The sequence below is a fragment of the Desmodus rotundus genome, chromosome 5, assembly GCF_022682495.2.
Source record: "Desmodus rotundus isolate HL8 chromosome 5, HLdesRot8A.1, whole genome shotgun sequence".
In the NCBI taxonomy this organism is placed as follows: Eukaryota; Metazoa; Chordata; class Mammalia; order Chiroptera; family Phyllostomidae; genus Desmodus; species Desmodus rotundus.
Window position 1 is genome coordinate 5030065 of NC_071391.1, and position 60960 is coordinate 5091024.

Here is a 60960-nt window from a genome sequence, read left to right on the forward strand (position 1 = left end):
GACTTGTTGGATGAGGGCACTTCACTATATGTATGATATATTTTTTAAAGATTTTATTTATTTTAGAGAGAGGGGAAGGGAGGGAGAAAGAGGAGAGAAACATCAAGGTGTGGTTGCCCCTCACACACCCCCTACTGGGGACCTGGCCCTCAACTCAGGCATGTGCCCTGACCGGGAATCGAACTAGTGACCCTTTGGTTTGCAGGCTGGCACTCAATCCAATGAGCCACGCCAGCCAGGGCTGTGGAGGATGTTTTTTAAATTGATTGATTTAGAGAGAGAGGAAGGGGGAGAGAGAGAGAGAGATCGATTTTTTCCACTTATTTATGCATCCATTGATTGATTCTTATATGTGCCCTGACTGGGGATTGAACCCACAACCTTGACATATTGGGATGATGCTCTAACCAACTGAGCTACCTGGCCGGGGCTACCATACAGGGCTATCTGTATGTTAAACTTTAATTTAGTCAACAACCTAAATAAAAACCAAAGTTATGCAGTCAATAGAGGAAAAGCTAGGGGTAAATGTTCATATATCTGATAAGGGTTTGGTAGCCAGAATATATTTTAAAAACTCATAAGATCCAACAACAACGACAAAATCCATTAATCCAGTTAAAAATGGACAAAGGACTAGAACAAACACTTGTCAAAAAAATACATATAAATGCCCAACAAGCACATAAAAAGGTGTTTATTGCTCATTAAGGAAAATGATTGGTTTAAGGAAATGCAAATCAAATACAATGAGATGCCGCTTCACACTCTCTAGGATGTCTTTCATTCTGAAAATGGAAAATAATAAGTGTCGGCAAGAATGTGGAGAAATTCGAAGCTTCATGCACACTGGTAGAAACATAAATGGCACAACCACTTTGTGAAACAGTCTGCCAGTTCCTCACAAGGTTAAATAGAGTTTCCAGACGACCCAAGATAAATGGACACCCATGTGCACGCGAAAACTCGGATGCAAATACCCATGGAGCACTATTCATAATAGCCAAATGTCCATCAACTTATGAATAAATAAGGAAGGTGGGGATGGCTGGGGTGCGGGGGGAAGTGGGGGGGAAAGCAGAAAACTGTACTTGCACAACAATAAAATTTTAAAAATAAATAAACTTATGAATAAATAAATGGTGGTATAGCCATACAATAGAATATTATTCAGCCATAAAAGGGATATGATACCACTTACGATATGGATGAAACTGGAAGACATAGGCTAAGTGAAAGAAACCAGATGCTAAAGGTGACATCCTGTAGGATCCCACTGATGTGCGATGCCCAGACCAGGCAAAGCTGTAGAGACAGAAGGCCAATGCGTGGCCACCAGAGGATGGGGAGGAGGAGGGAGGTGGGAGAGATTAATTAAAGGGTATGGGGTGTTTTCCCGGGATGATGAAAAAAGTTTTGAGACTACATAGAAGTGGCGGTTGCACAACACTGTGTATGCACAGAAGTCCATTGAAGTGTACGCTTTAAAAAGGTTAATTGTATGTTAGGTAGCTTGCCCCTCAATTTTAAAAATAAATAAAGTTTAATTTAAAAGTGAATGGAAACTGAAAAACAAACATCACCGCCAAGGCCCTGAGGGCACTGACAGAACCTGCTGGATTCGAAGCACACTCCTCCGTGGCCTCCTTTCTCCCCACTGCAGCCCCAAGAGATGGGGCTTCTCGGGGGAAAGTGACTGAGCCCAGCTCACAGGGCTGCCAAGAGACAGCCCGGTCTCTCAGACCTCCGGGCACCCAAACTGCCCCAATCAGTGCCCCCTGGGATTCTCCCCTGGCTGGGAGCTGGTGAGGTCAGGAGCCAGGAACGTTTCTGCAGCCACGAGGCGGGAGTCAGTGACTGAGGAGCTTGGAATGTGCTGTTTCTGAAAGACCTTCTTGTGGCTCCACCGACGGTTAGAGCAGGAAGGGACTTTCAAAGCCATGTAATCACACACGCGCACACACACTTGAGACCGAAGCCCCTGCTCAGTCACTGCCCCCAGGCTGTTCGGGGAGCAGGCAGGGTATTGTTTCTGGAGCGGGCAGATGGATATAGTCAAGGCTGACCTGACTCAGATCTTGCATGTGCCACTGCCTGGCCCCCTGTGTCACCCTGTCCAGCTTGGACTCAGCCAAGGAGTCCAGATACCAGTCCGTGTGTGTGTGCGCTTGTGCGGCATGAGCGCCTTTACCATAGGCTCAGACCCCCGAGGGCTCTCAGCCCTGGGGCTTTGTATTAACATGTGTGTTTATTTTGGATATTTGTCAAGTTCTTACTACATGCTGTGCTAAACATGGGATATTTTGTTATTTCTAGTCTCCAGCAATTCTGAGATGTAAGTACCCTTATGTCTCCATTTCACAGATGAGCAAGAGAGATTGTCTGCCTCATCAAGGTCATATAGCGGGCGAGGAGCAGAATTCAAACTCAGAACCCAGACTTGTCTGATTCCAACACACGTGTGCTTTTCCATGGGTCAAGCTGCCTCAAAAAATCTCTTTCTTTCTCACCGCCCCCCCCCCATATTGTTCACTGTAAACTGCTGTTGGTTTCTTTTTAGAGAAAGATAACACTGAGGACAAGGGCAAGGGAGCGACACCAGGCTGGTAATCACCTTTTGGGTGCGTGGCAACTTATATCTTACAAAGCACTTTCACATTTGTGATCTCATCTGATCCCACAGCAGCCCCATGAGGTCAGCAGGAGGCTCAATTATTCCCATAGGGGCTGGCACTCAGAGGGAAGTTCACCACCCAGGGTCACAGAGACAGAAAATGGTAGCTCTGGGACTGGAAGCCCAGGGCCAAGCTGGCCTTCTGGTTCTAAGTCCTGCATGTACCCACAGTCCCCTCCCTGCCCTCTGTCCCCAAGGAAGGCAACCTAGGTGTTCCCACCTCTCTGAAATCTTCCTCCCCTGAGGACAAAACTGGAGCTTACCCCACGGAGGTACCAGTGGAAAGCGCGAGAGCCCAGCTTTCTCTCTCTGAAGCTGTGTGACTTTGGAAGCTCAGTTTCCTCAGTAGAATGGGAAGAAGCAGAGAAGAAATTTTGGGGTGGTCCCCTCAGCCCTGACATTCGCAGGTATAAAAAGGTGTCTGGGCTTGGAGCTGCCCCAGCTCTGATCTGGCAGCCTGCTTCAGCCATTCTCTCAGTGATCTTAGGCACTTCATTTCAACACTTCAGAGCCTCAGTTTTCCCATCTGTAAAATGGGATGGTGATTTTACCTGCCAGGTAAAACCTACCTTCCAGGGTTGTTGGCCTTTGGTTATTGACATTTGACCCTGGCCTCATGGTCACACTGACCTTTGACATAATCTTCAAATAAGGCTGATGACCACACAGCCCTGGAAGAGCACAGACAATATTTAAAGAAGGTGTTTTCTGGCCACAGGACACCTGGGTCCCACTGCAGGCTCTCACTGCTTAGAGGGGCTCTGAATTAGAACTTGTTTTAGCTCCTGAAATTATCCTGTGAGTAGCACAATTATTTTGCACTGGACTTGTAATTCAAAACATTAACTTGTTCACTGTGTTTAAAATATACAAGCATTTTTGTAACTCTGGTTCGTCATTTAGTTACTTTTTATTATACTTGAATCCTAAAACAATACCAGTGGAAGGGCTCCACGCCACGACATGCAGCCTTGGATGGTAGTAGTACGTTCCTGGCATGAAATAAGCACCCAGTTAATAATAATAGTAGTAGTAGTAGTAGTAATATCAATCATATTTATAATGCACTTTACAGTTTTCAAACCCTTTCACATTCTTTATTCCAACTTCTACGCGCAGTAGGGTAGCTATATACGTATTTCGTCCCATTTTACAAATAAAGAAACTGAGGCCAGACCGGGCCTTGTGGGGACTGCGGGCGCAAGCCCGGGAGTGGGGCCCGTCTCTGACTGCGCAAGCTGGCTGAGCGGGGCGGGGCCGGCTCCCGGCAGCTCTCAGGTGCGAGTAATCCGCCGGGGAATCCTCGGTCCCACCTAGGCGCGGCGAGGAAATTGCACCATGTATGGGCAGCTACGTCACAGAGGGCGGGCCCGCCGCTTGGGCTAGGGGACGCCAAATCCTCCTCTTTCCCAGCCAAAAGGCGGCTACGGGACCGTAAGTGGCGTTGAACAGTTCGGTGTGGACAAGCAAAAGGTGGCGCGTCGGGAGAGGCGGAGCGCGAGGAGTCCCGCGCCGCTGCGCCACGCCCCCACCCCCTAGTTGAAGTGGTTCAGCCCGAGAACTTTTCATTCATAAAAAGAAAAGACTACGCGAGGAGCGGGTGAGTCAGAACCCAAGCCGCCGACGCTGACCCCATAGAGCAGCCAGCCCAGGGCATGTTCCGAGATTTCGGGGAACCCGGACCCAGCTCCGGGGCCAGCGGTGCGTACGGCGGCCCGGGGCAGCCCCCGGCGACAGGCCAGCAGGTGAGAAGGAGCCTTCACCCGGGGTCCTCGGGGGAAACAGCGCCAGGGATGCTGCGGTTCGCTCTGACACGCGCTGGGACTGGGGCTGAGAGCAGGAGTAGGGACCTGGTATAGGTGCCGTGGCCGCGGGTCCTGCCCACTCTCCGCGGGCCGGGGACACCTTCCCCCACAGCCCAGGGAAACGCGCGCGGGGGTAGATGTAACCAAAATTTGCGAATGTCCCCTCTCTCGCTCGTCCCTTTCCCCCTCGCTGTCTGTTATCTGTCCCTCCGTCTTTCTTTCCTCCTGTCCTTCCTTATTTCCTCCTGTCCACTGCTAATTTCTTTGTCCATCTGCGTTAGGACGGGGCCCGGGCACCTGCGTTAGTCCTGGCCCTGACAGGATCACAGGGTCTGATTCATCTCGGACTAAATTCCCGGGATGGGATTCGGGATCTGGACCCAGACGTCCAACACAGGAAGGAGGCTAGATCCATCCGCAGGCTAGCCCCAACAGACCGGGAATCTCGGCACTGTCTGTGGTCGTCTGTGTATCTGTGCATTTGCCTGTCCCTCTCTACCCCGTCGCCAAGTCCATATCCCCTTCTGTGTGCAGTGAAATCTGGTGGACTCCAGAGACTGGTTCTTGACCCCTTTACAGGTTGGGGCCAATCAGGACGGAATGTGCGGGAACGTGCGTGGGGTCATGCAGCGGGCAACTCCTGCTCCCCCGACTCTTGGCGCCCACTGGCGGTTGGGGGGACCCCGGAGGTTGCAGGTGCCCATTTCCTGTCGAGGGGCCACGAGCACGTGTCACTAGGGGAGGGAAGGAGCGGCGTCCGTTCCGCCGAGTCACGGCGGCCGAGTCACGGTGGCTGACTCACCCGGGGTGCCCCTCCCTTCCTGGCCCCGAGCGGCCCGGGCCTGGGCAACCTCGGGAGCAGGAGGTACCGCCGGCGGTGCCTCGAGCCCGGAACTGGGGTCACTGGGCCACTGGGCCCCCAGCGCTGGGCCAGGGACACCGCTGCACGGACTTGCCTGGGCTTGAACCGCCTCTTACCGGAGGACTGGGCGTACACACCCAGAGCCCAGCCCCAGGGCTTGAACCCAAATCTCCCTGAACACTGAACCCCCATTTCAACCCATTCCTCTAATTTCTGACTGAAAGAGAATAGTGGCAGGTAATACCTGGAGCTCTAACTGTATAACCAGGCATCCCGCTGGGCGGGTTTCTCCGTATTTACCGTATATCACAGAATCTAAGACCCCATTGATTTGAAAACCCACAATTATTTCACCATTATTTTGTGCCACTAAATTTTTTAAATTTTTTAAAATTATCATCGCTTCTTGGCCTTTTGGGCAATATCAAGTGTAGAGATCTGTTCTTTTCAGTTTAACATCTGATACATCCCCTACCTGAGGACCACAGATAAATGGATTTTTGGAGCAGGAGATGGAATAGGGGCTTGCTCCGCCTACACCGTGCATTGACCCAACACTGCAGTACCTCCGGGAAAGGTGCACCCCCCAGGGACCAAAAAAAAAAAAAAAAAAAGAACCAACCCCAAAACAAATTAAACTGATTTCAGAGCTACTACAGGGTACTTCTTAGCATCGATGAAATGCCACAATCCTCACCTATGACAATATTAAAAACGAGGAAACTGACGCACATTGAGGTTAAATAGTGTGCCCAAAGTCACAGCCAATAAGTAGCCAGAGCTGAGATTAGAACTGGAACAGCTTGAACCCAGAGCCCTGGCTCTTGTCCTCCACAGCCCTTACCAGGCTTTGTCACACACATGCTCTCACCTGGTTCTCACAGCCACTCCCTTGGAGTTGGGAGCTCTAGCAAATGGGACCCCGGTGGGTGCAGGAGTGGGAAAGAGCTGAGTGGCCTGGGACCAAGTCCCGCTTCCCACTTACTGGCTGTACGTCTAAGGACAACTGTTTTCCTGTCTGCAAATGAAGATACTGTTGTGCAAATTATATGAGTCAATATTTGTAAAGTGGTTGGGACAGTGCCTGGAATTCATATTTTATAAGTACTAGCTCCGATGGGGAAATGAAGGTACAGAGAGATTATGTGACCTGCCTAAAGCCACACAGCTCAGGAACAGGGAATTGTTACTCAGTCTCTCTAACTGCCAAGCTGTGCTCTTGCTCTTTCTGGTGTCTCAGCATCTGTCTTGAGGGTGGATATTAGTGTGGCTTCTGTCCACTGGAAGCCCCTCAATTAACGCATACACCCCTGACCTTCCATTTCTTATCCCTCAGAAGTTCCACCTCGTGCCAAGCATCAATGCACTGAGTAGCAGCCAGGAGACACAGTGGATGGTTCAGCCCCACTTCCTGGGACCTAGCAGCTACCCAAGACCTCTGGCCTATCCCCAGTACAGCCACCCACAGCCCCGACCAGGAGTCATCCGGGCCCTGGGGCCACCTCCAGGTGTGCGTCGCCGGCCCTGTGAACAGGTGAGGAGCAGAGGCTTTGCATGGTTCTGATGCCCACAGGGGTGCGGAGGTGCAGAGGGTAGCTCTTGCCCCAAAGGAGAACACAGGCTTAGAAGGAGAGAGAAGGTAGCACCACTAGTGACTATTGGCCAAGGTGGAAAGTGAGAGGAGCCTCTAGGAAGACCCAGAGGACAAAGAGGTCACTTCTGGATCAGGGAATGCTTCCTGGAGGTGGAGGCATATAAGCCTAGAAAGATGGGTAAGATTTGCATAGATAGAGTTGAAGAAAAGGACCTTCGAGGTAGAGGGGATGGTAGGAACAAAATGGAGGTGGAGCCCTGGCCAGGTAGTTCAGTTGGTCAGAGCATCTACTCAATATGCCAAGGTTGTGGGTTCAATCCCCAGTCAGGGTAGATAAAAGAAGCAACCAAAGAATGCATAAATAAGTGGGACAACAAATCGATGTTTCTCTCCTTTCTTTCTTTCTTTCTTTCTTTCTTTCTTTCTTTCTTTCTTTCTTTCTTTCTTTCTTTCTTTCTTTCTTTTCTCTCTTTCTCTCTTTCTTTCTTCCTTTCTCTAAAATCAATAAATTAAAAAAAAAAGAATGTCAGTAGAGGTGAGAACATGTAAGGTACATATGGAAAGGTGCACGGACAGTAGAGGGTATCCACCTGTGGACATGAATAAGAGGGTGAGTTTAGCTATGTCTGTGTGGCTGGGAAAGAACAGAAAGAAGGTTCCCTTTAGGGGCTCTCTGAGTCTCAGTTTCCCTATCTCACTTAAAACCTCACAAACACCCTCTGGGGAATGTACTCTGGTTTTCCCCATATTACAGCCAAGGAAATGAAGGCCCAGAGAGGTAAAGTCACTTGCCCAAGATCACACAAGTATTGAGTAATGAGACAGGTCTGCCCAATTCTAAAGTTAGATTCTAACCAGCAAGCACACTGTCGCACTCAGAGCTAAGAGAAGGCTTGAAGAAGAGAGCTGGGAACGTTTGCCTCCCCAACCGGGGTTCCTACCCACACACTGCTAATAATGTCCCTTCCAAAATAAATAAGAGATAGTCTTTAAGGGAGTGGCACCTCTTTCCTCTCCCTGGAGCATTAAAAAAAAAAAAAAGATTTTATCTTTTATTTTTAGAGAGAGGGAAGGAAGAGAAACATTGGTGTGTGAGAGATACATCCATTGGCCCGCAATTCAGGCATGTGCCCTGACGGGGAATTGAACCCCAACCTTTAGCTACTCAATCTACTGAGCTACACCAGCAAGGGCAACCCTGGAGCATATGCGTATATGAGACAGTAGTGGGTGAGGTTTGCACATTAAACATGTTGTTCTAACAGCTGGGTAGAGGATGGGGAGGGAGGTTGGGATCCTACAAAAGATGTGCTATTGGCTGGGGAAGATGCGCCAGGGGAGGCTTTCCTGACTGGCCTTTGTGACCACCTGTAAGAGGAGTACGGCGTGAGGCAGGCTTTGGGCTTTCTTCCTGACCCCTGCCCTGAGGGCACTTTGGTCCTGGGCACTCAGACTGGGGCTGTGAGCCGTGAGTGGGGTCCTTCAGGGGGAAGATGGTCTCCATCAGCTGGCCTTTCATTCAACGTTGAATAGAGTGAGTGGATTTTAACTTCTGCTCTAGGACCATAAACAAGTTATTCACCTTCCCTGGGTTTCAGGTCTTTACATGGAAAGTCGTGTTAAGAATCTAAGAAAAGCACCCTGGCCTGTGTGCCTCACTTGGCTGAGTGTTGCTCGGCAAATACAAAGGTTGCCGTTTTGGTCAGGGCACATGCCTGGGTTGCAGGCCAGGTCTCTGGTTGGGGACGTGCGAGAGGCAACTGATTGATGTTTCTCCCCCTCTCTTTTAAAAGATTAAAGTTTAGAAAAAGAATCTAAGAAAAGCACTTTGCTGACACACAGATTTCCAATAAATAATAATTTAGCAGCGCTCAGCCCCTCCTAGTGCTTACAGCCCCAGGAAAAAAGGAGACTTGGTTATAAAGAGATTGAAAAGAATAGGGGTCCCTCCAAAAAGAGTGGCTGGCTCCCAAAGGCTTCAAAGAGGAAAAGCTACCGGTACTTGAGGCTGGAGAATGAGAGAAGGCTTCCTCCAGGCGGAGGCATCTTAGTTGAGTCCTGGGAGATGAAGAGGGTTAAGCCCTGTGCATCCCAGGAGGGGCATCGTAGTGGTCAAAAGCCGGGTTGCGAGGAAGAAATCTGACTAGTGAAAATTTGCTGAAGTTCGGGGGACCCGTCGGTGCGCGGTGGTCCTGAAAGTGCAGGAGGAGGGTGCCCCCCCCCCCCCGCTGCCATGCCCTCCACCAGGGTCCTACCACTGGGCAACCGCACTAGGGGAATGCTTGGCAGCCAGTGGCCCAGGATACACCTCACTGGTCCCTCTATCCCCCAGATCAGCCCAGAGGAGGAGGAGCGCCGTCGAGTGAGGCGCGAGCGGAACAAGCTGGCCGCGGCCAAGTGCAGGAACCGGAGGAAGGAACTGACCGACTTCCTGCAAGCGGTGAGCACTGGTCGGTGTGGAGGGTGCCTGGGGGGCCCCAGGGTACACCGAAGGGGCAGTCCTTCGAGGGAAGGACGGGTAGAAAGTACTCGGACCAACAGCCGACCAAAGCTAAAGCTTCCACGGACAATCTCCTAAAACGCTCCGGGCCTTGATTGGAGTCCTGCACATTTTCTCCCAAGGCCTCATGGGAATTGTAGTCCAGATTTGCTAAGACTCCCCCACTCACCCCACTTCTAACCGCCCAATCACCACCACCATTTGGATGGCTACGCAGTATTCCAACCTCAGCTTCTTGACTCCTGACCTTCTCCCTACAGGAGACCGACAAACTGGAGGACGAGAAATCAGGGCTGCAGCGAGAGATTGAGGAGCTGCAGAAGCAGAAGGAGCGGCTGGAGCTGGTGCTCGAAGCCCACCGTCCCATCTGCAAAATCCCAGAAGGAGCCAAGGAGAGCGACACTGGCGACACTGGCGGCACAGGCGGTATCAGCAGCGCACCAGCCCCTGTGCCTTGTATCTCCCTTTCCCCCGGGCCTGTGCTTGAACCCGAAGCATTGCACACTCCTACGCTCGTGACCACACCCTCTCTGACTCCTTTCACCCCCAGTCTGGTCTTCACCTACCCTAGCACCCCTGAGCCCTGTGCCTCAGCCCATCGCAGGAGCAGCAGCAGCAGTGGGGACCCGTCCTCAGACCCCCTCGGCTCCCCTACCCTCCTGGCATTATGAGGCACTCTGGTCCCTCTCCCTGCAGGTGCCACCCTAGCCAATATCTCCCCACCCATTGGTCCAGCTGGCCTGGGCCATATTCCATGCTCAACCCCTGCAGGTTCTTCTCCATCCTACCAGATGAGACTGAGCCTGTTTTGCTTCCTGGTGGAGCCAGCTTGGGGCCACCAAAACTGCCCACTCGAGGCGTTTCTCTAGAGCAGGCCTCTCTAGCACAATTTCCTTTAAATCAGAGACAAAATATTTCCCATTTGTGCAAGAAAACTCCAGGCAGCCCCGAATGACTTTGTAGATCCCTACAGGTTTTCTGGAGCCCTAACCCCCTCCAGACCTCCCCTAAGTCTTCATCACCTTCTTCCTGTGATCCACCCAACCCTACCCCTTGACAGGTGATACACCAGCCTAGAACACTAACTCACCCAGCCCCACTGCCAGCAGCACCAGGTGACTGAACCAGGGCATTCTGTCGGCCCCTCCAGAAATGGCACAGCTGGAGAAGGTGCCAGAGACTTCTGTGATGAGCTGAGCTGCAGCCTGGGCTCTGAGAAGACTTTAGCTCCAGGGTAACTAAGCCTCCACCACAAAGGCAGCTGCTATTTATTTTCCTAAAGAGAGTATTTTTATACAAATCTGCCAAAATGAAATAAAAGGCTTGAAGCTCCAGCCTCATTACATCGGCTCCAGAGGTTAAAGGGAGAACATTTGGATCCAGAAGTCCTGGGCTCAAGTCTCAGCTCCACGGACCCACTGCATGACCTTGGACAAACTACTTGATATTCCTGGGCCTCCACTGACTTATCTGACAAACGAAGCTACATCTGCTCTGCCTCATCGCCAGGATTGAGAGGAAGAGTGCTGTGGGATACCAGCCAAGAGGATTATCCTCCTCCTCCTGGTGGGAACCCAGCTTGCTCCTGCGTGTACCACAGGAGGGCGCTGTTATCGCTGTTAGGCCCCTTCCAGCCTAAGAGGAGGCAGCTGAGTGGCTTCTAGGCCCCCAACACCTGCTTCCTGCCCCATTGTCTTGGACAGGAAGGAGCCGGGAAGGGAGCTGGAGCCACTTCAGGGGCCGGATCACCGCCTGTACTGGTGCCTGCTGGCGGGGCGGGGTGGGGGTGGGGGTCGTAGCCAGCGGCTTTCCAAGGCCCCATATCCCTCCCCAGGCTCGAGGTAATGGGGGAGGATCAGACACTTTAGTTCTGTAGCCCCTCCAGAGGGGCATGATACCCCGTCTCAATGTCCCCGCCCTTGTCCTAACGCCGGCGAGTCCCAAACACACGCTGCCCATGGGGTCTGCTTCCGTCCCAGTTTATTAGCCGCCACCCAGCCCCCTGCGAGACCCTCTGCTCCAGCTTTCAGTCCCGTCTTGCCCCGCCAGCGAGAGCAAGGGGCCCTCCTCAGTGCCAAGGTGTCTTAAGTCCATGCCAGCGGCCCCTCGTGCGCAGCCGGGCGGCTTCCAGGTCCCGAGGTCCACCGCAACCGCGGTGCTCGAGGGGCCATCCGGGCGGGCGTCGGCGCCAAGGAAGCTGCGCCCTCAGTCATCTGGGGAGCAAGCCAGGGGCAACTGATCAGGACTACCCACGCTGCCGGTGCTGGAGCTTCCATCGCCCAGGTCGCGAGGCCCGCAGGGGGGCAAGGTGAGCTCGGGGGTCGGCCCGGTGCCTGAGCCCCCCACGCCACCGGGACTGCTGCGGGGGCCCCACTCCTCACCCAGCGCCAGGCAGAGCTCTTTAAGCGCTAGGTTCTCCCGCAGCAGCTCTTCCTGGCGGCCCTCCAGCTCGGCCAGCTTCTGCCAACAACCGCCCAGGTCCTCACGCACAGCCCGGGATGCTTGGGTCCCGAAGAGCTGCCACTGGCGCGCAGCGCGCCGCCCGCGCTGGCGCTCTGAGTCCAGGAAGCAGCAGAGGTCACGCAGCTCCCGATTCTCGGCCTGCAGGCGCCGGTTGAGCTGCTTGAGCTCACGGATTTCGCCTAGGTGACCCTGCAGCTGTCGATTCACCTCCTGCATGAGGCGGCCGCGCTGCACCAGAGCCGCCAGGCGCGCCGCCTCCTCCCGCCGCAGGCGCCGCACCAGCTCCTCCTTGCCCAGCGCCGCCATCTCCTCGTCCGTCAGCTCCTCCAGGCCGCCTGCCTCGGCCTCCATGACTGTTCAGGTCTCTGGAGCATCGCCTGCCCGCCACCGCGGTCCAGGTGCCCCACGTCGAGCCCTGCGCGGCTCAGGCTCAGGATCCGGCTCCGCCCGCAGCAGGCTGTGGCCGGCTAGGCTAGCGTAGGCTGCAGCAGCCGCTCGCGGGTGGGCACGCGGCAGGACGCGCGCCAGGGCGGGGCCACATTACGTTAAGGAAGGACAGCCAATCCAGGGAAGCCTCCACAGAAAGGGGCGGGGCCTCAGCGTGGTGGGAGCAGATTCCCAACCACTCCACACGGCCGCGTCCCGGATATTTGGGGTTAGTGGGTCCCTCCACCCGAGCCTGTCACCCCGAAACCAGGAGCTTCGTACCTCCCAATCCTTAAGTTCGAGCCTAGGTCTCTTGGCTCCTTCTCAGAACCAAGACTCAGGTGTCTGCCCGGGAACTCTCCCGCTCACCGCCCTCCACCCCAGACAGAACTCAGACCTATCGCCTTAACATCCTTCCTAGTCTAGCTCGACCTCGAGAAAGAGTCTCGGCTCGCTAAGCATCGCTCCCCACTCCAAAAGTCCTGGCTCACCATCAGCCTACCCTCTCTTTCACGGGGCGTTTTCTTTCCCCCGGCGGGAGGGACATACAAGGGATTCGTTTGTTCAATAAAGCTTTATTGTGTGTAAGATCCACGCAGAAATAAACTTGATCAAGATTCTTATCCTGTCCTCAAAGAAGTCTTAATGTAGTCAGGGAAGACAAGGTGAATTAAACAAGAAGCAAATGGAAGAGGGACAAACAGTCTGAGTGAACCCCCCCGAAAAAGTTTTCCTTAAAAGAGATGATGTCTGAAGGCCCCCGAAAATGCATAGGGCTTTGTCAAAGTAATGAGACTGCTAATTCTCATTACGAGCGCCAGGGACAGGAAACAGCATGGTGAAAGACGCTGGGGCCTGAACGAACGGTGAAAGTAGCTTGATTTCTTTTTAAAAGGCAAGTTCGTGGAGAAAGTGGTAAGAGAGGGAGGAAACAAAGGTAGTCGGAAGCCAGATTCTTAAGAGCTTTCAATGCTAGGCGCATTTTCACAGGCCAGGAAGGATTTTAATCAGGGGTGTAACATTTTAAAATATGTTTTAAAAACGATTGTTCAGGCTGCTCTGTGTGGGGTGGACAATGAGGGGGCGGGTAGGCTGGGAGATTAGTAAGAACACTGTGACACCGGGCGACTAGAGCTATGCAGAAGGGCTGCGCCGGGCAGTGTTAGTGGGGGTGGGGAGGACAAAAGAGATACTAGAAATATTCAGGAGGTAAATCAGCAGAACTGAATGTGGAGAGAGAGGAGTCTGAGAGAAAGCCCAGGTTTCTAAAAGGAGAACTTGGTGGGTCTTGGGGCTGTCACTGAGATAGGAACGCAGGAAAGAAATAGAGTGGGGAGACAGACAGGTCTGTTTAGCTTTGTGGGGCTTGTGGGGAGGCAGCGTGAAAAGAAACACGCACAGATAGGCGGCCCTCCTGGTGTGGACTTCCAGGCGGAGCTCTGAGCTGCAGAATAAGAGAGATCATTAGTTAGTGGTGGGGCAGGGAGGGTGGAGGGTGCTAAAAGCATGGGAACAAGTGCCCCAGCCCAGGAGAGATGCTCATTTGCAGGAAGGATTGAGGGGTTCCCAGCCTTTGGAAGTCGGCTGCACGCCTTTATTGTGCAGAAAATATTTAGGATTGAGCCCTGTGAAACCCCTAAATTTAGGATACAGGCCAAAGTAGAGAGACCCGGAAAAGAGAAAGTGGGGTGAGGGGAACAGGAGGAAGTGACCGGGAAGGATTCCGGGATGGGGGAGACTGGCCGGGCCGGGATACCGGGTAGGTGTGGAGACAGAGGAGCCTGGGATTCCCCTTCCTGCAGAAAGGGGGAGCTACTCCACCGCCTCTGCCTCTTTCCTCGCAGCTCCTGCCCCACCCTCTCTGTCCCGGAAGTGGTCCTTCTGTGGCTCCCGGTGCCGGGCACGGAATCTCGTCGCTCCCGGAAGTGGCCCGGCGGCTTTGTGCCCGGCCCGGGCTGTTATTGCTCCGGCTGGGACGCCGCGACTGCTCCCAGCCGGGCGTAGCCATGACCAACGAGCTGGACATCTTCGTAGGGAACACGACCCTCATTGATGAGGACGTGTATCGCCTCTGGCTGGATGGTTACTCGGGTCTGTGGGGGGACCGTCTGGGGGAGGCCGTCAGGCCGAGCGGTTGTTTTGGATGGGTGAAGGAGCGGAGCCTGGACTTGGGCATCTCATAGGGAAGCGGGCAGAAGGAATAAGGGATGTATGGAGATAGGGGCTGGAATACCTGGAGGGGCTTTGAGGTCGGAGGGGCGAAGCCTGATGCTAGCGCCTGCTCCCCAGTGAGTGACGCGGTGGCTCTGAGGGTGCGCTCGGGAATCCTGGAGCAGACGGGCGCCACGGCAGCGGTGCTGCAGAGTGACACTATGGACCACTATCGAACTTTCCACATGCTCGAGCGCCTGTTACACGCACCGCCCAAGCTGCTGCACCAGCTCATCTTCCAGATCCCACCCTCCCGACAGGCGCTTCTCATCGAGAGGTGGGATGCCAACCACTCTGACCATATACCCATTTTGCAGGCTGAAACTGAGGCCCAGGGAGGGACAGGACCTCCCCAGGCCATGAGAAAGTTGAGAGCACAAGGGGCCAAACGCCCCCCCCCCCTTTCCCCTCCTTTATGGAAAGTCAGTGGTGTCCTCTGCCTCCACACAGGTACTATGCCTTTGATGAGGCCTTTGTGCGAGAGGTCCTGGGCAAGAAGCTATCCAAGGGCACCAAGAAAGACCTGGATGACATCAGCACCAAAACAGGCATTACTCTTAAGAGCTGCCGAAGACAGGTGGGCACTGCAGTCCCCTCTCCTCACCAACACAGCATTTCATGTATAGTCCACCCTTTCACTCCACCCCATTGGCCACTGCCCACCTCTGTTGTGGCAGCAGCTTTGTACCCCGCCTCTTCTCCCTGGTGTGCCCCTTCCAAGCCATCCTCTACTCGGCAGCCAGGGTGACCTTACAGAACCCCAGGTCTGACCATAGCTCTCTCGTGTGTAAACTTGCAGTGGCTCCCACTCCCTCCTGGAAAAGCCACACTCTTTGGCCTCGCTGTTCACACTCTCCTTTGATTTGGTCCTGCCAGCCTCTCCAGGCTTACATTTCCCCAGTGTCCGGCTTTGTTTCGCTCATGCTGCCCCATCCTGGAGGGTCCTGTTCTTTACCATATCTACTTGAAATCCAAGTCAGGGTCAGATGTCACCTTCACAAGACTTTCTGGTGGTGCCGGTGAGAAGTAACCCTTCTGGACCTTTCACGTCTTTTCTCTGTGTCTCCTGTGAGCTCCCTGCATACAGCTTAGCATTTACTCGCTTTTTTACTTTCTGGGCCTTAGCCAGGAGGGTCAGTTCCAGCACAAGCTTGTGAAGAACTGGAGAGCTCGATGCTAAAGTAGGAATGAGTAAATGTTTGTCTGAGGCAAGGTGGCAAAAGCTGGGGGATGTTTGTTGAATTGATAATTTCCTGAAGTAATAGCAGATGCTGTAGCAGCATCTGTTGGCTGGATAGGGAGATAGGTGAGGGATGGTGTTCAGTAAAGTTTATTGGGTGAGCGACCTCTGACCAGTCCTCCCTCCCCTAACTGCCTGCAGTTTGACAACTTTAAACGAGTCTTCAAGGTGGTGGAGGAAATGCGGGGCTCCTTGGTGGATAACATCCAGCAACACTTCCTCCTTTCCGATCGGTTGGCCAGGTGAGGCACCAGGAGAGGAGCCATCCATCTCCCCCATCCTGCACACTCCCTTGGACTCCAAGGCTGGTCTGTCTTCCCCACCCCCACCCACCTGACCACCTGGCTATGTTGGGGGAATGGTTATCTCACTCCAGGCCTGCAGTTTGGATCAGACTGGCCTGGGTTCAGATCTAACCCAGGATTTCCCAACTGGGCTGTTGTAAGGTGCCACATATAAAGCATGCGTGGCATAGCCCCCGGGGCTCAGGAAGAGGTAACGGTTACTATTGTGGTCTTCTGCTATATCCCTTCGGGGACCTGGGTTGAAACCTCTTTTCATGGATGAGGAGGCCCAGAGAAAGGTGACTTGAAACACGTCACGCAGTGAGTTAGGGCAGGGAGCGGCCGGAGCTCAGTTGCCCAGCAGACGCTGCAGGTGGAAGCCGCTCACTAAGAAGGGACTTCCAGCCGTGACAGGTCTGCTCTCCCCTCCCTGCAGGGACTATGCAGCCATCGTCTTTTTTGCCAACAACCGCTTTGAGACGGGGAAGAAAAAACTGCAGTACCTGAGCTTCGGTGACTTTGCCTTCTGTGCGGAGCTCATGATCCAGAACTGGACACTTGGAGCCGTCGGTGAGGCCCCCACTGACCCAGGTGCCCGGACATCTCCCCGCCCCTCAGGGCCTGCTACCCCCCCACACACACTTTCTCCTGCAGGCCCCCAGTTCCCAGCATTCTTTGTCCTTCAGGGCCCCTCCCCAGCTGCCTCTGTTCAGAGTCCAGTATCCCCACACTCCCCTTGTCTGCAAAGAGCCCACTATTTCTCCATGGCCTGGCAAGGCATCCTACCTCTCTGACACTCTGGCTTCTCTTTTGTTTCATGGGGGTGCTATGTGGTGGGTGAGGAAAGCTTGGGTGTCACAGGAGGGCATTGTGTCCCTCTCCCCCCCAACTCCCTCCATGGGCCTCACTCAGACTCCCAGGTGGATGACATGGACGTGGACTTAGACAAGGAGTTTCTGCAGGACTTGAAGGAGCTCAAGGTGCTGGTGGCTGACAAGGACCTTCTGGACCTGCATAAGAGGTGACTCTGAGGAGGGGGATCAATGGAGTGGGGCCTGAAGTGGAGGCCCAGGCAGCTCTAGGTTTGACCCTGTCTCCCTGCAGCCTGGTGTGCACTGCCCTCCGGGGAAAGCTTGGAGTCTTCTCTGAGATGGAAGCCAATTTCAAGGTCTGTGGTCCAAGCCAGCTTATCCCTTGGGCATCTTCAGCCTCCAGTTCACTGTCCCACCAGGCAACCCTGCTATGCCCTAGATTGACCAGCAGGGGGCGCAGCTGCTCCCTCTGCCCACCTGTAATGGGGGAGCAGCTCCTAAACATTGCCGAGTTATTTGATTGTGGGAGGTGGATAGATTTGGGGAGGGACTCTGGAGGGACCCTCCCCCAGCCTCTGGGACAGAAGGCAGACCTCCCAGGCTCCCTGCCCCACAGAACCTCTCCCGTGGGCTGGTGAATGTGGCCGCCAAGCTGATCCACAATAAGGACGTCAGAGATCTGTTTGTGGACCTCGTGGAGAAGGTGAGCTCTCCTGCCCACTGCCTGCTCCTCTCCAACCTGGCCTGTCTGCGAGCTGTACCGTACTAGCTGTTCCCTCGGACCCACAGTTCGTGGAGCCCTGCCGATCTGACCACTGGCCACTGAACGATGTGCGGCTCTTCTTGAATCAGTATTCAGCATCAGCCCACTCCCTGGAAGGCTTCCGGTGAGAGACCCCCCCCAGCCAGCCTCCTACCGGGCCTGGCCCTCCGGCAGACTCAGGGCTCCCTGGTTCGCCACCCTGGGCCTGGAAGGCTCTGTGGACTAGAGCCCTGGCTCCATCTCCTAGAAGCTGTGACTCGACCTTGGGCAGGTTCCTTATCCCTCCATGTCTCACTTTCCTCACATTTGAACTGGGGATGCTAATGGAAAGGATCCCAAGAACACTGTGAGGACTAAAGAGGGAAGGTCACTTAGAGCAGCATTCTGGCATGGCGGCTTGCGGTAAACCTCAGCCATCACTGTTGTCATTGCAGGCACCAGGCCCTCTGGGACCGCTACATGGGCACCCTCCAGGGCTGCCTCCTGCGCCTCTATCATGACTAAGGCCCCCTCCCACCACCCTACCCACACTGCCAATAAAGTTGCCATGACTTTGGAGGAGCCTGCGCATGGGTCCACACAGGGGGCCGCGAGTGGGAGGAGTGCACGTGTGTGTACCTAAGTGTTGCGGCGTGTAGGGGTCTGTGCGTGCGTTGGCCCTGCAGGGACTAGGACGGGTCCGGGAGTGGTGCAGTGGTGGACTGCTCTCTCCGTCCGTTTCCCCATCCAGCTGAGTCCACTTGGAATCCAGGCTCTTCCGTTGGTTTATTCAACCCATAGCAAGAAGATTGGGAGGACAGGGGAAGACTTTGGGGCGTGGCCAGCAAGGAGGCAGTTGGCACAGCAGGAGAGAGCCAAGAGGCAGGCTCAGGGAGGGCAGGAGACTACCTGCCGCTTCTTGACTGGTTTGTCCACTCGGGCAGTCAGCGGGTACTTGGTGATGCCGCAGGCGTTGCTCCCTCGGTGCAGCCGGAAATAGCCCTAGGAAGTTGGATGACATCAGGGCCAGAAGGTGGGGAGAGGCCTGTCCTGTCCTTCCCTTCCCCGTAGACCGCACTCACCTCCTCACCCCAATGGGCCCCCCAGGAGTTCTTCAGGATCCAGTACGGGGTGGAGTGACGAGGCCGAGGTTTAGACCGGGATGAGACTGCCTCTGTCTGCCTCCTCTCCACCGACTTGGTCTTACCAAAACCCACGATCAGGACAATGTGGTCCAGGTGCTGAGGGTCACAGGTGCCGGGTGCAGGCTTGATCACACCCTTCTGGTAATTCTGCAGGGGCAGGGGCAGGGGCGGAGGGGCTGAGTCTGGGGCCATACCCCCCGTGTGTCTCTCCCCCCATTCCCGACCTTATCCCACCTGCAGTAGCTGCATGTTGATGTTCACAGTGACGGGGCCCTCCGTGGCCAGGTACTGGGCAATTCCTGGGGTAGACGCACCATCAGGCCATGCTTGCCCCGTCTTCGCTGCTCTTGGCTCATGGTTGTCTCCATCTCCCCCCCACCTGCCCCCATTCCTCCATCCCTATCGATAGCCCAGTCTGTCTGCCTCTGTCTGTCCCTGTCACCCCCCCTGCCCTTTTCCGCCTGGGTCTCTACCCTGCCCGCACCCTGCTCGTTTTCCCACAGCATGATGTAATCCTGGATCCAGGCCACCTTTCTGTACTTCTTGGCCTGGCACTTGTGGGCTCTGGCCTCCCCCTGGAATGGGTAGTCCTTTTCGCTGGCCAGGCCACCTGGAAGTAAACAAGGCCAGGAGGAGACTCCGCTCTGGAACATCCCTCCCCTCCCCCCCCCCCCCCCCCCCCCCGCCACAGTCCCCAGAGAGGCCAGCACTCACTGTTGTTCATGACAGTTATGAACGCGTCCCAGACGTAGCCACCACTGCAGCCATTCCCACAGCGGTCACAGTCGAGGAGCTCTGGTGGGAAATGGGACAGTGGGTGCCCAAGCTCAGGCCCCATCCCCCCACTGGCCCACGTGCCCCTTTCCCCAGCCATACCCTGCACGGAGACTTCCACAAACTCTCTTTTTTTAATGGCCCACTGGGCCTCGATGTTGCCCGCTGCTGCCATGGCCCAGCAGCAGTTGCAGCTTTTCTGGTAGGGAGAGGGTGGGGACTGGGTAGGGGGCTGGGGCTTGCCCCTCTCCTCCCCCTCCCACCACTGAGGCTGGACGGGGCCAGATACCTGGTCCCTGACAGATGAGATGACGCTGGGTGCCTTCCTCCAGTCACAGGTTGGGGGCACTGACTCTCCCCTCTCACAGGATCCTACCTTTCTGTCCACATTGGGGGCCCTTCCAGCTGCCCTCTGACTCCCATACAGCTGGCCAAACTCCTCCGCTGAGGGACAGATGGGACCACCAATATTACCGTGTTGATCCCTTCCCGCTGTATCCTGCTTCTCCTACCCCAGCTACCCACATCCTTGGCCACTTGTGTCCCCATAATACCCTGGGAGACAAAGGCAGGGATGCTGAGGTGTAGAGAGAGAGCAAGTTCCTTGCTGGGGTACATTCCCCTGCACTTGCTACCTCAGCTTTGAACTGAGCTGGGTCATAGGCCTCTGGAGTACCTGTCCCTGCTCTCGGTGGTTTGGGTTAAGCACCTAGGCCTACGGTCCTCAGGGTCCCTCTCTGGGAAATGAATGCCAACAGTCTGTCCTGTCCATCTGCCAGTCCCCCTGGAGAAGGCTCTACTTCCCCACCCACCACCTAGGAACCAGAAGGTGTCCCAGTACCTGTGAGGTCACTGAACGGAGTCACCCCAAACTCCGCTGTGCCCAAGTCCTCCTCCTGCAGCTGCTGAGCCTGGGCCAGGTTGCGGGCAAAGATATTCAGGCGGCGAGCATACTCTGGACCAAAACAAGGTCTTTCTAGGCCAGCTCCCAAGCCCCCCAGGTGCGGAAGTGGTCACCAGCGGGGTGTCCTCCCACACTCACCCAGAGGAGGACTGGTTCCTTTCCTGTGGCCCCTGCAGGTACCTGGGCCAAGGAAATGGCTCCCAGCCCACCTAGGGTTGGGTTTTCCCAGGAGGCAGGGGACTGCTCTGCCCACCTTTGCTCTGCCCACCTTCAGGGGAAGCCAAGTAAGGGGTCTGAGGGCCAAGTGACTCAAGGGAAAGTAGGTGGTGGGGGACCACAGACAGGCTTCCTGTTGTCAGATCGCCTCCTTCACACCTCTGACCACAGGCCTGGGGCTGGGACCTGGCAGGATGGCAGGGGTGGGGGAGGGTGGGGCACAGGTCCATGACGTGGGCTGAAAGACACCCATAGATTATCCCTCTAAAGGAGATGAGACCCAGAGAGAGGGCAGGAACACGGCTGGCAACTCGAGGTGGAGAAGGAGTCCCCAGCTTGGGGACAAAAGGCGTATCCTTAGGTGCGGTGACACGAACTCATGACTAGATGGAGGTCTCCTCCCCACTGCCAGGACTCAGGACTGTGGCTATGGAGGCGAAGGATCTTCTAGGACTGGGCAGACCCCCAATAGCTACCACCTCCCTCCACATTCATAGCCAAGAATGACCCTGTCCCCCTTTGCATTCCGGAAACAGGGAGCACACCTCAAGCCCTGCACCATCCCACTGAGCGCTTTGGCCAAGCCCACTTCCCACCCCGAGCCTTGATTTCTTCATCAATTAAATGGGAGAAGTGGGGTTGGACTGGAGGTGTATGGGTCCCATGATACCTGCTGGGTTCGAGTAACTCCGGTTGTACTGGATTTGGTACAAAGTGAAGGCCTCTTTCAGTTCCAGTGGCTGGGGACCTGGGTCCTAGAAGGAAGCAAGGGTGGTGGGGGAGGGTGTTGAGCAAGGAGTCGTTGCTGGGACCACACCGTGGCTTCTAGCCAGGACTGGGCGAGAGGATCGGCCAGTTAGCCTGTTTGTCTCCCTGTGTGAGCTTGGGCATCTCAATCGCCTCTCCAGCCTCAGGTGCTCCCTCTGAGAAATGGGCACATGGCGGTGGTTTCTGAAGGGGTGAACCCCAGGCTTGGGGCTTGCAGAGGGAAGGGCATGGGGAATGGGCTGTGGGCACTTACCTGGCCTCTGATGCCTTGGGCCAGACCTGCCACCAACAGGGCCAGGAGGCAGGAGAGACAGACAGCTAATGCCATGTTGCTGCAGACCAGAGTGCCAGGGTGGGCAGGAAGCTGCGCACACCGAGGTGCAGTTGGAGGGCGTGAGGGGGCGGAGCTGGAGAAACCACGAAGGAGAAACCAGGCTGGGAGGGGAAGGCAGACCCCTCAAGCAAAAGGCACTCGAGCTTTTGTGTCTGTGTAGCCCTCTGCCTGCTTATGCTCCCCTACCCCCCATTTTCCTTTATTCAACAGAGGCTCTCTGCCCACCCTGTTCTGGGCAATTCTTGGGATCCGAGACGGATCTGTCCTTAAGGAAACAGGAGGAGACAGGTCCTAAGAGGGCAGTGACATAAAGCCATCACTACTGTGACGGGTAAGCCCGGGGGGCTATGGGAGCCACAGGCCCCTGACCACTGTCAGGGTGTGGAGGGAGGGTGGTCAGTACGCCCTAGGGGAAGCACTCTTGCTTATTCTATAAAACTTCTTTAGTGCAAGGGTCACCTCCAAGAAGCCCTCCTTGCTCTCCCATCCTCTGGTGTGACCTGCACCCCTTGAGCCCCCGCTGTGTCTGCGCCTGCTTGGCATCCTCCTTCCAAACACACCAGAAGTGTCTGTGGTGCCTGTGCCCCCAGCTCCCAGGACATAGCTGGGCTCGGAGCAGGCTTGATGGGTGTTGTTGACTGAACAATCGGTTGTCATGGGTTTTAAACAGGGAAATGCAAGTGTCAGGTGCAAGGAGAGGGGACAGCCAGCGGCGACTCCTACCTCCTTTTGTTCCTTATGCCCTTCCCATCACAATCTGCGTGGGGATGAGGGTGCAGAAAGATAGGAGGATTGGCATCTATCTCAGGCAGAGCAAGACCAAGCCTGTGATGCCAAGGGCTGGGCAGAGGTACATGTGTCACTGCTGCCTCGGTTATAAGGGGTCTTAGGCTGAGGCTCTCCCTTGTGAGCATCCAGGCTGGGAACCAGGCCCCCAAGACCAGAGATGGAGGAGAAGAAACTCATTTTCTAGGGGTTCCATGCAGGTGGGAGGGAGGAGAATGTAGAAGGGCTCCGATCCTAGAATTCATTTATTCGTGTGTTCACAACCTCATTTCCTCATTCATTAGGAATCTGTCCCTTTTGCTGCTCCCCCCAGACTACCATCCCAGACAACAAGCCAAGGGACTCCTGTATTTGGAACTAAAACTGCCGTGCTGCTTTTATTAAAGTTCAGTAAACAGACCATCCACAGATCGGCACCAGGCTCCATGGTTCTAGACCCCAGTCACATGCCCGAAGCGAGCCTTGGACTGTGTGTGACCTGTGACTAAGGCCCCGTGTGCGTCATCAGCCCTCACAGCTTGAGGTCTCAGTATGAGTGCCAAGGGGGGTGTCGCAAAATCTGTCTCTGTGGTGCTGGGGGTTGTGGAAATTTGGGGGAGGAGACTGGGTGTGTGGGGCTGGGTGGCCTCCCTCAGTGATCCACTCCGTAAATGTAAGCCCACGAGGTCAGGAGATTTTAGTTTTTGTGTGTGTTTTTTTTTTTAAGATTTTATTTATTTATTTTTAGAGAGGGAAAGAGAGGGAGAAAAAGAGGGAGAGAAACATCAGTGTGTGGTTGCCTCTCTAGCGCCCCCCCACTGGGGACCTGGCCGGCAACCCAGGCATGTACCCTGACTGGGAATTGAACCGGCGACCCTTTGGTTCGGAGGCTGGCACTCAATCCTTTAAGCCACACCAGCCAGGGCTATTTTCATATTATTTTAAATAACGGCTTTATTGAGATATATGTGGTAATTCACATACCATAAAATTCATCCTTGTAAAGTGGACAATTCCGTGTTTTTTAGTGTATCTGCATTATGATGCAATCATCAAATCACCACTATCTAATTTCAGAGCGTTCTCATCATTCCAAAGAAACCCCACACCCATTAGCAGTCACTCCCCATTACCTTTTCCCCTGCTAAAGGCTAACCTAGTTTGTCTCCCTGATCTGCTTACTCCGGCTGTCACATAAACAGAACATGTAGCCTTTTGTGCCTGGCTTCTTTCACCCAGGATAGCGTTTTCAGGGTTTATCTATGTGGTAGCGCATATCAGTCCTTTATTCCTCTTTATGGCTGAATAATATTCCACCATATTTTTTTATCCACTCAGGAACATTTTGTTTATCCATTCTTAAGTTGCTGGATATGAAATGGTTTCTACATTCTGGTTCTTATGAATAATGTTGCTCTCTACATTATTTTTGTGTGGACGAGTTTTCAGTTTCCCTGGGTGTATACCTAGGAGTGAAGTTGCTGGGTCATGTAACATGTTGAGGACCTGCCAGAATTTTCCCAAAGTGATGCAGCATCTTGCATTCCCACCCACATTGTATGAAGGTTCCATTTTCTCCTTTTGCTTGCCAGCACTTGTTAATGTCTATCTTTTTGGGTTTAAACAGCTATTATTTTTAGCCTCCTCACCCAAGCAGCTGGGAAGGATTTGGGGGTGGGGGAAACGCTCTCCAGTTCACCCTGAACCTAGTGCTCACCTTGGGACCCACTGAAATGTCCCTTCCTAGGAACGGCCCCTCCTAGGCACACCCCCTCCCCTGGCAGGGCTGCCTTCGGAGCGATAGTGAGGATAAACCTGTAAGAAAGGGAAGGGAGGGTTCGGCGAACTGCCGCCTGCCCCCAGGCGGGGGATCCTGGGACACGCGGCCGTTTCCCGTCCGGCTCCTCCCAGAGACGTGCGCAAAGAGAGGCCCCGCCCCTTCCTGGGAGCCCGCTCCGCCCAAACTCCTCCCCGCAAGGCGCACCCTTCTCTTGGGGGAGGAGGCGGAGACCCGGGGGCTTAGGGAACGCGGATGGGAGGAGGGCTGGGGAGGCTCTGGCACAACATCCTGGCGTCCTGCACGCTCATGTTTGGCACTGTCCGTCTTTTCAGGGGCTTCCATTCATTCCGGGCCAAAAGGGAACTGCAGCCCCCGCCCCCAAACTGTTGTAATCTCGAGGATCGAGGGCTCGTGGAGGCTGACCTGGAATGAAGGGACCACCAGGCTGAAGACAGCCCTGGTGATGGAGGGGAGAGGGAACAGAGATGAACAGTTCTGGGCCTGGGAGCGTCTCGTCCTTGGGCGAGGGTCTGGAGACCCTGAAGGAAGTTTTAGTATTTCCGGAGTGACTTTCCGGGTGCACCGAAGAAAATTTTGTAGGGTCTAAGTGGAGACCTGGTAGCCCCAGTATTAGCTTAGCTCTAGGAGCCCAGGATGACATCCTGGGAGTCTCAGCAAGAGTCTGGGGGCCTCCACATTAAGATGTGGGTGCACAGGATGGAATTCTAGGGGCGCGGACTAGGTAGGGGTCTGGGTGCGCAGTGTGACATTCTGGGGTGCCCAAAGTGAGGGCCTGGGGACTCCCGGGTGAGTCTGGGGGCCTGGTATCAGGGCCAATGGTACCAGGATCTAGCGCTACGGCACCCTGGCCCAGAGCCGAGAGGCGGCTCCGGGCGGCGCCGCGGGGGACCGGGCGGGGGCCTGCGGCCGGCCAGGGGCGGAGAAGCGGGGGGTCGGGGTCCCTCCCCCTGGCGCGGGCTCAGGAATCCGCCGAGGGGCGGGCGGAGGCGCCGGGGTGGGCCGCGCCGCTGCAGGCGGGCGGGCGGGGGGCGCTTCCTGGGGCTGCGCGTCCAGGGAGCTGCGCCGTCTGCCCGTCCGTCTGCCCGCAGGCACTGCCGGAGCCAGCCGAGCCGCCGGAGCCGCGGGCCGCGGGGGCGTCGCGGGCCCAAGTGAGTGGCTGTCCGTGGGGGGAAAGAGCGAGCCAGAGCCTCGGCCCAGTCGGCGTCAGCGAGGAGCAGATAGGCCCGCGCTCGTCTGCCCGCGCCACTGTGGGACCGGGCGGGGGCGGGGCGGCCCTGGGCGAGTGGGCCCTGAACCCCGGCGTGCTTGAGGAGCCGGCCTGCGTGAGGAGTCAGCCCTCCGCCCTGGGAGACTCCGGGGTCCTAAGTGCGGTGCTGAGCGGGCGGCGGCTGGGGCCAGGGCTCTGAGTCCTGGTACAGGGAATGGGGGTGCCGTGGCAGGGGCGCCCTGACCCCTGCCCACCACCTCCCAGTCCCAGGATGCTCCCCTTCGCCTCCTGCCTCCCCGGGTCTCTACTGCTCTGGGCGCTGCTGCTGTTGCTCTTGGGGGCAGCGTCTCCCCAGGATTCGGAGGAGCCTGACAGCTACACGGTGGGGACCGTGGGGCCACTGGCCTGGGCTGGGCTGGGCAGGGACACAGAGGCGAGGATCCTGGGGTGCCTGCTGGGGAAGATTCTCCCCTCCCCTGGTTGGTGGAGCAACTGGGGCCATTGTTTGGAGCAGTCTCGGGAGGGTGGCTAGGCTAAGGGCCCTGGTCTTGGCCTGGTCAGTTGGAGGGGGCAGGGGGTGAACACTGGCCACCACTGGTCCCCTTGTAGGAATGCACAGATGGCTATGAGTGGGACCCTGACAGCCAGCACTGCCGGGGTGAGTGTGCCTGGGGGATTGACCCACCCCCCAGGAACCTGGATAGGGATTGCAACCCCAGCTGCAAGAGCTGCCTGCCGCAGGAGGCCAATGGCCTGTCTGTTGCCCAGCTCTGTTTCGCCAAAGCCAGCTCTGGCTCTCTGGAGGCAGCTCAGCCAGGGGTAGAGAAGCCATCCAGGCCCCTCCCTCTCAGAGAAACCCAGGACACCCCGCCCCCACTTCTGAGTAGGCAGGAGAGCCACCCGGCACTGCCCCAGGCATGCTGTCTCCTACCCAGCCGTGTCCCATCACATCCCAAGAGGGCAGTGTCTGTGAGGATGTATAAGGAGGCCTGCACATCACTCTTGGGCTGAGCCAAGGTCAGATCTTCAGGGAGGGATGGAGATTCTCTTAGGGGCAAGAGAATGGGGGTGACTGTGGAACAGCCACCTAACCATCAGTCCTGGCAGACTCCTGGGAGGGGTCCTGGGCAGGCAGCCTTAGCTTGTGGAGTAGAGAGGGAAGTCCCTGCCTGGGTCACATAGCTTAGAGAAGGCCAGGCTGGGCTCCCGCCTCCCACCCCCTCCACAGCCAGCCCTGGAGACTGGCTGTGCCCAGCAGGCCCCTCTCTGCAGATGTCAACGAGTGCCTGACCATCCCCGAGGCCTGCAAGGGGGAAATGAAATGCATCAACCACTATGGGGGCTACTTGTGCCTGCCCCGCTCGGCTGCCGTCATCAACGACCTGCACAGCGAGGGACCACCACCACCAGTGCCCCCTGCTCAACACCCCAACCCCTGCCCACCAGGCTATGAGCCTGATGAGCAAGAGAGCTGTGTGGGTAAGGGTCGCCCTGGCACAGAGGTTTGCCATTCTGCTACCACTGCATCTTAACTCAGACCTCATGTTCTTCCCTTGCTCAAAGGCCTCCTCTGGGCCACTGGGATACCATCTGGTCCGTCGGCCAGATCCTCACTTTGTGAGGGGCCTGCCACAGATGGTCCCAGCTCCTGTCCCACTGTCCTAGCCAGCCTCTGGGACCCTCCCCTCCATTGCTGCAGACATACTGCAAGAACTCTGCCTCTTAGCCTCTGCCCCTTGCCCCGTTCCTGATCTGGCCCCATCCCTGGGCAGCAGGGACCTTGGAGGAAGGCCCTGGAATTAGTGCTCCTGGGAGTGTGGGTAGGGCCTTGTTTCCTGTACTTCTCCGGCTTGGGCTCTCACGGTTAGGGCTGCCTTTCCTGTTGGCTTCCAGGCTGGTGGACTGTTATTTGTGCTGTTGGGAGGGGTCTAGTCCATGTGTTCCTGTTCTGGGGGTGCGTCACCCACATGCCCATGTGAGTGGTTCCTGACCTGGGTCCTCCAACATCGAGGTGTGTGTCAGGTGGGGTGGTGCGTGGGCTCCCGGGCAGGGGCTGAGCAGTGTTGCCCACAGATGTGGACGAGTGTGCTGAGGCCCTCCTGCACGACTGCCGCCCCAGCCAGCAATGCCACAACCTGCCCGGTTCCTACCAGTGCACCTGCCCCGACGGCTACCGCAAGATTGGGCCCGAGTGTGTGGGTGAGTCCAGGAGCCATGTTGCTAGTTTCTGCTCTGTGCCCCTGGCCTGGCTCTCACCCTAGCACTGATCCCCATTTCAACCCACCCCCAGGCTTCACCCCAGGCCCCTGCCACCTCGGTCACCAGAGATAGCACTGCACGGGTGTATGTGTGAGTCCTGGCTGACCTGGCCGAGTCCAGCCCCCAGACACAGACAAGACTGTGGGTGGCGAAGCCTTGAGTTGCAGCTGGCCTGGGCCCACCTGACCTCTGCCCTCTGCCTTCCTTCCCCTGCCTCCATCCCAGACATAGACGAGTGCCGCTACCGCTACTGCCAGCACCGCTGCGTGAACTTGCCCGGCTCCTTCCGCTGCCAGTGTGAGCCAGGCTTCCAGCTGGGGCCCAACAACCGCTCCTGTGTGGGTGAGGCTGGGCTGGGCCGTCTGGGTCCTGGACAGGGTGGTGTGGGGTGAGGAGCTCCCTTCCTGAGCAGCCCAGGTAAACAGGTGAAATGGGGACTCTCGAGTGCTCCTTGGCTCTCATTCCTCTCATTTTTCCTGGCACCCCCAGATGTGAATGAGTGTGACATGGGAGCCCCTTGTGAGCAGCGCTGCATCAACTCCTATGGGACCTTCCTATGTCGCTGCCATCAGGGCTATGAGCTGCACCGGGATGGCTTCTCTTGCAGTGGTGAGAGCTCCGCCCCTGCCAAGTGTTCCTCCATTGGTCTCCCTGCGTCACGCTGTGCCTCCCACCATGTGGTCTTCTATTTGATGCCTCCAGGTTCCGTTCATTCAGCACCCATGTTACCTCCTACACACTCCACCCCTAGCTGGTTGCAGGGCACCCACAGGCCTGCCCGCCACAACTCCCATCCCAGTAGGAAAGGCACAGAGGACAGCAGTTCAGGCCCCACTGACGCTCAGTGGGGAGATTGAGCTAGGATGTGGGCAGCTCCCTCCCTGCAAGTCGGGCTGGCCTGCGTTCAAATCCTGGATTGTGACAAGTGGAGACAGGTCCCTCTTCTCTCTAAATCTATTCATCTGTAAAATGGATTGTCTTGAGAATTAAGTGGGAAAACGATGACAGGCAAGCAGCTCCACTTTAAAAAGTGAATACCATTTATCCAGAACCATCCTTGTGCAGGGCACTTCCCTTACGTAAATACTTGGCCTTATTTAATCCTGCCAACAATCCTATGAGGTAAGTATGATTTTTCCCCTTTCTCTACAAAATGAGGATGTTGAGCTCTCCTTCAAGGTTTGTTGGGAAGCTTACAAGCAAATAGTAGGTATAAAGTCCTTCAACAAAAGAGGTTAAGTGACGTGCCCAAGGGCACACCACCAGGGCTCCCACCCGACTTCTCATGCCAGTTGCCTGGCCACGCACCCTGTTCATGCTATGCTTTGCTGCCAAGTGAGGCCCCACTGGTGCCTGGCTCCCCTGATCATGGGGAGACCAGAGTAGAAAACTGGGCTCCTGCCTGTGCAGGTCCCAGTTTATAGGGGTGACTGCGTGCTTGGGCTGATTGTGGGTTGCAGAAATGGGGCAAATTACTGGAAACCAGAGCAGCCTGCGCCCTCAAGGCTCAGTCAATCTAACCAGCAGTCCCTAACCTTTTTGGCACCAGGGGCTCGTTTCATGGAAGACAATTTTTCCAGGGACCTTGGCAGGAGGGAGTTGGCGGTTTCGGGACGGGAGGCTGGGGACCCCTGGTCTAACCTACTCATGTTATTGACAGGAAAACTGAGGTTTCCAAAGCTTAGCCAGCAGGATTTAAAACCAAGCCTTTGTTGCTTCCATGTGGCTCCGTCTTTCAGTGCTGGGGCCGTAAGCCCGGGAGCTGGGGGTCGGCAGACTTCACATTTGCTTCGCCCCTACTGTGCTCCGAACATCTGTCTCATCCCATTCTGCCTTCCCCACACTGAGCCTAACAGGAGGCTAGGCACTCTCTGTGAACATTTGTGGGACTGAGTTGAGAGGACTGCCCTTGACGCAGTCTTCATCCCTCCCCTCCCTCAGATATTGATGAGTGCAGCTACTCCAGTTATCTCTGTCAGTACCGCTGTGTCAACGAGCCAGGCCGCTTCTCCTGCCACTGCCCGCAGGGCTACCAGCTGCTGGCCAGCCGCCTCTGCCAAGGTAGTTTGTCCAGGTGGAGTGGGCAGGGGGGTGTCAGGGGTTGGTGGCCTGATGTCCAGGTTCCAGCCCCTCTTCCCTGGCACAGATATTGATGAGTGTGAATCTGGCGCACACCAGTGCTCTGAGGCCCAAACCTGTATCAACTTCTATGGGGGCTACCGCTGTGTGGACACCAACCGCTGTGTGGAGCCCTATGTCCAGGTGTCCGACAAGTGAGTTAACACGATGCCATGCCTCCCACTACAACTCCCACTGGTCTCTCTGGTGGCTGGGGTCTGTTCGGGCTAGCAAGTGCCCCGAGGGCTGATGGGAGTTGCAGTCCTTCCTGACGACCATGCGTACTGTTCTAGGAGTGGGAGGATCCTTTTGGGATTCCCTAAAAGGGAATCGTTTGAGAGTGGGCCAAATTTGGGGAATGGGCTAAGACCTCACTCATGTCCCCTTCTCGGGACCCCTAGTCGCTGTCTCTGCCCAGTCTCCAACCCCCTGTGCCGGGAGCAGCCCTCATCCATCGTGCACCGCTACATGAGCATCACCTCAGAGCGGAGCGTGCCCGCTGATGTGTTCCAGATCCAAGCAACCTCCGTCTACCCCGGCGCCTACAATGCCTTTCAGATCCGTGCAGGCAACTCGCAGGGGGACTTCTACATCAGGGTAAGGCTTTCCCCTGACCCTACCCCTCAAATGACACTGAATTCCAAAAAACCTTAAGTGGGAGATTCGGTTATGCCACCCTGCCCCGCCTCTTCTCAAAGCCCCACCCCTGGAGGTGGAATTTCTGTAGAAAGGTAGAGGTGTTCTAAATTCCCTTGGTGCAAACTGCAGGTTGTTAAATGTAATTCTAACGAGGCACTCAGACACTGGGGTTTGAGTCCCCCTGCTGGTTTCTGTATCTGGCCCCAATCCCTTCACCCTTAGAACAAGTGACTGGCATGAGAGGGTTTCTGAGCTTACAGGCAGAGTCCAGGAAGGCCAAGCAAGTGGAGAGAGAGGGGCAGCGTTGGTGTGGGGGCCTGGGGCCAGACTCAGCTCTGCTGGCGGAGCTGTTAGGAGAGAGGGCTGCCAGAGTTTGCCTGGTACCAGAGCCTGTTTCTCCTTCTGAAACTTAAAGCTGTGAAGGGGAGTCTGCCTGCTCCAGGTCACCAAAGGCCCCGCCACTCCCCAAAGTCTCACACCTGGCCTTCAATCATCAGTTGGTCCTAGTCAGACAAAAGACCTAGCTGAAAAGTGTGGGAAGAGCACCAGTGGAAGATTCCTGAGGGCGGAGCCTGGGTACAGGGTATATCAAGGGTGTCACAGAGCCAGATGACAGCCTGGGATCAGCCTGGCCAGGGCTCTCTACTTCTCAGCCAAATGGTTGTGAGCGCAGAATGGGGTGGGGAGGTGATGCTGGTGGAGAGTCCTGGGATGCAAGTTAACGCAACCTACATGTCCCCCCACCCACTGTGCTCTGCAGCAAATCAACAACGTCAGCGCCATGCTGGTCCTCGCCCGGCCTGTGACAGGCCCCCGGGAGTATGTGCTGGACCTCGAGATGGTAACCATGAACTCCCTCATGAGCTACCGGGCCAGCTCTGTACTGAGACTCACCGTCTTCGTGGGGGCCTACACCTTCTGACGAGTGGGGAGAGCTCTCAGGGAGGGGGAGGTCCCTGTAGCCAAGGAGCCTGGGGTTCAGGGATGATGGTGTTCTGCTAAAAGGGAGGGTGCTATTGTGAAGGATAGAGAGAAAGGCAATAAAGGGAGAACGAAGGAGTCCTGGTGGCTGAGGTGGGTGGGTGACACTGTAGTGAACCCCAGAATGGGGGACGGGCCAGGCTCGTGGGAGGCGGGCCAAGTCCGCCTAAAGCAGGGGTCGGCTCAGGCCGAGGGGACCCCACTGACAGAAGTTGGGAGCTGTGTTCCCAAGGCTGGGATTGGTCTACCATAGGCATCAGAACCACCCTGGGCAGGGAGGAGGTAAGGAGGCTGCAGACTCCAGGCCCCAGCAGATATTTGGGCTGGGCTGGAAACCCTGCTCTAGGCAGTGCTGGGAGGCCCTGGGTTCTTCTAATCCTACCTTGGCCTCAAACTATCAATTTGGACAAACCCCAGTAGCTCCCCCTGGGCCTCAGTTTTCCAATCCAAAAAATGAGGCAATTGGACCTTTACTGCTTTTTAAGCCTTTCCCCCCAAGCTACAGAACCTTTTAACAAAGGAAATGTTATTTGACCAGGGACCCTCTGATGACAAAATAGATTCAAAGTTGCAACACCTCCCCGACTCCACCTCCCTTGCCAGTCTCAGTGCTCCACCAGCAAACTCCAGCGTCCTGAGGGGCTCAGTTTACAAACCGCCTGGATATTTTATAAGGCCAGGGGCCTGGTGTCTCCTCCATAACACATGAAGCTGCGAACACTTAGATTTTTATTGTAGCCCAAAAGCTTCTGGTTAAAAGGCTGGCTAGCCTGGGAAGATGGGGGCTGGGGTCCGGCTTGTGGTACAGCTCAGGTCAGGGGGCCATAGCTGCAGTAGAGCTGGGACAAGGTCTTACTCAGAGCAGGCCCCAGATTCCTGCATGGAGAGAGGCTAACGAGGGTCAGGTCCCGGATCACGGGCAACTTTGGCCCCAGCCATTCCCTCCAGGTTCTGTCCCTTGCCTCACCTCTGCAGTCTCCCACACTTGACGGTGCTCAGCAGCATCTCCTGTTCCTTGGGGGTAGCACAGGCATCATAGGCGGCCAGAAGGCTGGGGAGGGGGTGGGGCATTTGAGTTTTGAAGGCTTGCCAATGGCTGACTGCTGGCCCACCTGAGCAGCCTGGGCCAACAAAGTCATGGGAGATAGGCAGCAAGGGGGTCAGCACTGGTTAAGGGAGTCAGGACCACTGTTGTACTTCCTGATCCCGGCATTCAAGGCCCTGCTCCATCTGGCTTGCCCTCCCTTCCTGCTCTTACAAATGTCCTTCGAGTTCTTGGCCCAGTCTTCATGGCCCGACCCCTTCCTCAAGGATGCTTTCTCTACTGCACCAGGCGGAATGCTTCCCTCTGGGACTCCCCAAACACCTGAGATACTGTCTGGTTCTGGCTGGCACTGTCTTCCTCACCACCTGACCTGCAGGGGCTCTCCAAGGTTCAGCTGAGTCTGTCTGCCTCTGGGTCTGTACAGCCCTCACAGGACCAGACCCTCCACAAAAGCATTGGTTGAGCTGAATTCCATGCAGGGAAGGCAGGGCAATGGACCCCTAAGGGGCTCTGTGGGGGCCTACCTGGCGGGGGTGCTGTAACGTTCCACCAGGGCTGCTGCCTTCTCCCCGCTCACTCCCCGAACCTGCATCAGCTGCCGGGCGAACACTTCCCTCACGGACTGGGCCTGGGGTCAGGGGCAGACTGGGTTAGGGGTGGGCTGAGGCTGGGCAACATTAAGGGGGACCTGAGCAGAGGCAGTACCTTGTTCTTCATGGCTCCCGTGTTGAAGTCACTGAAGGTGAGGAGTGAGCAGAGAGGATTTGGGGAGGGCCCAGCCCCTGATTTGGGCTGCACTGGGGTTCCCCAGGGGCGACTGCGTAGGGTATGGCCCTGAGGGGAGAGGGGATTGAGGCCAGGCCAGAGCTTTAGGGACCACCACCCGCCCCCCCCCCCCCGCCCCGCCCAGCCAGTCCTTGTCAAATCCTAGGCCCCAGTAGGCCAATCTGAGAAATAAGGAGCTCACTCACCTTGCCTTCCTTGAGGGAGCCCAGGGCCCAAGGCATAGATAAGGAACCAGTACCAGACACGTGTACCCACTCACCTGGTAGAGTCTCTCCAGGCCCCGTGTCAGGAGAGCCAGGTAGGCAGCTGACTCCTTAATGTCTGCTGTGCGTTTCACAAAGAACCCATCGACGACCTGGGCAAGAGGACCCGCCAGAGGGAGGTGGCTCTGGGCCAAGCCACAGACTATAGGGCCCCTGCCAGCCTGGCCCTGGCCTCCCAGCTCACCTGAGTATTGGTGACAGCCTGCAGCAGCGTGCTCTCAGGAAGGCTGAGGTTGTGCGCTGAGCCGTGCTCTTCCACCAGGTACACTAGGCGCCCCAGGCCACAGCGCTTTAGTCTGAACTGGGGAAGCAGAGAGGTGGGGGTGGGGGGGAGGTTCAGGGCTGTCCGTCAAGTCACACTCAACATCTTCATGGGACCCTGGTCCCACCCAATTCACCTCTCATCCCCTCTAGTTTTCTTCCTGTCTCAGAGTGGCCTCCATACCTTTGTTCTTGCTGTCACTCTTGCATGGAAAGCCCGCCCACCATCCTTAATGATGCCCACTCTTCAAGCCTCCACCAGCACGTTTGTGGTCCAACTATGGGATCAGCCAAGGAGCCAGTACTGAGAAACAGCCATTCCATTCCTGGACCCTTGGGCCTTGTTTATGCCAGACTGCAGGGGTTGGACACTTCAGGGGCCTTTAATATGCTCCTCAATCCAGACAGACGCCCTGTGCACCTGCTGTGTCCCTGGAGGGGCCGGAGGGAGTCTGATCTCGGGGCTGCCCTGGAGCAGTGCAAATCGGGTATGGCTGGAGTTCTGCCTTGAAGCTACCCCGAAGTGGCCTTCTCGTTGAGGAGGCTCTAGAGCAGGCAGGAAGTAGGGGGTTCAGTGAGACTGATAAAGGCACCTTCTGCTCCCGGAAGCGACCATCAATGATGCTGCTACACAGGTCATCCAGCCGCTTGCGCTCCACAATGTGGTCCAGGACCAGTTCCCCAGGTCTCACTGCCGAGAGGCCAAGGTCACTGTTGGCTCATGTCCTCCCACCCACCAGGCCTGCCTCTGACACCCACCTTACCGTCTATACCCCTTACCTGGGTCTCTGGGCCTGGTCTCCTGTGCCACCCACACAAAGTCCCCAACGTGCAGTTTGCGCACGGTGTGGGTCACATGCAGCCTCTGCAGCTGACGGAGCAGCTCTGTCCTGTGCCCCACCCTGCAATTGCCAGGTGGGAAGCTTAGGTCAGGGCAGGCCAGCGATGCTCACCCCTAACCCCGCCTCCCTCCTACCCCCAGCATCCTCTCCCTCACTTCCCTCCTCCTCACTCACCCCTTGGCCTCACCAACGTCCACACACAACAGCACCCTGTACTCTCCAGGCCTCAGCTCCAGTGGTGGCTGCTGGACACTGCCTTCGCTGGCGCCACTAGGGAAGGGGGTATTAGTGTGTGAGGATGGAACCTCAGTGCCAGGGCAGTTTCCCTCCAAACCCAGTGGAAGTGGGGCAGCCACAGCTGAGCTGTAGGTGATGGAGATGGGTGCGGTGTGCACCTCATTTCTGGAACTCTCCCTTGTCTCTCCCCCCTTGCTCACAGCTCAGTTGAGGCTGATCCTGGCACTTCTGGCTCCTCCCCCGGGGGCTCCTCTGGCTCTGGCTCGATACCCACATTCAGTGAGCTCAGGCCCTCCGACTCGGCCAACTTCTGGGCCAGCTCCAGACCCTCTGGAGTCAGTGAGTACCTGGTAGGTGGAGAAGATGAACACAGAACACAGATCTCTCCTTTTCATTCACCTGGCAGGCTCTCCTGCCTGCCCCAAGCTAGGCTGGCCTCACCACCCCCTTCGTGACCCTGCACAGATAAGCCCAGTGGCTTCCGTTCCCAGCGCCCCAGGCTGTGGTCTTGGCCCTCAGATCAGCTTTCTCTGGACCTGCCCAGGGCCATTTCTCAAGTGTGCGATAAGTAGGTCTCAGACAAACTTTCTTCCCTCCCAATTTCACTCATTCTGTTCCTTTTTCCTGGGAATGTCTTTCCTGCATCTCTACCCTCTGAATTCTAAGAAACGCCAAATGCCACGTCCTTAGTAAAGCCTTTCTGCTTCTCCAATTATCTGTGGTACCCCTCTTCCCCCTCACTGCTTGGTCTCTCAGACCCTCCTGGTACTCCCACAGTGTGGGCTCCTGGGGGTAAGGCCTCTCTTCCCCAACTTCAACATTATGAAGGCTGCAAATTGCTGGGTGATTATAGATCCAGTCAGAATATCAGGCATGGTCCCCCTCCCTGCCTCTTGCATCCTCTGTACTTGGCCCCACCTGGCTGGCTGGTGTGTTCTGAGGACCAGGTTCCTGTGGAGGAGAGAGCGGAGGGCTGGCCAGGGTCGAGCACTCCCAGGGGCCACCTGTTCACAGGGGAGGAAACCCTTAGCGTATCCAACTAACTCCCTGTGCCCCACGCCACTGCTTGATCCCAAGAAGTGCAGCCTCTGGTAGGCTCAGGGTCAGATCCAGAGCCGCTCAGCCCCATCCTTCCCCACCTCAGTGCTCACCCCAGGAGCCTCCTGGGCACATCTCTGCAGCAGCTCCTCCTTGGTTAGGAAGCTGTGGCCTCTAGGATTCTGTAACCAAGGCAGGGTCAGTGAGTGCCTGGGCCAGTCTCTGCAGGAGCCTCACGCCCCTCTGCCTCAGTTCCCGACTCCAGGTGTAGCCAGCACTCACCAGGTGTTCCCTGTAGAGCAGCAGCAGCACTGCTCGTGCGCCCGAGTGCCTAGCCGGCCAGTAGCCGCTAGAGCCTCCCACTTTGGGCCTGGCTGGAACCTGCAAGGTACAGAGGGGCTTTGAACACAAAAGCCAGAGAGCTGTGCATTGAAGACGGAACCCCTGGCAGGGCTGAGGTTCAGGTGCTATCTCAGCGGGCTGCATGGCCCCGGTAAGTCACTCAGCTGCCTCTCAAGTTTCCATGTCCATAAAACAGGCCAGATGATGGGATTATCTGCAAAGCTGGCATGTGTCAGTGGAGACCTGTGGGGAGGTGGTGTAATTGGCTTGACCCAGCCTCAGTTCTACCACCTGCTGCAGGCCAAGGGTGGTAAGACAAGAAAACTTAGTAATAGCAACCCCCACAGTTCACTGGGCTTGGCCACCTAAATAGCTTGATCATGGAGCGCTTCCAAATGACTCTATTATCAATCAACATACCCACCTACAGATGTGAAAAATAAGTAGCAGAAAGAATAACTCATTTGCCCAAGACCAGGCATCACTGGTGGGGCCATCGGGACCCAAGCCTGCTGAATCCCCCCAGGCCAGAAAATCTTACTCCTGGTGCTCCCACTTCTTTCCCCTTCTTCACTGGCATGGAAGAGTCCTGGACTTCGGCAGGTGGCCCTTCCGGGGCAGGACTGTTTGCTCTAGGTGAACCCAGGGCATGATCACCTGCAGAAGAAGAACGTCAACTCAGGACCTCACGGAATCCAGCAGGCGAAACAGTCTGGGGCGCTGCCAGCTCTGCGAGACCCAGCCACTAGCCCAAGCTCAAAGAGTAACTTGGACAGGAGTGGGATGTTAAGGTATCCCAGGTGGTCACGGAGGCTGCTCCTGAGAGAGGCTCTAGGACCCCCCCCCCCGCCCCTAGCGCTCACCGCCCGATGATCGGTGCTGCTGCAGCCGCTGGTCCAGCATCCGGCAGATCCCGTCGCCGAAATGCCTTAGGATCTTAGCTTCTTTGCCACTGCGCAAGGGCAGTGGGTAACGCCGGAGCGAGCGCAGCGCCTGGCGCGAGTAGAGGGTGCGGTACCAGGTCAAGGCGGGCCCGGTCGTCTGGCTTTGCCAGCACCAGCCCCCCTTCAAGCCCAGACGGAACGCAACCCACCTTTTGAAATACAAATTGTGTGCGGCGCCCCCTGCTGGCTGCCTCGTCCCGCCACTCGGTCAGCCAACGTACAAAGAGCGGGTTGGGGCAAATCGGCAGCGGGCGTTTCCGGCCCAGGCGGACCGGCGCCGCCATGAGCCCCAGGACTGGTCCTTTGGCGCCTCACATCGGTGGGACTGGGAAGCCGCCAGTTTTGGACAGAGGATTCGAACTCCTAGCTCAGAGGGCTGAGGGCGGGAGCTCTCCAACCACGTGGTCCGATGAGGGGCACTAAATAGAGCATAGCCCAGGCTGCCCTCCCCGTCCCTGTACTCTAAAGAGAGTACAGTCTCTGTGGTCTCTCTCCCCACCCCGCCCCTCCCTCTTAACCTTTTGGACGCGCCCCACCCAGGCCCCCGGAGCCTTGACCCGCCCCTTCCTCCCACGACAGATTCTAGAGCGGTCTTCCTTGTGCAAGCGAGAGAGAGGAGGACAGCGCCCCCTGTGGCTGGGAGGTCTAGCTGGGGTGGTGCTTAAGCAAGTAACTGAGGCTGTCAGTGTCAGCCTCACCCTAGCACAGGAGGCTGGAAAGAGATTGGGCTCGTGAAGAGCCGGAGAGGTGGTGGGGAGCACAAATAGGTGCAGATGTTTCTGCAGGAGAGATACCTTTGCAGGAGAGATATCTAGGAAGGTGTGTAGGGGATAAGGACACAAACATAACGCAGGACGAGCTGAAGGTCCCTCGGAAGAAATGTTCCCGAGCTGAGTGAGGGTGGAGGAAACAAAATAGGGCAATTGGGGAGGGGTGCAAAGTCGGGGACGTGCGGGGAAGGACAAAGGACGGGGGGAGGATGACAGGACAATTAGAAGAGAGAAAAGTAGCAGGTGCTGGGCATCCTGGCAGGTGTGGGGGAGGTGACTGAGAGCGGCAGGTGGTTACATTTGGAGGAGCAGGCTGGGGGTTAGAAGCTCGGACAACACTTCGACGTTTTACTGACTCGTTTGAAGAGTGGGACCCTCAGGGAGATTTAAGATGAAATCCATGCAAAGAGATCCCAGGCTGAAGGACAGGTATTGCAGAATTGGATTGGGCACAAGAGTCTCGGCCCGGGAATTGGAGAAACCCCCGTAAGTTAAAACGGAAGTCGCGAGGAACTTGTCCGGATCTGCCGCTCCTTCAGGCTCCGCCCACTCCCCCGCCTACGCAGAATTCCCGCCTCCCTCCCTTTGCTGCCTTATAAGGAGCCTCCAGCCAGTGTTAGGGTTGGTCCCGCCCACTCTAGTCTCTTGTCCTAATAAGGACATCTAGGGCATCCCGGGGCTAGGAGCGGGCGGGAGCGCGTCTCCAGGGTAACTGCGATATTCCCCCACCCCCTACTCGTTGCTCTTGGAAACTCCAAAGCTCGGAAAAGGTAGAGCCAGCCTGTTCTGGCAGGATCGCTAGCGGGATGCTGGGGGTTGAGATGTCCCCTTCACCTGAGGCTCCGCGCAGGTCGGTTGGTGGGCGGTGCGGCGTAATCTCTCCGACTACAATCCCCGACATGCTCTGCGAGATACCCCACTCCCGGCTGTTCCCCTTATCACGAAAAACGGTTTTCCAGCTCTTCATTTACACCCTTTATTCCACTTAGGGGACCAGTGGCCCTAATTCCCTTGTTTGCGACCCCGTTTTCTCCACTTGCACAGTGTGAGGTCATGGTCATTGTTCCAGGCCAACAAAATCTTCCGGGGTCCCCCAGCCCAGTTTCTTTTTATGCAGCTTACGTTCCCACGGAGCTTGTCTCATTTTTGTGGGTGTTACATCGACCATATTCCTGGTTATCAACTAGAGAACGAGATTCGAGTCTCATTTAATGTCTATTTACTCTTCTCGCTGTCTTAGTAAAAGGCACATCATCCTTGAACTGAATGCACAAAATCCTGCCCTTTTCCCTTTATTGCCTCGTGGACTTGCCAAACATTTAAAACAAGAACAAAGCTCTATTTTCAAAGATTACTTTGTATCCTTTCCTTTATTCTTATTTTATTGAAGTTGCACATGGCCTCTTAGGAGACAAGCATGGCTTTGCATATGGAGGGTGCTCAATGAACGCTTATTTGATGGAAGGCGCCTTACACTTGTGATTCTCCTTGCTCGAGGACTGGATTCCAGGCCCATGGGATAGTTGCTTCAATTCAGAAAAGAAAATACTAATTTACTCAAAATTTTCAGACCAAGGGGCCCAGAAGTGCCAAGATGGATCTTAGAAAAAACCATGTCGCAAAGGGGTGAAGAGCCGCAAAGTCTGGGCTCATTTTCGATTCATTACCAAGAGCCAAAGACCCGGGCCTTTCTAAGCTCAGAGCGTTTCCTGGGAAACTCGACCAATAGGCTCGTGCTCCGTGCCATAACCCCGCCTCTCCCAAACTACACTTCCCAGTATGCAATGTGGCCAGTTGACGAAAAAGGGCGAGCTAGAGGGCGGTGCAGTACCCTCGAACTTCATTACCCGTCGGCCCGAAGGAGGAACGCCGGAAGCCCGCCCCGCCCCTCATTGTGCGGATCATACTAAACGGAAGGGGCCGAGAGAGGCCGCGTTCAGTCGGATCCCGGCAGCAGCTGCAGCGGCTCCCGTCTTCCTAAGCTCTTCTCGCTATCTCCTCTTCGTTTCCGGAAACATGGTGAGCTCCAGGCCACGATGCCCAAGCGGAGGCGGCTGCGAATCGGTCGCTTGCGCTCGCGGGAGGGAAAGGGGGAGCGAGATGGGCACCCCCTCCCCCAGCGCCCGGAGCGGGATGAGGGTCTCGTGCTGAGGGGCGGTCGGCACTGGGACGCGCGTGCGCGCCCGCGGGCGTCTGGCGGGGGGGGGGGGGGGCTAGTATGAACGTCGCTCGCGCGCCCCCTGGGTTTTCTCCCCTCCCCCACCCCGCTGGTGCGCCCGCGCGGACACCGTCCGTGGGGGAGGGGGCCGGGGCGCGCGCGAGCTCGCTTCTCGCAGAGTAACCGGTGTCGCGCACCACAGCGGGGCCGAAGTGAGTCGGTTCCCGGGAACGCGCACTCGACGGGAGTTGGCGGTGCCCTAACTCGGCCCGCGGACGGCGGAGGAAAAGCGCGCGAGCGGTCTTGGCACGCGCGCCCCACCCAAGGGCTGTTCCTGTCTCCGCGTCACCCTCCCTCGGCAGGCGGGTCTGCTTCGAGAGCAGGTGGTAGGGATGTCTGCGCCCAGGAGGAGCGGAGGCGGCGCAGCTAGCGGGATGTGGAGGCGGCGGGGTCCCAGCGCGGGAGCCTGGGATTAGGGGCTTGCACGGGGCGATATGGAGCGGACACCAACAGAGGCCACGGTCATGCTCCAGAGCGTGTGAGTCCATAAAGCCAGCTGGGTTCTGCGTCCTGTATCCTCGGCAAAGGCTGGAAAGGCGCTGTGGGTCGGCGCCTGCGCACACATTCAGGGCTGGCCACTCGGCCCAAAGCCTTAGATGAGAAAGGGCCTTGGGCTTTCCCGGATGGGGCCTGAGGGTGGAGCCGCGTTTAGGGAAGTGACCCAGGCGGCCACCGCCCGGAAACCACCCCGCCCCTTGTGTGCTGCGAGTACAGAAGGTCGTGTAATTTGCCCGGCTCCGGTCCGCAGTAGGGGCTGATATACCGGCTGGAATAGGGCATTTCTTGGGGTAGTGTTCTGGAGGTGCTACTGCCTCTGGGTAGGGGTTTCCTTCAGAAAGGAGGCCGAGCCTAGCTGATACCTTTTTCCCCCCGCCTACTCCGGAAGCGGCTGAGTCACGTGTCCGGCTTCCTCTGCAGTTCCGGGAGGGGGGGCACCGCAGATTTCACCGTGGACTGTAGCTGCATTTCCGGGTGTCCCTCAACACGACCCATAATAGAAATTTAAAAGGTGCTCAAGGACTGTGGGCGGCTGACTTTGTTCTGTTTACTTCTATTAACGGCTTTTGGGGCCTATATTTATTCCAGACAACAGGGAGTTGTGTAGCGTCATAATTAGAGGTTGTAATTTTTGCCTTGGTTGAGGAAGACTCCAGCAGGGTTGAGGAATGTACTAACTGCATGGAGCAGTTCCGATGAACTTGCTAGAAATGTTAAGCACCTTTGGTGTCCCATTTAGCATTGTGTGGGGTCCTGGCTCTTTCTAGAAGAGATGACTGATGTGGGTGTCTGTGTCCCCTTCACCTATCTGAAGTTCTGACTCAGCACTTTCATCCAAAAGCTGAAATTGAGTACTGTGAGTAGAAACAAGTCAGTAGCCTTTGGGGGTCTTTTGATTCCATGCCCAGATCAGAGCCAAAGCTCTGCTTCTCCCAGGTCTTTACATTTTAGCGTATGTGATGTTAGGGTGAGGAGCGATGATGTTGAATTAGGTGATCAGAGGTCTTTAACAGTGGTGTGGGTGGAAAATCGGACACTCGTTTTGGGAAGAGGATTAGTGATCTCTCGGGGCTGAGGTCTGTACTATTCTGGCATCCAGACGGGTCTTCTAAGAAAGCATAGGAGGGGTTTCAGGTTGACTGCCACAAACCTTTTCCTTACGAGATCTGTGTGGCTCATCCCCCAGGCCTCCGGTGTGGCTGTCTCTGATGGAGTCATCAAAGTGTTCAATGACATGAAGGTGCGTAAGTCCTCCACACCAGAGGAGGTGAAGAAGCGCAAGAAGGCAGTGCTTTTCTGCCTGAGTGAAGACAAGAAGAACATCATCCTGGAGGAGGGCAAGGAGATCCTGGTAGGTGACGTGGGCCAGACTGTAGATGACCCCTACGCCACCTTTGTCAAGATGCTGCCGGACAAAGACTGCCGCTACGCCCTCTATGATGCAACCTACGAGACCAAGGAGAGCAAGAAGGAGGACCTGGTGTTTATCTTCTGGTGAGCTCCTTATGCAGTCACCTGTCCTAGCTCTGCCCCACTCCCCTTTCTCAGGATGGGAACTCTGTGGCTCCTATTTAACCAGAGGTATGTGTTTTGGGGAGGGGAGTCTTGATAGAAGCTCGAATGCTAAGGGCCAGCTCAAATGCTTCTCCAAGTCATCTGTAGCTCAAGGACACGTCCTAGACTTGGAGTGGACTTTGCTGCATGTTCTCTGTTTCCCCCCAGGGCCCCTGAGTCTGCACCCCTTAAGAGCAAAATGATCTATGCCAGCTCCAAGGATGCCATCAAGAAGAAGCTGACAGGTAAGGACCAGTAATTGTGGTGCCGCGTGCACTTCTGCCCAGGCCTTGGCTGCAGGGTGGGGTGACTGGCATGGTAGAGATGGTTCCTCTCCCTCCCCTTCCCTGCTTGTTTGGAAGGTAACCTACTCTTCCATCTGTTCTGATTAGCTTCTTTCCAGCCATAAACCCCGCCCTGCCCCTTCAACCACCACCCCAGTGCTTCCTGCTCACAGATACTCCCCTTTCTCTTCCCCACAGGGATCAAGCATGAATTACAAGCAAACTGCTATGAGGAGGTCAAGGACCGCTGCACTCTGGCGGAGAAGCTGGGGGGCAGTGCTGTCATCTCCCTGGAGGGCAAGCCTTTGTGAGCCCCCTCCAGCCCCCTGCCTGGAGCATCTGGCAGCCAGAGACCTGCCTGTGGGGGTTGCAGGCTGCCCCCTTCCTGCCAGACCGGAGGGGCTGGGGGGATCCCAGCAGGGGGAGGGCAGTCCCTTCACCCAGTTGCCAAACAGCCCCCCCACCCCCTGGACCTTCTTCCTCCCTTCACCCCTGACGGTTCTGGCCTTCCCAAACTGCTTTTGATCTTCTGATTCCTCTTGGGTTGAAGCAGACCAAGTCCCCCCCAGGCACCCCAGTTTGGGAGGGGCCTGTATTTTTTTTAACGACACCCCAACTCCCCACCTGTTCCTCCCCTTTCCCGTGCTGCCAACTTCTAACCGCAATAGTGACTCTGTGCTTGTCTGTTTAGTTCCGTGTATAAATGGAATGTTGTGGAGATGACCCCTCCCCACGCCACCTGGTTTTCCTCCCCTTTTCCACCTGGTCATGGCCACTTAGGGAAGCAGGACCAGTAAGGGACCTTCGATTAAAAAATAATAATAAAAAGTCTCACTTAAGAGGATGTTTGTTTCAGGATTGGGGCTCAGGGGACCTTGTGGGGTGTTAGGCTAGGAGAATGAGCAGCATCTCTTCTCTGTATGCTATCCCCAACCAGCCCACATACCCTCACTGGTCCCGGTGAGGGGCCAAGTCTCCCTCCTGACAGTTGCCAGTAGACTGGCTGTTTAGGAGGTAGTCAGGGCATATCTGCAGGGGTCTTTCCAACAGAAGGGGTTTTGTGCCTGAACTGCTTTCTTCTGTAGCCTTGACCCTGGTGGACAACAGGGCAGTGCGGCCTTTTCTCTGATTCCCTGCCCAGTTTCTCCCAGGTTTGGGGCTGTGAGATTGCAAGTCACGGGTTACCTCTTGAGTGACTTTCTCTATCTTCAAGGTTCTTTTTTGGTCTTTTCTCTACTTTCTTCCCTGGGTGGCTGACTCATTTATGAGGGCTGGGTCTGGTGGCTGCTGTGAGTCAGAAGCCAAGTTGGGCCTTTGGCCTGTTGCAGATGTAGCTGGAGTCCAGGGTGGGGCCAGCTAGGTGGAGTCCAGGACTTCAGACTTGGGCGTCCTGGCTCCCCACCTTCCTCTGTTTAACCAAGGAGGTGTTGGCTAGAGCCTCAAGCTCTTGGCCGACATTGCAGTGGGCTCTCTCCAGCCGGGACTTTGGGCTTTTACGCGCCCAGCAGGTAAGGGTATCCCAGAAGTCATGCCCCCACCCTCAATCCCAATTAACTGAAGTAAAAGCCTCAAGTTGGAGCTGGTTGCTTAGTTCTTGGAGCCTGTCAGTATCTCTGGTAGGCAGGAAGGGGTAGTCCCATTGTACTTTTTAGGAAATGGGTATAGAGGACTTGTGATTGGTCTTAGGTGGTACTTCGGAAAATGGGCAAGGATGCTGCAGCAATAAACTTGTTCCCTCAGGATCTGGTCTCCATAGTGCCCTGGGGGAGAGTGTGCCTGGTAGGCCCTGGAACTGGGAAGTGAGGACAAAGCAGGCCTCCTTATAAAACCAGGCTCACTGTGGACAGACAGGTTGGGGACAACTGAACTCTGGGGCCAGAAGGTGGGTGAAGGCTGTTCTTAAGCCCCCTGGGGTCCCCACTAGTTTGGGGTCTACTGACCTGTGGTCAGGTATGGTACCCATGCTGCCCTGTGCACTTGCAGGGCCTTGGGGTACGGTGGGGCTTGAGCCTGCCCTGGGATTCAAGGGCATGACTAGTGGCTGCTGTGGGTGGGGAAAGAGGCATCTTGCTGGGGTGGGGCCTGGGAGACTTGTCCTATAAGGACCCAAAGCAGTCTGGCTGCTCTAAGGCTCCCCCTTGAGGGTGAAGAGGGTGTTCTGGAGAAGCAAGGTGTTAACCTGAAGAGGAGAAAGGTTCTGGGTGTCCCTGACCGTGCTACCATGCTCCCTCCCTGAGACGTATTTGCTCTTCACGTACCTCAGATAACTTCCCATCCTCCTCATCCCTGTCGTCAGCAGTAACAGCTGCCATTTATTGAGGGCTGATTACTGTTTTAAGAGTGGGGGTACTGGTTGGAAACCTGGCACTGAGTCAGCTGGGACTGCTCGCAGCTGCCTGACCCTCTGACTAGCAGACCACTCAGACACTTGGAAAGAACCTGGGTAGGTGGGAGGAGGGGAGGTAGCAAGAGTGGTCAGTGAGGCTGGAGGGCTCAGTTTGGCACGTTTGAGCTCCAGCTCTCCCAGCCGGATGAGGTTCTTGTGGAAAGGGGAGGCTCAGCAGGACTTGAAATCCGTGGGTTCTAGAGAGCAGAGGGGGAGGAATGGTAACCCCAGCAGGGTAGGCAGCCCAGTGGGACTCCAGGGCTACAGGGCTCTCACCCTGCTAGCCTGAGAGGCATTCAGAGCACCAGCAATGCAGTCAATGCAGTCGCTGGTGGCTCTCTGGCAATGCGCACCTCCTGGTTCCTGGTGCAGGCCTTGCCCAAAGGCCAGTGGCATTCTCATAATTGGCCAAGGCTTGCAGCTGCCAGGATAGCAGGTCCTGGGGCCAGCAGGGTCCCTGTTGCTCCCCCCTCCCCCCCCCAATCTACCCTCGGTTGCCCCAGTCCCACTGGCCTCTAGCCTGAGGTTTGCTCTAGGGCCACCGCACAGCTTGGCTGCTTGTGGTCTCACATGTCTGACAGCTTCAGGTCCTCGTCTGAGGCCATTCGGCCCTCCCACTTCTCAATCAGGAAGGTGGGGACTGGGGAGGGAACTTGCTGTGGAGCAGCCCTGGACTTGGGGGGCTGCTGCTCATCTATGCAGCATCACTTGATAACCACTTCAGGGCAAACCCTGATGTTCAGGGGAGCAGGCGGGGGGAAGCCTCACAGAGGAGATGATACCTGATTTGGATCTCAGTGGTTGAGTAGGATTAGCGGCTAAAGGCTTTGCACGCCGCAGGCCTGGTATATGCTCAAGGAACCAGCGGTTCAGTGGGCACACTTGGGCAGCAGTGGCCAAATCACAAAAGGCCTAAAATGCATGAAGGACTTTGTGCTTTGTGTCTTGGGCAGTTTCTGGAAGGGGCAGGGTTGCTGAAGGGCCTTGAACAGGGAAGAGATGTGGACAAACATTTTAGAAAAATTGGCATGCTCCAGTAACTTTCTTGGAGAAGAGTTCAGGAAGAGTGGGTTTGGGGCAGGATGTTGGCAGTGCAGTGCAGCCTGCCAGAGGCACGTGCCACGGCCTTGCAAATGCCTCACCAAGGCCAGTTCCCACCCACCTCCCCTATCACCAGGCATATACTTGAGGCTGGATCTCTGTCTCCACTCCGCCTCTTTATTTTTTAATGCAAAAAATTTTAATCTCTTTTGAGAGAGAGAGAGAAACATCTGTGTGTTGTTGATGCATTTGCTGGTTGATTCTTGTATGTGCCCTGACTGGAAATCAAACCTGCAACCCTGGCGTTTCAGGATGATGCTCTAACCAGCTGAGCTACCTGGCCGGGACTCCACCCCACCTCTCTATTAAACTAGTCTGGAGGATCAGTCCAGGGAATCATGAATACAAAGATTCCAAAATTATCCTGGAGCTTTACCCTTTCCCAGGATTCTTTTTTCCCTGATTGGCCTTTCCACACAGAAGGCAGTACTCACCCTTAGTCTTTCAAAGAGCTCTGGCAGACTGAGGAAGCTCCCAGGAGGCAGTGGGAGGAGTTAGGGTAGGGGCCTTAGTGGGGTGCTTAAAGCCTCCTTCCCCTTACTCCACCCTTGGATAAATCTCCCTCTTGTTTCCTGAATCCCAGGAGGCACTTCTGCAACTCTTCCCCTGGAGCAGACAGATGCGGGCTTCCACAGAGTGACCCCTCATGGGCGCACACAGTATTACTAGAGAAATGCCCGGACAGGGGAGAGGGAGTCTTCCTGTTTCTAGCTGGTTGACTTCCTGTCTTCACAGACAGCTCAGTGCAGCCAAGACAGGGATATAATCGGGGGCCAGGCCTGTTGGGGAAGAGCCCTCCCTCAGGGCCCATTGCGTGTTGAGCCCCACCCCTGGTGTCTGTGGCTGTGGATGGACACGGCTTATTTTCTGCTCTCTCCTCTCCCTTGTGGAGTTGGACCAGTGGGGACCAGTGGGGAGAGGGAGCAGGAAATAAAGGGCCCCTTGGGCCCTGCATACACTCGTGGGAGTGCATGACTCAGTTTGCCCCCAGGCAGGCACCCAGAAGCAGGTGTGACACCCCAGCAGGAAGGTTCTCTCGTGCTCAGTCACCCACCCGCTAAGGGAGCAAGAGAAGACCCACTTGCACCAAGTCACCAGGAGCACGGCACCACAGACGGCCAGGAGCGCTGCCATTTCCCTCCAGGCCCGGCCCCCCAGTCGCTTTCCTTCCACAGCCCCCTGAGCCTCAGTCTTTGCTGTGGACTTGAGGCCCTAGGTTAAGTCCAGAAAGGGGCCTTGGGGGTCACCTTGAGACGTGACATGCTGGTGATGAGGGCTTCATCTGCAGACTTAACAATATTCCTCAGAAAACTCCCAAGAAGCTCCTAGTTCTTTCCTGGGACACAGCCGAGGCACACATGGGGAGAGAGTGATGTTGGCATGGGCACTTGCCCCTCCCACCCCAGGCACATGCCACTCGCAGAGCTGACAAGAGGCTTGAGCCCACCAAGAGCCCTGTCCCCTACCACCAGGGATGACCCCTGCGTTCTGGACCAGCTCACATCCTGGCTATATCCTAAAGAGATGAAGTTTTGGTCTTGACTAACATGGCTTGGTTGGAGCATCATCCCATAATCAAGAGGTTATGGGTTTGATTCCCAGTCAGGACACATGCCTACATTGTGGGTTTCCTCGCAGTCCAGATGTTTCCCTCTGGCATGGATGTTTCTCTCTCCCTTCCTCTCTATCTGAAAGCAATAGACAAAAAAAAAAAAAGGAGTCCTTGGGTGAGGGTGAAAAAAGGAAGTTTTAGCCTTGCCGCAGGGTGGGGCGCCAGGCGCTGAAGAAAGACTTCATGCATCGCAACTGTCTTTTCTTCTTTTTTTTTTTTTTTTTTTTAAGGTTTTATTTATTTTTAGAGAGGGGAAGGGAGGGAGAAAGGGAGGATCAGTGCGCGATGTGTGAGGGATATGCCTATCAGTTGCCTCTTGCACGTCCCAATCTGAGGACCTGGCCTGCAACCCAGGCATGTGCCCTGACTGGGAATTGAACTGGTGACCTTTCAGCTCACAGGCCGGTGCTTAGTTCACTGAGCCACACCAGCCAGGGCAATTGGAAGTGTCTTCTTAAAGGGAGCCAGGTACTCCCTGCACACAAGAGCAGGCAGCTCAAGTGCCCTCCTTAGTTCTCATCATCTGTTGCCCCCTCAGCAGCCCTGGGGTCAGAATCAGGGTCCCTTGACATCCATAGGGGATAGTCGGGGTTCCCAGGAGAGGGCTGGGGCTGGAGCTGGAGCTTGGTCATAGACAAGGAAAGGAGGTGGCACTCACGCTTCTAGCCCCTGCTTCGTTTTGGCAAACTCTTTCCTAGTGACAGCCATCTCTCACTCAACTTCTGCAGCTTCTCCCTTGAAGCCACAAAGTCTGGCTTCGGAGGAGCTGGGGGTTTGCTGCTCAAAGGAGGGGCAGAGCCGGGAGACCACTCACTGCAGAGGAGGCCACCACCCACACCCGGAAGGCTGGCCCAGCCTTCTGCCCTCACCCAAACACCCAGGCCTGCCCCTCACAATGAAGCCAGTGTCCAGGCTGAGGCATCCGTGTAGCCAGATGAACGCCCCGCTGAAAACAGTCTGGGCGAGCAGCTCTGGAAGCCAGGAAGCCTGTCTGAGGTGTCTCCTCCCCTCCCAAACCCTGCATCAGACTACCTGGGCACCCACTTTTGGTCCTCCCCAATCCCTTATCCCCAGTGAGGCCCAGTGGGGGCTCAGTTGTCCTTGGTTTCAGTCAGGGGATGGTTAGGACTGGGGGCCTTAGGGGAAGGTGATTAAGACCAGACAAGACACCCGCTTTCTCAGAGAGTCATGGGGCAGGAGCCAGGTTGAGAAACAGGGCCCAAAGGCTGTGATGGCATCTCCCCAGCACCTTCCAGGGGGAGCAGAGGCTTGGAGCAGAGGCTTAGGGAAGCAGGTTCTTCAGGCTCCTGAAACTTCCTGTGGCAGCCATCTGAACTTGTTCCCTTGTTCCTTGTGCGGCCTCACCTTGGTTTGAATGGTGAATCACCTTGTCCCGCTCACTCACTGAGATCTCCATCCTTAAGGCGCTGTCTCCCTGTAGGTCCACTGATAGAGAAGAGGGCTGCAGGGGAGGGGAAGCCCCTGACCTGACTGACAACGGCCCCTTTGCCCATCCTCACTGCAGGCTTTTGTCCTCCTGCCAAACCCACCTCAGCAGCATTGCTTTTATAATGCCCCAGGGTCACAGGCTGCGCCCGGAGGGATCCTGATTAAGTGACTGCTCAGGGCTTTACAATGGACACTTTCCCATCCTCCCCTCTGCTGCCCCTTCCCCAGCTGGTGCCCTCAGGTACCCCTTCACTGGGTGTAGAGTTGGATGAGAAGTCCCCACCTCTTTTGAGGGGTTCCTGAGACCGTTCAATTCACTTTTAGTGCCAAGAAGGTGTCGGCTTGCAGGCAAAGCAGTTGGGTTTCTTCAAGGGAAAAGAATCACAAAGCACCAAGCTACTAGTTCTGTCTTCCGCTGAGCTATTCAGCAAGCATTTGCTCAACACCGACTACAATATGCCACTTCACTGTGCCAAGTGACACTAAGGAGAAGGGAAGGCGCTCAGAAGCCACTTTACCTTCAAGCACTGCTCACCAGTATGTAAACGGAAACTGGCCAGCTCTCTTACCATCTGTGCTATTGAGCACAGCGATCCTTTTCATTGCGGTGTAGTATTCCATTCTACAAATACATCATGGGTTGTATATCCACTCCACATTTGGGCATTTGGATTATTTCAAGTTTGGAGCTATTATGAAGAAAACTACCATGAACCTTCTTGTATGTCTTTTGAGGGACCTACGTACTCATTTCTGTTGGGTATGAGAATTGCTTGGCCATAAGGTAGGCATGTGTTTAAAACGCTTTCATAGATAATGCCGGAGCTTTCCAAGGTGACTGTACTTATGTATACTCCCGCCAACATTGTATGCAAGTTCGAGCTGGACCAGGTCCTCGCCAATCCTTAGAGCTGTTAGTCCTTTTCATTTTAGCCATGCTGGTGGCAGTGTCGTAATAGCACATCACGGCTTTAACTTGTATTCTCTGGGGCAGAATGACGTTGAACACCATTTTATGTACCCATTGGCCATTTAGATATCTTCTTTTGTAACGGGCCTATTCGAATCTTTTGTTCCTGCCCTACCCTCCTTTTTTTAAAAAATTGATTTTCGAGAGAAGGGAAAGGGAGAGAGGGAGACGGGGGGAAAGAGAGAGGGAGAAAGAAAGAGAAACACCAATCAGTTGCCTCCTGTAGGCACCCCAACCAGAGATTGAACCCGCAGCCTTCTGGTGTATGGGATGACGCTCCAACCAACCAAGCCACCTGGTCAGGGCCTCCACTACCATTCTTTTAAAAACTGGCCCTGGCTGGTGTGGCTCAGTGGATTGAGTGTCAGCCTGCGAACCAAAAGGTCGTCAGTTCGATCCCCAGCCAGGGCACATACCTGGGTTGTGGGCCAGGTCCCCAGTTGGGTGCGTGTGAGAGGCAAATGATTGATGTGTCTCTCACACATCAACATCTCTCTCCTTCTCTTTCTCCCTCCCTTTCCCTCTCTCTAAAAATGAATAAATAAAATCTTTAAAAAAATAAAAATCAGAATGTATCATTATTGATTAATAGGAACTCTTTATATACACTGGAGACAAGCCCTCTGTCAGTTATATGTGTTACCAATATTTCCTACTCTGTGGGTTCCCTTTTTATTCTCTTGATGGGTTATAATTTTACAGGCTTAATATATCAGTATTTTCTTTTAATATTAGGATTTTTGTGTATTCTTGAAGAAACTTTTGCTTACCCCAAGATCATGAAGATACTCTATTTTTTCTCCTAGAAATTAATAGTTTTAGCTTTTATATTTAGGTCTGTGATCCATTTTCAATTCCTTTTCTATGTAGCATAAGGTTTGGGTTATTTGTTCCTGCCATATAAACAGCCAGTTATTTTAGCACTATTTTTAAAGATTTTATTTATTTATTTTTAGAGGGAGGGGAAGGGAAGGAGAAAGAGAGGGAGAGAAATATCAATGTGTGGTTGCCTCTCACGTGCCCTCCACTGGGGACCTGGCTCGAAACCCAGGCATGTGGCCTGACTGGGAATCGAACCTACGAACCACCTTTGGTTTGCAGCCCCCACTCAATCCATTGAGCTACACCAGCTAGGGTTTAGCACTATTTTTTTAATACTGACTTTTCACTATTGATTTGCTTTGGTGCACTCCTTGGTAGAAAATCAATTGACCTCATAAGTGTGATCAGTTCTGTAGTCTCTATTCTGCTCCACTTCTCTGTAGTTCTGTATTTTGGATAATATCACACTGTCTGGAACACTGTAACTGATAGGCAACCCTGAAATCAGACAGAATTAACTTTGTTCTTTTTCAAAATCATTTAAGCTATTAGAGGCCCTTTGTATTTCTACCTAAATTTTATAATCAGCTTGTTAATTTCCAGGCCAAAAAACTTGCTGGGATTTTGATTGAGATTATATTCAACCTACAGATCAATTTGGAAAAGACATTTTTGCAATATTTAATCTTGATGACATGAACATGTCTTTCCAATTATTTAGGTCTTCTTTAATTTTTCTCATGAATGTCTTACAGTTTTCTTGGTAGAGGTTTTGCATGTACATCTTTTGTTAGATTTATTCCAAGGTATTTGATGATTTTTTTGTTTTTGTTGCTATTTTAAATAATTTTTAAACTTTCCTTTTCTAATAGTTTGTTGCTAGTACAGAGAAACACACAATTTCTTTACTTTTTGTCCAGAAACTTGCTGGGGAAGTTTCCCCAGGATTGGTTGCCTCCCGTACGTGCCCTGACCAGGGATGCAACCCGCAGCCTTGGCGTATTGGGACAATGCTCCACCCAACTGAGCTACCCAGCCAGGGTCTATATGTTTTTAATCTTTTAAAATGTATTGATATTGCTTTATAACCCAACACATAATGGATTTTGGTAAATGTTTCATGTGCACTTAAAAAGTTGCTTTCACTCTGGCTGGTGTGGCTTACTGGATTGAGTGCCAGCCTACAAACCGAGAGGTCACTGGTTTGATTCCCAGTCAGGGTACAGGCCTGAGCTGTGGGCCAGGTCCCCAAATTCGGGGTGAGCAAGAGGCAATGTATCCCCTGCACATTGATGTTTCTCTCTCCCTTCCCCTCTCTCTAAATGTAAATAAATAAAATCTTTTAGGAAAAAAAGAAAAGAATGTTTTCTGTACTTGCTGGGTATAGAGCTCTACATAAATCAATTATATCAAGAGGATTTATCACGTTATTTTAAATCTCCTAAATCCTTACTAAATATTTTGCCTGCTTGTTCTCTTATTGAGAGTTGTGTTAAACTTCTGTGTGTGTAATTTTGTCTATTTCCCCTTTTAATTTTGTAATCTTTTACTTTGCATATTTTAAAACGATGTTATTAAGTACATATATATTTAAGACAGTTTTATTTTCCTGTTGAATTGACTCTTTTATCATCAATAAAATGTCCCTGTTTGTTTCTGTGTCTTACAGTCTCCTTAGTCTGAAATTAATATAGCAACACCAGCTTTCTTTTGGTCGGTGTGTTCATGGTGTATATTTTTCCATCCTTTCCCCCCAGTCTTTCTGTGTCCTTATATTTAAAATATGCCTCTTTTAAGAAACTCGAGTTGTCTTTAAAAAAGCCAGTTAGGCTCTGACTAGTGTGGCTCAGTTGGTTGGGTGTTATACTGCAAAGTGAAGGGTTGCTGGTTCGATTCCCCATCAGAGCACATGCCTGGGTTGTTGGTTCCATCCCTGGTAGGGGTGCCTGGGAGGGGCAGCCAATTGGTTTCTCTCACAAATCATCGATGTTTCTCTCTCTCTTTCTCCCTCCCTTTTCCTCTCTCTAAAAAATAAATAAAATCTTCTTAAAACTCCACTCAGAAAATGTTGGTTTTTTAATTGGAGCATTTGGCCCATTCATAATTATTGTAATTACTGATATAGTAGGCTATGAACCTGCCATCTTGCTTTTTGTTTTCTCTTCGCTCCATCTGGGGTTTTTTTGTTCCTTTATTCTTTCGTTCTTGCCTTCTGTTAGATTAGTATAGTATTCAATATTTTATATTATTTCATCTTCTCTTCTATTACATTTTTACTTACATATGTGTTTATTATTCCTTCATTTCTCTGCATTTAAAGGGGAATCTAGAGAAGGCAATGCTTACTCTAGAGACCTGCGGAGTCTGGCGCCTACAAAGGCTGGGGGCACACCTATCAGTGTGCTAGCCTAGCGCGTGTTCAGGGCACACGGCATCCCATATGGTAACAGGAATAACAACAGCAACAACAATAATATAATAGCTAACCCTATGGCCAAAAAAATTTGATCTTACTATATGCCAGACATGCATATGTATTAATATGCATTAATTTAACCACAAGTATGAATACAGAAAAACACTGAGACAGATACTCTCTGTTCCATACTTCTTAATATATATGTGTACTTAATAACATCATTTTAAAATATGCAAAATAAAAGTGTCTCTCAGCCTCTCTCACCTGTCCAAACTCCTCACTTCTTGGCTTCTCTGGCACCCCCAGGAAAGGCTGTTCCTGTGTCCAACTACCCGCCCCCCCCCCCCCGCAACACACACAATCTAGCTCATTAGTGCAGTAGGTCCCCAAGTCCCCTGTCTCCTTCCTGCTGCCTTAGTATTTCTGCTCTGACCCGCGCGGCTCGGTAACTCCTTGAGGGAGATGGGACGTCAAGGATGGACCACAGCTGCCCCATCCTTACCCCTTAGCCATAGCTAACTATGTACACGCCTCCAACCCCCGAAAGTATGCACCTCATGTGCATCCTTGGTGGAAAGTTGCTCAGTAAGTATTTGTTGAAGTCAAGAGGAAAGAATAAAAACCAAATGGTCTTATGATTATACGAACACAGATATAAAAGTAAAGCCATTGGTGCTGAACAGGATTCCCCCGACCTTGGAAAAGAACAAGGGACTCCAGCCCCTTCTCAATTCCTAACATCCCTCCCTCTTCTTCCCCATCAGGCCAGTAGGAGTCCGTCCTGGGGAGGGGAGGAGTGACAGTGGTGGGTCCCTTTCTATCTGTAAAAGCAAAGGTAAAACCCTGCTTCCTTTGGCATCCTCACCAGTCCCCTTGCAGGTGCCACAGAGGCGCCCCACCTTCTTGCTCACGCTTATACGCGAAAACACACACACACACACACGCACGCACACCCCCCCCTCCCTGACTGGGTATCATTGGGTATCGTGGAATGAGGTGGAGGTTGGTAGGGGTCTGCGTCCTTTCTTTACCTTGCTCTCCTTCCCAGCCTCTTGATGCTCCCCCATCACTCTCCTCGGCTGCAGCACACAAGGATTCCCTGGCTGGCCCGCGCGCGCGCGCTCCCAGCTAGGTCCCGCCCGGGTTACTAGCCCCGAGAGACCGACCAAATGGAGATCCTATCAGCTGACGGAGACACTCTTCCCTCCCTGCCAAGGAGTCACCTGGAGTGGGGCGAGGTCCCCACCCCGTTCCCTCGCAGCCTCGCCTTTTGATTGGGTCCCAGGTTTATCGTGCGCGAAGCCATTGGCTGCAACATCTGTCGTTCCTGTGTCTGCAGCCAGCTTTTAAGAGGAATTGGGGACCTGAGAGGACCGGGAACAAGCTACAGCTTGGGCGCTGGCCTTGGCAGCTCTGAGGTCTCAGAGGTCTCTTGCCACGTTAGCCCCGCCCCCAGGCTGGCTGCCTCCCGCCCGCCACGGCTCTGGGGCCTCACCTTCCAACCGTTCCTCCCGGTGTGCGCGTGCGCACTGGCCCAGTCTCGCGCCCCCCGGCGGCAGGCGCGGCGATGTGGCAGGCCCGTGGGCAGGGGGCAGGGGGCCGGGTGGGAGTGTGCGAGGGTAGAGCGGGGAAGCAATGGGGAACCAGGGAGGAAGTGATGGACTGCGAACGAGGACAAGGGCTAATGTCTGTGGAGAAAAGGGTTCCGTTTGGTTTTCTGCCCAGAGACCTGAGGGGGCGGCGGTGTAAGCCGCAATGGAAGGCGTGTGGGGACGACAAAGTCCGCGGCCAGGGCGTCCAAAGCCAGGCCCGGGCCCACGGGTGGTTCCAAATGGAGCCGGGAAGCAGAGGGGCACAGATGCTGTGAGAAAAAATCTGGATGCCCTGGAACGGGCTCATCATATTTGGGAAGAGAATGGAGCCCCTGAGTAGGAAGACCCAAAAGCCTAGGGTGTGGGACCTGAAGCTTGAGTCTGAGTACTGGGGACTGGAAGATGCGGAAAAGACCGTCTTGAAAGAGAAGTCAGGCGCGAGTCAGGAAAGGAAGAATGTGAAGCCACGGCGCAGTGCAGCAGGTGCATTGCTGGCTTCGGCAGGTTTGCGGAAAGGGGGCCCAAAAGGGAATGTGGGGAAAGCAAGAAGTCAGCGGGAGAGCGCAGGGACTACGACAGGGTCTAGGAGGGAGTCTGGACTTAAAGAGGCGTTGAGGTTCACTGGGGTGGGGACCAGTGGAGAGGACATGAGATCCAGAAGGATATTAAACTAGGGCACAGTGAGGAGCTGGGCGCAAGTGGATAGAAACTGAAGTCCAGTGGAGAGAAGGTGAGGTGGAATGGAGGGAAGCTGAGGTCAAGTGGTAAGAAGCTGATCGAAGAGAAGCCAAGTGGAGAGAAGCTGAGGTCAAGTGGAGAAAGGCTGGTGTTCAGGGGGGAGAAGCGGAGATCCAGGGGAGAGATGCTGGGCACTAGTGAGAGGATTTGAGATCCACTGGAAATAAGCTGCGGTCAAGTGCAGAGAAGCTGAGAGCCAGTAGGGAGAAGCTGGGGACTAGTGGAGAAGAGTTGAAGGGTTCAAGAATGGGGAGCATAAATGAGAAAATTGAAAGATTGGTAGAAGTTACTAGTGATGAAAGAGTAATAGAAGTTACTAGCGCTGAGATGGAAATTCCTTTTGAAAGGGTGGACAGTAATGATCAAGAACTAGAGGGGACCAAGGAGGGCGTGGAAGTTAAGGAGGATGTCTTCACTGGAGTGAATGATAGTACTGATGAATCTGTTTCTATGGAAGAGAAAGAGGGTATAGATGAAGGTGCTGGTGAATAAGGCAGATGAAGGATTGAAGCTAAAGAAGAGAAGCAGACAGAGGAAGTACTGAAAGTCAAAGAGCAGAAACTAGAGCCAAGGAGAACATTATTGACCCCAAAGGGGTGAATATGAGAAAGGAGAAGAGAGCATATAACCCTAAAAGAAGACAATGGGAAAGAAGAGCTACTGGGAGTGAAGGCAGAGGGCAGGGCCAGAGGAAACAGAAGAGTGACAAAGAGGGAGATGGGAACGTTTTGAGGAGAAAGGGGATTTGATCATGTTGGCAGGTAAAGGAAGCTTGGATATCAGTTTCTTGGAGAAGAGCTGTGACCGAAGAGCTTGTAAAGAAATGCCGGAGAAGTCGATGTAGGGTGGGCTAGAAGGATCTGGTGTGCAGAGTGAGAAAAACAGAACGCTGCTGCAGGGTACAGGGTAGAGAAAGTTGTAGAAGATGCAGGCTGGAGAGAGCAAAGAAAACTTCTGAAAGAGGACCCTAAAAATGAGCGAGGGGCTCTAACGTGGCAAAAGCAAGAGAAGAGGTGAGAAAATAAAGAAGTGAAGAGAAAAAGTAAGAAGCCCTGTCTCACAGTAGTGACTATGCATGCTGGGTTTTCAAGTTGCTCTCTTCACTATTGCTGTACCCTCCTTCCCAGTGTAGCCAATTTTATCATTTTGTGGGCCTGGACCATGCCCATCCGCATTGACCTTCCCTCTGATTATTCCCAGAATAATCACTGGGCTCCACTGTTTCAATCACTTCACCGTGATCGCCATTTCCACAGTTTCCCCTCACCTCCACATCAGATTTGAACTGCTCGTGCTTGATTTGAAGTTGTCTCAATTATTTGTATTATTGTTGTTTTCATCTCAATTGTTCTTCACTGAATTCTCAAAGAGTCACCCTAATTTTCACCTTGAGGGTAACTTGCTATTTTCTGTACAAAGTTTCCTGTGTGAAAGTGGCCAATACAATGAACAGATACACTGTGCCTCTGCACCACTACTACAATGTACAACACACTACTAAATGTTATTATATGCATGCTGTAACTTCTCTCATCTTAAAAAAACCCCAAACTCAAAACCTCTCTTGATCCCACCTTCCCCTCTACATGCCACCCTATCTTCTTGCTCCCTGTGGCAGGTGCAAAAGTGACCCCCAAAAGATATATTCACTTTTTAATCCCAGGAGCCTGTGAAAATTACCTTATATAACAAAAGATGTGACCAAATTAAAGATCTTGAGAGGAGGAGCTTATCCTGGATAACCTGGATGAGCCCTAAATGCCATCCCAGGTGTCCTTATACGAGGGAGACAGGAGATCAGGCACATGCAGGAGAGGAGGAGGCGATGTCACCCCAGAGAGAGAGACAGGAGTGATGCAGACACAAGTCTAGGAATGTTGGTGGCCACCAGAGGTCAGATGGGCAACGGGGTTCTTACCTAGCGCCTCCGTAGGGAGGGTGACCTCTGACAATACCTTGATTTTGGACTTCTGCCCTCCAGACCCATAAGAAAATCAATTTCTCCTTCTTTTTTTAAAAACTTAATTTATTGTTGTTCAATTACAGTTGTCTGCATTTTCTCCCCACCCCTCCCCTCCAACTTTTCTTCTAAGCCACCCAGTTGGTGGTACCTTAGTAAGCAGCTCTAGGAGACTAATATCCTCCCTTTACAGCAGGATTCCTCTGGCCAGTTGTCATGTTGCTTTTCCTAAGTATTCCCGTGTGTTCCTTTTTATCTAACATTTTACATTGGACATTTTAATACATACAGAAAAGTTGAAAGAGCAGTGAACAACTAAATATTCACCTAGATTCAACAGTTGATAACATTTTGCTCTATTTGTTTTATCACTGTATACTTCAGCATATGTCTCCAAAGAATATATTCTCCTACATATCCATAATACCGAAATATATCATCTAATGTTTGGTCTGTATTCAAATATCCTTGCTTATTCCCAAACCATCTTTTATAACTTTTTTTCCTTGGCCCAGGATCCAGTCAGGGCTCATTTTTTGGAATTTGATTGTTAACTCTTTTTAATCTACATTAATCTCCCTCTTATTTTGTTTTAACGATTTGGGCTACTTTTTAAGGAATTTCAGGCCTGTGTCCTTACAGATGTCCAACATTCTAGATTTCCCGGATTGTGTCCAGGTGGTGTCATTTAGCTTGCTCTCCTGCCTGCTGCACTTCCTGTATCCTGGAAGTTGGAGCTCTAGGCCCCAGTTTCTCTTTCTCTGTAGCCCTCATCACTCCCTCACTCAGAGTCTTCCTTCTAGTGGTTTATTACCTATTGCTCCCCACTAGCGTGTGAGCTCCATGAGCAAATCCATGCGTGTCTGTTGGGTTCCCTGTTCCAGTCACCGTCAAACCAGCACATAGTAGGCACTCAGCATGGATTTGTGGTTTGAAACAGTTCGTCACATTCAGTGACTTTACCTGGCTCAATACCGTTTAACATCTGTCGAGGACCTGCTGTAATAACTTACCCCATTCCTTAGAATATTTCATATTCTTTGAAGCCTCAAATGCCTAAAAAGCCTTCATTCCACAGTTGAAGTGTGTCCATGTATAGAACTTTCCCCAGCAGTTTGAAAGCTCTGTTTTGTCCCTTCAAGCATGGCTGTTGAGAGTCCACACCTGTTTTTACGCTTGAGCCACTGTACGTGACCAGCAGTTCTGTGTACGTGGCTTCTTTCCTTCTCCGTGTCTCCATATTCCTGCTTATTTACTGGTTAGAAGTTCATAGCTTGTTCTTTCTTCCATTCTCAGGGAACTCTGATCCCATAGTTGGACAATGTAGTAGAGATACTGGGTGTGGACAGAGTTGGCAAGATAAGCTACAGAAGGCTCAAGTCTGGTAGTAGGGTCTTTTTGACAAAAGATGATAGCTAACATTTACTGAACTTTTTTTTAAAAAAATTATTTATTTATTTTTAGAGAGAGGGGAAGGAAGGGAGACAGAGAGGGAGAGACACATCAATGTGTGGTTGCCTCTCATGTACGTCCTACTGGGGACCTGGCCCCCAACCCCCAGGCACGTGCCCTGACTGGGAATCGAACCAGCGACCCTTTGGTTCGCAGACAGCACTCAGTCCACTGAACCACACCAGCCAGGGCACATTTACTGAACTTTTGTCATACAGTAATCAGAATAATTTCATAGGCACCATGCTACGCACAAATGGCATGTTCTCTGTCATTTAATCTTTCCAACAACTCTGAGGTAGGAGCTATTATTACTCTATCAACTCTACCCACCAGAAACTGCGAGGGCCAGGCCTTGAGCCCAGGTGGCCTGACCCCAGAGCCACACTGGGAACCTCGCTGCTAGATGGCCTCCTCGGTTTCCTAGCCTGCCAAAGCCAGGGCTCTGATCCTGCCTGCGGGGTGGGGAGTGAGGCTGGGCAACAGCCCTTCCATTCATTCAGTGAGTGCTTGTTGAATGAGCGCTTCAGTGGCACGTGTTTAAGGCCATAAATACCAAAAAACAATGATGTTTATTTTCTTTCCCAGGTCTCCGCCTTTCCTGAGATCATCCGCTCCTAGTCTTCTCTGCGGATTCTCTGAGCACCAAGAAGTTGTTGCCTCATCTTCTTTCCTCAGAGGTCTCAGTGTGAAAGTCAGATCAGAACCAGATACCACCCGCCCCCCCACCGCAATCACGCCCCTTCACAGACTGGCTGTGGGGACGCCAACCACGTGCCCTCCCTGGGCTTGCCAAGGAACAGACCTGGGAGATCACCGGGTATCAGCTGCCCTTGTGCCCATGAGAGCACTGTCGGGGCCTCATGGGCGAAGAACCTGCACGGGCCTGAGGTCCGGACGGACAGTTTGCGGCTGCGTACGTCTCTCAGATTGCACCGAACAGTATGTCAGTTACGAACCAAATAATCAGACTTCTTCTTTGGCTGGAACACATCTTCTCTTGTGATATCAGATGCATCCCACTGAAGCCACAGAAAGAAAAAGTGAAGACCAAGACACCGTGACAAATGACAGCCACCATGTAAGTACAGATATTTTCAATCGCTCAGGTAGCGAGAACTTTATAATATCCCTTTTTACTAAGATTAACCAAAATGCCTACATTTCAGGGAATTGAGGGCTCCTGAGTGATTTTATGTATTTTTAGTATTCTAGTCTCTCTTTGCATGTTCCCAAAGATCCCTGTTTCTTGCAACAGGATGTGTTTAAAGTGACATTATTGTTGCGCTTTTATGCAAACACCCTCTTAGTCAGTCCCATTCATTCATTCATTCGTTCATTCAGAAAAACTGAATGTGCACCAGTGCCCATCGGGCATGCAGCCAAGGGGTAGGGCCAGGTCCTTGTCCTTGTCCTCCTCTCTCATATTGAGACAGATGTCTCAACAAGTAGATTACTGTGCACTGTGAGGTGTGCTCAGGGCGGTGGCGACCACAGAGGAGGGAGGACCTGACCACGGACGGGGTCTGGTTAGAGGGGTGACCAGAGAAGGCTTCGTGGTGGAGACGGCCATTTTGGCCTGGACTTAGAAGTTGAGGAGGGATCAACATTAGGTGACAAGAGGAAAAATAAACATTCTAAGCAGAAAGAATAGTGTCACCAAGGTACAGTGACCAGAAACTGGATGGCTCATCAGGAAAAGACAAGAACATGGTTTGCTGCAGCCGGAGCCCAGAGACTGTTGCAGAGGCAGGTCGGATGGGAGCCGGGGAGAGCAGAGACAGCCTGGAATACAGGATTAAGGCAGTTAGCTTTTGTTTTCTAGGCGACTGGGAGAATGACACCACCAGACC

General features: G+C 54.1%; 8 protein-coding genes and 2 non-coding genes across 14 annotated transcripts; 5 read left to right on the top strand and 5 right to left on the bottom strand.

Moving 5' to 3' along the window:
* The first annotated feature begins 4118 nt into the window (after positions 1-4118).
* On the top strand, positions 4119-11353 carry FOSL1 (FOS like 1, AP-1 transcription factor subunit). Of its 2 annotated transcripts, none has more exons than XM_024574401.3 (4): positions 4119-4419; positions 6678-6875; positions 9268-9375; positions 9696-11353. In XM_024574401.3, the coding sequence occupies exons 1-4, from the start codon at positions 4330-4332 to the stop codon at positions 10104-10106; spliced, it is 807 nt and encodes a 268-aa protein (XP_024430169.1). In that variant the 5' UTR covers positions 4119-4329; the 3' UTR covers positions 10107-11353. The 2 variants fall into 2 exon arrangements, with proteins under 2 accessions (XP_024430169.1, XP_045039194.1); XM_045183259.2 differs by having other exon boundaries at positions 4119-4274.
* Positions 5740-5929, top strand: LOC112317464 (U2 spliceosomal RNA). Its single transcript, XR_002976098.2, has one exon. It is a non-coding gene; the product is annotated as a U2 spliceosomal RNA (small nuclear RNA).
* Positions 11354-11398: 45 nt separating the features above from the next.
* On the bottom strand, positions 11399-12427 carry CCDC85B (coiled-coil domain containing 85B). The gene has a single exon (XM_024574213.4). The coding sequence runs from the start codon at positions 12247-12249 to the stop codon at positions 11641-11643; it is 609 nt and encodes a 202-aa protein (XP_024429981.2). The 5' UTR covers positions 12250-12427; the 3' UTR covers positions 11399-11640.
* A 1780-nt stretch (positions 12428-14207) lies between these two features.
* FIBP (FGF1 intracellular binding protein) lies at positions 14208-18192 on the top strand. 2 transcript variants are annotated; one of them, XM_053924391.2, is made up of 10 exons: positions 14208-14415; positions 14614-14812; positions 14986-15112; positions 15917-16017; positions 16496-16650; positions 16972-17080; positions 17164-17227; positions 17488-17574; positions 17661-17758; positions 18069-18192. In XM_053924391.2, the coding sequence occupies exons 1-10, from the start codon at positions 14331-14333 to the stop codon at positions 18136-18138; spliced, it is 1095 nt and encodes a 364-aa protein (XP_053780366.1). In that variant the 5' UTR covers positions 14208-14330; the 3' UTR covers positions 18139-18192. The 2 variants fall into 2 exon arrangements, with proteins under 2 accessions (XP_053780366.1, XP_053780367.1); XM_053924392.2 differs by having other exon boundaries at positions 14211-14415; positions 16496-16629.
* A 188-nt stretch (positions 18193-18380) lies between these two features.
* CTSW (cathepsin W) lies at positions 18381-21797 on the bottom strand. 2 transcript variants are annotated; one of them, XM_024574347.3, is made up of 10 exons: positions 21674-21797; positions 21323-21407; positions 20374-20487; positions 19822-19976; positions 19635-19731; positions 19473-19553; positions 19243-19368; positions 18993-19057; positions 18696-18905; positions 18381-18615 (listed from the first exon to the last, which is right to left on the bottom strand). In XM_024574347.3, the coding sequence occupies exons 1-10, from the start codon at positions 21746-21748 to the stop codon at positions 18502-18504; spliced, it is 1122 nt and encodes a 373-aa protein (XP_024430115.1). In that variant the 5' UTR covers positions 21749-21797; the 3' UTR covers positions 18381-18501. The 2 variants fall into 2 exon arrangements, with proteins under 2 accessions (XP_024430115.1, XP_045039192.1); XM_045183257.2 differs by having other exon boundaries at positions 19473-19731.
* Positions 21798-22009: 212 nt separating this feature from the next.
* On the top strand, positions 22010-31602 carry EFEMP2 (EGF containing fibulin extracellular matrix protein 2). Of its 2 annotated transcripts, XM_053924390.1 has the most exons (11): positions 25296-25468; positions 25792-25909; positions 26137-26185; positions 26800-27006; positions 27601-27726; positions 28012-28128; positions 28276-28395; positions 29728-29847; positions 29933-30059; positions 30306-30501; positions 31304-31602. In XM_053924390.1, the coding sequence occupies exons 2-11, from the start codon at positions 25799-25801 to the stop codon at positions 31463-31465; spliced, it is 1335 nt and encodes a 444-aa protein (XP_053780365.1). In that variant the 5' UTR covers positions 25296-25468; positions 25792-25798; the 3' UTR covers positions 31466-31602. The 2 variants fall into 2 exon arrangements, with proteins under 2 accessions (XP_053780364.1, XP_053780365.1); XM_053924389.2 differs by lacking the exons at positions 25296-25468; positions 25792-25909; positions 26137-26185 and adding an exon at positions 22010-22085.
* A 634-nt stretch (positions 31603-32236) lies between these two features.
* On the bottom strand, positions 32237-37778 carry MUS81 (MUS81 structure-specific endonuclease subunit). The gene is made up of 16 exons (XM_024574305.4): positions 37432-37778; positions 37202-37331; positions 36880-36995; positions 36279-36377; positions 36110-36178; positions 35877-35962; positions 35159-35305; positions 34896-34991; positions 34660-34781; positions 34473-34570; positions 33803-33919; positions 33615-33710; positions 33275-33403; positions 33094-33197; positions 32492-32575; positions 32237-32400 (listed from the first exon to the last, which is right to left on the bottom strand). Exons 1-16 carry the CDS (start codon positions 37564-37566, stop codon positions 32334-32336), a joined length of 1695 nt encoding a protein of 564 aa, XP_024430073.2. The 5' UTR covers positions 37567-37778; the 3' UTR covers positions 32237-32333.
* A 2136-nt stretch (positions 37779-39914) lies between these two features.
* On the top strand, positions 39915-43445 carry CFL1 (cofilin 1). Its single transcript, XM_024574332.3, has 4 exons — positions 39915-40071; positions 41955-42262; positions 42491-42567; positions 42805-43445. Exons 1-4 carry the CDS (start codon positions 40069-40071, stop codon positions 42915-42917), a joined length of 501 nt encoding a protein of 166 aa, XP_024430100.1. The 5' UTR covers positions 39915-40068; the 3' UTR covers positions 42918-43445.
* A 1286-nt stretch (positions 43446-44731) lies between these two features.
* On the bottom strand, positions 44732-54682 carry SNX32 (sorting nexin 32). The gene is given in 12 exon segments (XM_071221358.1): positions 44732-44785; positions 45008-45205; positions 45207-45269; positions 46640-46872; positions 47051-47101; positions 47104-47290; positions 47323-47418; positions 48138-48180; positions 48364-48415; positions 48418-48594; positions 48993-49167; positions 54397-54682. Coding segments are annotated over 12 exon segments (1365 nt in total). The 5' UTR covers positions 54433-54682.
* A 5104-nt stretch (positions 54683-59786) lies between these two features.
* On the bottom strand, positions 59787-60048 carry LOC112317492 (small Cajal body-specific RNA 6). The gene has a single exon (XR_002976122.2). It is a non-coding gene; the product is annotated as a small Cajal body-specific RNA 6 (non-coding RNA).
* Between the last annotated feature and the right edge of the window lie 912 nt (positions 60049-60960).

What these genes read in the sequence shown, in the direction of transcription:
- CTSW (XM_045183257.2), bottom strand. Translation starts at nt 21,748, where the DNA reads ATGGCATTAGCTGTCTGTCTCTCCTGCCTCCTGGCCCTGTTGGTGGCA. An exon ending in CCCAAGGCATCAGAGGCCAG is followed by an intron (nt 21,408 to 21,673) that starts GTAAGTGCCCAC and finishes GCTTCCTTCTAG; the next exon opens with GACCCAGGTCCCCAGCCACT. An exon ending in GCTGTGGGAAAACGAGCAGG is followed by an intron (nt 19,058 to 19,242) that starts GTGCGGGCAGGG and finishes CGTCTACCCCAG; the next exon opens with GAATTGCCCAGTACCTGGCC.
- MUS81 (XM_024574305.4), bottom strand. Translation starts at nt 37,566, where the DNA reads ATGGCGGCGCCGGTCCGCCTGGGCCGGAAACGCCCGCTGCCGATTTGC. An exon ending in GCAGCACCGATCATCGGGCG is followed by an intron (nt 36,996 to 37,201) that starts GTGAGCGCTAGG and finishes CTTCTTCTGCAG; the next exon opens with GTGATCATGCCCTGGGTTCA. An exon ending in GTGCCCAGGAGGCTCCTGGG is followed by an intron (nt 35,963 to 36,109) that starts GTGAGCACTGAG and finishes CCCTGTGAACAG; the next exon opens with GTGGCCCCTGGGAGTGCTCG.
- CFL1 (XM_024574332.3), top strand. An exon ending in GACCTGGTGTTTATCTTCTG is followed by an intron (nt 42,263 to 42,490) that starts GTGAGCTCCTTA and finishes GTTTCCCCCCAG; the next exon opens with GGCCCCTGAGTCTGCACCCC. An exon ending in CATCAAGAAGAAGCTGACAG is followed by an intron (nt 42,568 to 42,804) that starts GTAAGGACCAGT and finishes TCTTCCCCACAG; the next exon opens with GGATCAAGCATGAATTACAA.
- FIBP (XM_053924391.2), top strand. Translation starts at nt 14,331, where the DNA reads ATGACCAACGAGCTGGACATCTTCGTAGGGAACACGACCCTCATTGAT. An exon ending in CTTTCCGATCGGTTGGCCAG is followed by an intron (nt 16,018 to 16,495) that starts GTGAGGCACCAG and finishes CCCTCCCTGCAG; the next exon opens with GGACTATGCAGCCATCGTCT. An exon ending in TTGTGGACCTCGTGGAGAAG is followed by an intron (nt 17,575 to 17,660) that starts GTGAGCTCTCCT and finishes TCGGACCCACAG; the next exon opens with TTCGTGGAGCCCTGCCGATC.
- FOSL1 (XM_024574401.3), top strand. Translation starts at nt 4,330, where the DNA reads ATGTTCCGAGATTTCGGGGAACCCGGACCCAGCTCCGGGGCCAGCGGT. An exon ending in CCCCGGCGACAGGCCAGCAG is followed by an intron (nt 4,420 to 6,677) that starts GTGAGAAGGAGC and finishes CTTATCCCTCAG; the next exon opens with AAGTTCCACCTCGTGCCAAG. An exon ending in TGACCGACTTCCTGCAAGCG is followed by an intron (nt 9,376 to 9,695) that starts GTGAGCACTGGT and finishes TTCTCCCTACAG; the next exon opens with GAGACCGACAAACTGGAGGA.
- EFEMP2 (XM_053924390.1), top strand. Translation starts at nt 25,799, where the DNA reads ATGCTCCCCTTCGCCTCCTGCCTCCCCGGGTCTCTACTGCTCTGGGCG. An exon ending in TGACAGCCAGCACTGCCGGG is followed by an intron (nt 26,186 to 26,799) that starts GTGAGTGTGCCT and finishes CCCTCTCTGCAG; the next exon opens with ATGTCAACGAGTGCCTGACC. An exon ending in TATGTCCAGGTGTCCGACAA is followed by an intron (nt 30,060 to 30,305) that starts GTGAGTTAACAC and finishes CGGGACCCCTAG; the next exon opens with TCGCTGTCTCTGCCCAGTCT.
- CCDC85B (XM_024574213.4), bottom strand. Translation starts at nt 12,249, where the DNA reads ATGGAGGCCGAGGCAGGCGGCCTGGAGGAGCTGACGGACGAGGAGATG.